General features: G+C 44.5%; 1 protein-coding gene across 1 annotated transcript; it reads right to left on the reverse strand.

The window, feature by feature from the left end:
* Positions 1 to 13,383: 13,383 nt before the first annotated feature.
* LOC121862396 lies at positions 13,384 to 47,254 on the reverse strand. Its single transcript, XM_042360660.1, has 5 exons — positions 47,229 to 47,254; positions 24,160 to 24,194; positions 15,892 to 20,746; positions 14,324 to 14,443; positions 13,384 to 14,049 (listed from the first exon to the last, which is right to left on the reverse strand). Exons 1-5 carry the CDS (start codon positions 47,242 to 47,244, stop codon positions 13,832 to 13,834), a joined length of 5,244 nt encoding a protein of 1,747 aa, XP_042216594.1. The 5' UTR covers positions 47,245 to 47,254; the 3' UTR covers positions 13,384 to 13,831.
* Positions 47,255 to 72,089: the final 24,835 nt, after the last annotated feature.

A 72,089-nucleotide genomic window follows, 5' to 3' on the forward strand; every position in this document is an offset into this window, starting at 1 on the left:
AGGTTGCTGATCTATCTTTCTGCCTCATTTACACACAATTCCAGGGTCTCAACTGTCTCTCTTACTATTGACAATACCGCAAATATAACAGTACTCATTCTTGATCTGTTTTATTCATTGTATTTTATTCTCCTATGTCAGTTGATATTAATATTGAAGCGGGGCCTTCTCGGATGGGTCCCACTGGTTGGGAAGGTTGTAGACCCCAGGGCCGACCTGATCATCATCAAGCATTTTACAGGGTATGGCTTAAGTCTTTGCTATCTAAACTTCCCTCTTTTGGTTTCTCTTCCCCATTTTGTTTTCTCATCTCTAGCTTCCTTGAGAACCGATCCATGGCAGTTGTTGTCGAGGGATCGATCTCTCGCTCTTTCTCTACCAGTAGTGGTGTCCCACAGGATTCTGTTCTTTCACCTACTCTCTTCCTTCTTTTTATCAATGATCTACTTCACACTAAAACTAATTCTATCCATTCTTACGCTGATGATTCTACTCTACACTCTTCTTCACATTTTCCCCTTCCTCCCAACTCTCAAACTAGATCTGTTTCTAGAACTGATATCATTACTTCTATCAATGCGGTTCTGTGCAGCATCTCCGAATGGGGAGGTAGAAACTTGGTTAAGTTCAATAGTAATATAATTCAATATTTACCAATTACACTTTGTAAATTAGACGATCTCCCACCAATTACATTTCAAGACGCTATCTTCCTACCAAATTCTGAAATAAATATGTTAATCCTCACCATTTCCTCCAGTATGTCCTGGAAATCACACATCGTTAATACAGCTAAAGCTGCCTCCCGAAAGTTGGGAATGCTGTACAGATGCCGTAGCTACTTCACTCCTGAGCAGTTGCTCCCAGTATATAAGGGATTCATTCGTCCTAACTTGGAGTACTACTCTCATATCTGGGGTGGCTCTTCTTCTGTCCAACTTGTGATAGGGTGGAATCAAAGGCATTTCGTCTAATTAACTCTCCTCCTTTAGTCAACAATCTCTCTTCCCTTTCTCTTCGCCGCAATGTTGCTTCACTATCTCTCTTTTACAGATACTTTAACGGGCAATGTTCGGTGGATTTGGCATCCTGTGTACCGCCGGCAAGGCCGTGGGCTCGCAACACACATCTTGCCCGCGGTGCCCACCGTTTCTCTGTGCAAGTCGATCACATGAGAATAACCCGTTATAGTACCTCCTGTGGAATGCTTTGCCTTCTTCTGTGTTTCCATACTTATGCAATCTGTCTCACTTTAAATGCTGGTTTTCCGGCATCTTCGTGGTGTAGATTAACACAATATAACCTTTTTCTTCTCTATTTTCAATTTCTTCCTATTCTTTTTTTGGGGGGGGCCCCCTAGGTCCCGTTGTGGGTCGTTTCACCTGTACCCGGGTGGGCTAATTCCCGTAAAAAAAAAATACCAGTAATATTGCTGGGGCTGTCTGGGATTTACTTTAATAATGCATTCATAAGAACATTGAGCAAAGTAGGACTAAGTACTCCATCTTGGGGGTCCCAAGTTGCATATCTTTACCTTCGCTTTTGTAACCCTGAAACATTGCATCAGCTCTTCTGTTAGTGAGGTAACCACTTATTCAGTGTAACAGCCGACCTCCTATATCCATTTTGGCTAGTTCATACAATATAAGTTGCCTATTGGCAATTTGAAATGTAGCTTTTAAGTCAAGAAATGTGGTGTATCTGTGCCTTTCATCACCATGCACAGCTAGGAATGTGGATATGCAATTATGTACACTTTTACCATGGATGAAGCCATTTATGTAAGGAGACATGTGTTCTCTGATTCTATATAAGAGTCTGCCAAGAACCATCCTCTCAAAGGTTTTGCAAAGGCAGCTGGTTAGTGATATGGGTCGTAAAGGCACCAGGCTGTCCCGGCTTTAGTATTGGAACAACAATACTGCTGGTCCATGGTGTGGGTAGTTGACCCTCTGCATGACTCATATTGTACAATGCCAATAATGGATTCCCTGATACACGCCTTAGTAGTCTAATGGAATTGTAGGTGACTCCGTCCTCTCCAGGGGCAGTGGACCTACTTTTGGCAAGGGCGGCGTCAAGCTCCCACTCAGCATATGGAGCATCACACTCATCGTGCTGTTTGCCCAGCATAAAGTTAACAAGATTACTTCTCTCTACAGACTTCGCATCGAGGAGTCCCCGAGTCCTAGTTGGTAACATGTCATAGCGAGAGACATGAGCCCACTTTGTTATTAGCTCATTCGACTTTTGCAGCGGGTTTGGGTGGGAGACGTGTCTACTGTTTTTACTTCTGATTGTGTTTGTGTCCCTCCAGGCATTGCTGAGGGAATGTGTTGGTTTAGGGGTTGACATATTTTACCCATGCGTTTTGTATAAGTTCATTCATGCGTTCCCTGACTACAACGAGGGAAGGTCGAAACAGCTTGAGCGTTTTAGGTATTCTGGGGTGTATGTAACCCTCACCAGTCTTCTTGGCTATAGACTTAAGTTCTTTCTGTCTGGGGTCATCATCACACTACTGTAGTCTGTTCCTGTTATGCTGCCCACGTTTCCTCCTCATTTTGGCGGAGGCGTTATTGGGGAATAATGCATAAGTCCTAGCAAAAAGATCGCCCTGGGAACCTTGGTAATTGTCAGATTTGTAGTCCTTGTACCAGTCATGGATGAAGTCTATGAACTGGTATTCATGTTCTTGCTTAACTGTGATTCTACGCCTGTTGAGTTTACCACCAGTGGGGTGTCATTGGATACATGTATACTAGCTTGGATTGGGTTGTGATCAAACATAGATCAGTGACTACATCAGAGTTATGAGTTGTGTATGATAGATTAAAGCCAATACACTTGTCTAGAGCCCCGCCATAGATGTGTGTTGGTTCACTATCAGCAATGATTCGATGCGCTTAGTAATTAGGTAAGTCTCCTACCATTGGTGTTAGTGGTGGGGTCACCTAATTTCTTGTGTCTAGTGTTTCGGACATCAATTAAGACAGTGGGCTCAGTACGTACGAAGTCTGGGAGATCTGTGTATTGAAGGTGATCTTAGGGAGCATAGGCGTTTAGCACGTTGAGTGTGGAGTTGCCCAGGTGGATAGTGATCCCATGGTACTGAAAGTTGGTGGTCTTTTTGGATACAAGAGGTACATGCGGTACCGACTTCTTAACTTACATCAAACATGTGTGAGTAGAACGAGGATCATAATACACATAATTGGGCAGACTGGGGGGGGGGCTTCCCATTAGCTGTGAGACACTCTTGCAGACACACAACATCGATGTCCTCAGTCACAACTCTGTGGTGTAGGTCAGGGTGTCGTTTTCTAAGGGATGAGATGTTCCAACTCATCACCTTCATCTCTCTGTATTTCTGTCTGGTATTAACACTGGTCATTATGTGCTATATTTGGGAAGAAGCAAAAGGCACTGTATGATATTGTTTTGTTTTTTCATGCCCATGCTGCCTGTCCCTTCTGCAGGCAGTAGACTTTTTAGCCCTTTTGAAACATTTCTGGGGTATGTACTGCTCCACCAGTTGTTGTATTTCAGTGGCAGACATTAACACACTTGGTCACAATCTACATCACCACCTTTTTCTGTTTGTGTATATTCATCTTCATTAACTATGTCCACAGAGACATCAGTAAAACTGTTACCAGTATCACTGTTTCCCTCAGCTTGGACACGAGTGATTCTTGAGTTTCCACATCAGGCACTGTCATTTCCTGATAATCCTTTCTCTTACAATTATTGCATCGCTGAAAAATCACGGTGCTCAATCTCTTTATTGTGTTGCAAAGGTCTGTTATCACTTCATTTTGTTTGGTCAGTTAATCTTTAAGCTGTTGTATGCCATTTTTCCATAGCAGTGTACACTACTTTGCTTGTGCCTTCAGTGGGAGCGTTGGTAACTTCCTATTGCGACTCTGCGTCTGTGTCACTCCGTACGGGTCTGCTATTAACAACTGGTACCGGTCGGTTAGGTGCGATGCCGGTATACCAGGGGTTGTTCCTAGGCGACTCCCCTTTAGCAGTACAGCTGCTTGTCACCTGCCTAGGTGGCGAGTTTGGTCGCTGGGGTGGGGGAGCTTGAGGGCAGTTGTAGTGACATGTAGGGACTCCATCAGTCTTACAGATTATGGAGCGTTTTTGTACAGTTTAGCCTGAAACAATCTTCGCACTGCAGATCTTTGTTGTGTGTGCTCGGGCACAGAAACCACACCACGGTGTTTGAAAAGAGCAGACACGAGCCACATGGCCCCATCGCGGACATTTGTAACATCTCCAGGAAGAAGGCTTATAGATGTCTACTTTTAGATAACGGTAAGCACCAGGGACAGTGAGAATCCTGGGTGGGTCCTCAGATCCTATCCAATCAGCAATGACTGCATTCTTGCCTCTGAGCCGCCTTGTCCTTGTAATGTTCTCATCTTGTTCGAGCGTTACAGGATCTTGGAACTGGTCGAGTCCTTTGATTATTATGGTAGTCCTGTTTGATGTCAATGGTGGGTGTCGCATAGTTATTCCCGCTAGTTCATTGTTGACAAGGTCACTTAGGATGGCTAGATCATTCTTCAGCATAACTTATCCCTGTGTGTGAACTCTGAGTGAGAACTGAGCTCCCGGGTGTCTCGCTGCTGCCTCATGTAACTACGCATATTTGCCAGTGGATGGCGTGGCGTCAAGGAAGTCTAAGCGTGCTCTTTTAGGGAAAAGTGAGGGCAATTGTTGGTCACGTCCCCTCTCTGCACGTTGTAACTTCTTCTGCTTCTTGGATTGGACTATTTGAAATCCCTCCATGGTGTCGGTGTCATCTCCAAGGTCAAGATTGTTGTTGACTGCATTACTCTCTTCCTGCTGTATTTACTTATGGTCGAGGTGGAGCTTTTGCCATGGTACCGCGTGCGTTTAGTATAAGCTAGGCAGTTGCAGGCGTTCTAATAACTCTGGGTAACTGACGTTCCGTATAGCAGGCACCAGTCTGGTGGCCCTCCTTTGGACATTTTCAATCAATTGACAGCCTCTAGCATACCTCGTGGACCAGACGGGGTGACAATACTCCAGACGGGGAAGAACCTCACTCTTGAAGATCATGACGAACGATGGACCATCCAGATATCAAGACGTCCTTTTTATAAGACCTACTAGTTTCGTTGCCTGATTCACCTTCTCACAATGGCCCGAGAACTTAAGTTCAATGTCGACATACACGCCCAGGTCCTTTTCACATTCGGTCTCAATTAACTACAGTCTCTTCGTCCTGTTGGGACATGTGATACTCCTCCTTACTGTTGGTGTGACCCATTTGCATCCTCTTGCACTTGGTGACATTGAGTCTTAGCAGCCATTTTTTCGACCATTCTTGAAGCTCATAGAGATCTTTCTGCAGCTCTTCACAGTCTGTTTGGTTCTTAATTTCCCAAAATAACTAGTCATCGTCCGCAAACATTTTTATGGCGGAGTGTATAGCTTCTGGGATATCGTTTATGAAGCAAACAAACAACAACGGACCCAATACACTGCCCTGTGGTACCACGCTTGTCACAGGTACACAGGACAATTTCATACCTTTTATCACCACACACTGTTTGCGGTCATTCAGAAAGTCCCCGATGCACGCTAGGACACTTCCCTGAATCCCGTACCCTTCTAATTTAATTCTCAGCCTTTCATGGGGTACGCTGTCTAAAGTCTTGGCAAAATCTAGGTATATATTGTAAGCATTTCCGCCTTGTTTTAGAATAATTTGAGTCCAAATATCCAGGACCTTAAGTAATTGTGCTAAGCAGGACCGTCCCGGCATAAAACCGTGATGACAATCCTTTACAAGGTTCTTTCGTTCCATCATGGCATCTCTTACGATGCTCTCTAGTACTTTACATACTATGCTGGTCAGACTCAATGGTCATTAATTATATTCGTGGAATGACGATTGCCCTTCTTGAATATAGGACTCACATAAGCCATTTCCCAGTCATCCAGAACCTTTTGCTCGTCCTAGCATTTGCAGAACAGGATCTTAGGGGCTCCACAAGCTCGTTACACAGTTCTCTTAATACTCTTGGGTGTACCATATCAGGGTTGGGACTCTTGTGAATCTTTAGCCTTGAAGTATGTTTCTTATAACCTCATCCGAGGACACAGTGTGAGTCTTTGCTGTGTCAAACCGTCTTTCCTCAAACGCAGGGAGATTGTTTGCATCATCTCTTGTGAACACCGAGGAAAAGAATTTGTTCAACGCCTCCGCCTCATCCTGGTCAAAGTCTGCGTAACTACCATCTTCAAGCCTCACGTCTGATATACATACTCGCGTTTTTAATTTCGAATTTGCATAGCGTTAAAAAGCCTTTGGGTTTGACTTGACCTCGCTTGCAATCCGCCTCTGGAACTCTTTTTCAGACCTTCTACACTCTGACTCTTCTTGGTTCCTCATCTGGCATACATCCTCCTGTCCTGCTCATCATTTGTCCTAACCCACGTCTCGAAATCCCTAGTTTTCTTCTTAACTTTGTCGACCGCCGCATGGTTCATGTGTAAACGGTATCCTTGTATTCCTGGAGGCACTGGGTTTGGTCTTAGGTATATATTTATCGATCGTTTGGTTAACTTTACTGGCTATAATATTCAGCGCAGTATCTGCGTTTTTATTTCTCAGTAAGTCAGGCCAGTGTATACTCCCCATCTCCTTTATCCCACGTAATTTCCTTTGTAATATTTGAACCTGGACCTGCTTCTGTTATGAACCAAGTAACAGTTAAATGTGAAGGACAACGTTACATGGTGACTGATGCCAACGGGGGCTAGGTGTTCCAGATTTGCCACCAAACCCTCCTCGTTAGTTATAATTATTTAGGTCGTTTGGCGTGGATTAACTTTTCCAGTCAATGTCGCCATAGTTAAAGTCCTCCATGACAAGGAAGTGGCCAGGGTTTAGCACCGTTGCATTGTTAATTAAGGCTCTTAAGTTTCTTTGGTTTAATACGCTACAGTTTGGGGATTTGTAGATACACCCCTTCAGTTTAATGTTACACCACTTTGATTCTTCGAAAACATCCTCTCCCTGTACCTTCACCTGACTGGATCTAAGGTCTTGCCAAGCATAGATAACCACACCCCTCTGCAAGTTTCTTGGGAAAGGTTCGTAAATGAGTCATATCCGTATATAGTGAACTCACATTCCTCCGGTTCGATTCTCCTGTTTTTGTTCAACAATTCTACAACACCTACTATATCGGGTTAGTGTACCTTCAGTAGTGTTTCAAACTCATCTCTCTTATCAAGGAACGTGTCAGTATTAGTGTTCATGACTTTCAAGCCGGGAATTGTCCTTGGTAATGTCTCTGGTCTTGGTATTGACTCCGGGCCCCCCTCCTTTCTCTGTAGATGCCTCGTTTACTGTATCCCTTGTGCTTTGTGGGGTGTGGTCAGAGATGACATTGTTTACATACTGCTCTGCTCCTCCTGGGTGGGAGGTAGAGCGGATGGGGAGTGTCCCACTGTCCCATGGCTCTGTACTGCTGCTCTTGTCTCCACTACCTTCCCCTGTATATAGCCCATGTACGCCCGTCCCCGTTCCTCATCGACTCCTCCCTCCTCTGATTCAAGGACTGCGGGAGTTTTTTGTGTTGTTCCCTCAGCATTACCGTGCGATTTGGGTTTATGAATATACCCCAAAATGCCTTACCCCTTGGTAAGTTTTTTGCTTGCTGAATAACTTTCCATATCTTACCCTCATTCACTAGTGTGATCCTGAAGGGGGCAGGGGTTGTCCTCCTGCCTTTGTCCTAGCTTCCTCACGTCCTGAGTGGGAGCTGATAATTTCAGAGCCCCATCACAAATATTCTGAAATTTCAACTTTTCGTGTTTTTTCCTGGTTTCAGCTTCCTCCGACTGGCTCTCAAGGACGTTGTTCCTGCGCTCGGAGCGTTCCCGTTTTTCCTCTTCTCCCATATCAGTCAGTAGGTCTACTAGTTGTCAACTCTTCAACACACTTCTGCAGAGTCCCTAGCCGCCAGAGGACCTGTTCAGATCCTGCATTACTCTCCGTCACCTTCTGTGACCCTGCTACAACCTGAACATAGCTCCTCTTAACTACTTCCTCTGTTTTGTCAGCTACTTCCCCAGTCTAGTGAGGATCTCTTTCCTAACCTGCTCTAGTTTGGCAACCAACACGGATTTAGCTTCCTCTATTTTTGTCTTTAAGTATCTCTTTCCCTGTGATCTGCAAACGTCTCGTTTACTTTGATTATGCAGTCAGGGCAATACCAACAACAGCCTTCATGCTTTGAGGCATTCAGCAACGTCCTAAACACTGTAGGGCCCAGTCCCACACAGTGTGCATCAGACATCGCGCTGCAGTAACTGCTTGTCACCAAACTTCCTGGTGATGCTGGGGTCTTAGCCCCTGCTTCCCTACGCCTACTCATGTCTTGTCACAAGCTTCTTCCTTTTACGTACTTACACCTGTGGGACACCGGAGCTTGACATTGATTTTGCCGCTTACAGCGGCTACTTTATTGTGCACCCCATACTCATCCTGTGAGCGGTAGGGCAAAAGGATTACAGAGTAGAGTTTACAACGGGTCATAATAATTAACCCCCGTTGTCAGGATATTATGGCACTGAATGTTACACAGTATTTCACATACATTATTTGTTTAGTTCTATACATAAAGGGTAACTTATTCACAACTGCGTGAGTACAGGCGTGTGAGGCAGTATGTCTGGCCGCACACTTTGTTATTCACATTTACGTGAGAAGTATTCAAGCACATTGTGTATTTGGTTCTTTACATGAGAACTGATATAATTACTAAGTGCAAAAAAGTGGATACAATCTTAATATGTCGGCTATCTTGCCATTAGAGATGAAGTGTTGTGCCATTTCACACACAGTGTGCTTTGACCTGTCCCTAAAAGGTTCTATCTTCACACAGTCGAGGACGTAGTGTTCAAGTGTGTGGCCATATGTCTGGCCACACACTTTACATTTAGTCTTGTTTACATCTGATTGAGGAACATACTGCCAGAGGTACTTATATCCTTACCTTAATCTCGCGGTTACATCATCTTGTAATCTAGTGATCTTGTTACTTGCTCCATATGCGTGTTTCACTTGATACATCTCATCATGGTAAACTATGGATCGACTAGTGCCTGCTTGCACTTGTCTACTTGCGTCAAATTCATCAATAACTTCTTTCCTAATTACAGTTTTAAGGGTTCTTTTTAACAGACTCAAATTGTATTCAACAGTGTCTTTGTTAGACCCGAGTTTGGGGATGGCATCAACTTTGTCATGTTTTATGAGGCCTATGTGAGAGGGGATCCACAAGAGTTTGACCTTGACACCCCGGTCAACAAGGTACGCATATTTGTGTCTGGCTTCAGAGACAAGCGCGTGACAACTTGAGTTGAGGGTGTCAAGGACAAGTAGTAAGGATAGAGAGTCAGTGATGATGAAACTGTCAGTGAAAGTGGTTTCAATGAATTTAATAGCTGTGAGTATGGCAACTAATTTAGTTTGTAGAGTGGATGCCCAGTTGTTAATTTTAACTCCTTTCTCAATTATACTACCGTCAGGTTGAGTCACAACAATAGCACTTCCAGCCCTCCCACAGGCGGTGTTAAGAGATCCGTCAGTGTAGATGGTCTGTGTGATATTATCATCAGTCTGTAGAGTGTGTATGTGTTCAAGAGCTCTCACTTTGGCAGTGTGTTGGAGATAAATACTTTGTATAATTAATTTTTAGGCGGATATGTCGGTATTGTGATATCGAAGGGAACTGTCCGCCAGGGTGGCAGGAAGCGCTCTTGTGTCTCAACTTTGTAGATATGGTCTAGTCCAAACATCTTCATATGTGTAGCTGTAGTTTGCATCCATTTAGACTCAGTAGTCCCATGGTTCATACATTCTAGCAATTTTAAGGAAACGTTGTTATAAGGATCACCACGCAGAAGCCTTAGGGCTATCATGAGGTTGACTTCAATTATTCTATCTTTGACACTAAGTATACCTAGTTCTTTCCTCATATTAAGTACTTTAGTGTTCATGGGACATCGTAGGATAATTCTGAGGGCTTTATTTTGCATTTTCTCGAGCTTGTCAACGCCTTTCCTGTCACGAAGGACCAGGGTTGGTGCGTGGTAATCTACCAGAGATCTTATATAGCCTAGGTACATTGTTTTAACACTTCTGATATTAGCACCATAATGTGGGCTGTACCCCGCTACACTTCTAAGAGGTCTCAGTCTGTCAATACATTGGCGGGTTAGCTGTTGTATGGCAGGTAAGGTCCAAGGGACGGAGACACCATGATATTTGAAAGAAGAAACATAGTCAATAGTGTTGTTACCTATCTTGAACTTGGCGGGGCAGCGTTTGCCGTTACCAGCTTCTTTGTTGAACAACTTAGTTTTCTCAGTGGAGATAATAAGACCGAGGTTCTCACAGGCTGCATATACATGGTTCAGGGTGGTTTGCATTTCACGATGAGTTTTAGTATGTATAAGAATATCATTCGCATAGCTGATTGTGATATTGCTGGGGTTGTCTGGTATTAAATTTAATAATGCATTCATAAGAACATTGAACAAAGTGGGGCAAAGTACTCCACCTTGAGGGGTACCAAGTTGCATATCTTTAACTTCACTTTTGTAACCCTGAAACAGTGCAGCAGCCCTTCTGTTGGTTAAGTAACCACTTATCCAGTGTAACAGCCTACCTCCTATATCTATTTTGGCTAGTTCGTACAATATCAGTTGCCTATTGGCAAAATCAAATGCAGCTTTTAGGTCAAGAAATGTGGTGTATCTGTGCCTTTCATCATCATGCACAGTTAGGAAGGTGGTGATGCAATTATGTACACCTTTACAATGGGTGAAGCCATTTATGTTAGGAGACATGTGTTCTCTGATTCTATATAAGAGTCTGCCAAGAACCATCCTCTCAAAGGTTTTACACAGGCAACTGGTTAGTGATATGGAACGAAAAGCATCAAGCTGTCCTGGTTTCGGTATTGGTACAACAATACTGCTGGTCCATGATGTGGGTAGTTGGCCCTCGGCATGACTCATATTGTACAATACCAATAATGGATTGCCCGGCACACGCCTTAGTAGTCTAAAGATGTTGTAGGTGACTCCGTCCTCTCCAGGGGAAGTAAACCTACCCCTGGCTAGGGCGGCGTCAAGCTCCCACTCAGTATACGGAACATCACTCATCGTGCTGTTTGCCCAGCATAAAGTTAACAAGATTACTTCTCTCTACAGACTTCGCATCGAGGAGTCCCCGAGTCCTAGTTGGTAACATGTCATAGCGAGAGACATGAGCCCACTTTGTTATTAGCTCATTCGACTTTTGCAGCGGGTTTGGGTGGGAGACGTGTCTACTGTTTCTTACCTCTGATTGTGTTTATGTCTTTCCAGGCTTTGCTGAGGGATGTGTGTTGGTTCAGGCTGTTGACATATGTCTCCCATGCATTTTGTCTGAGTTCATTTGCACGTTCCCTGGCAGCAGCAAGTGAAGCTTGATACAATTGTAACATTTGAGGTGTTCTAGTTTGTTTGTAACCCTTACCCACCCTCCTGACCCTAGCCCGGAGTTTTTTTTCAGCTCAGGGTCATTATAGCACTGCTGTTGCCTGTTCCCGTTATGCTAACCACGTTTTCTCCTTTTTTTGGTGGAGGCATTGTTGGTGAAGTATTTATAAGTCCTATCTATCAGATCGTCATTGAAACTTTGGTAGTTGTCAGGCTTGTAGTCCTTATACCAGTCATGGATGAAGTCTATGAACTGGCTTTCATGTTCTTGCTTGACTGTGATTCTACGTCTGTTGAGTTTACCACCAGTGGGGATGTCATTGGCTACATGTATACTTGCTTGGATTAGGCTGTGGTCAGACATAAGATCAGTGACAACATCAGAGCTATGAGTTGTGTATGATAGAAATTTTTTTTTACGGGGATTAGCCCACCCGGGCTATATATATATATATATATATATATATATATATATATATATATATATATATATATATATATAATATATATATATATATATATATATATATATATATATATATATATATATATATATATATAAATTTAGACAACACTCACTGGCCACAACATCAAAACCATGTACAACATGGACCTCGGCGAGGTGCAGTTCGAAGTTAAGTTCCTCACCAATTAACACTGCAGCCTGAACTCGTTATCGCTCGTAAGAAAATTTTAAATCGTTTTCGTGAAACGGCGAAAATAAAGGTTAAATCCAACTCTTATCTTTAATTCACTCTTAAGAAGTGTGTGATACAGCCTATAAACTCCCTAAGTATTAGGCTGTAGTACCCATCACCAAGCAGTAGGCGAGGGTCCCTGGCACTCCTCTTACCAAAGCGAGGAAGTGTCTTGGAGTGATGATTAAACCCGAAATTAAAGATGGCTGACAGAGTGGATGTGCACACACTCGAGTGAGACAACACCACTTAGAAGCCTATTGCCCCCAGTGATGAGGGTCAGGCCATCTCCCCCATTTGGGGGTGACGGTGGCACAGGATCTAGAAGAAATGATGTTAAGATAGTTCAGCTCAGCAGAGGCCGGCCAGCCACTAATGCTGAGAGTCTCCTAGGTGCCTGACTCACTGCACGTATAACAGGAATAGCCAAGCTGAAGGACGACAGTACTGAACCTTAATATGATGGGAGTTAACTTATTAGGTTAAATAACTTATTAAGGTGGTGTTTTGTTATGGTAGTTAACTTACGGTATTTTTCTTATTATGGTCGTTAATTTATGGTAGTTTTCTCTTATGGTAGTTTTCGTTTTCTTTACCTTGACTTTCAAAAAAGTTCAACGGCATTTATTTGATTCCTGAGAATAGTTTCATCATTATGGAGTGATATTATTTTGAAGTTATCTCAGAAGTCAAAATTCACTTACATGTCAAAGTATATAGGTAGAGAGATGACAGACAAAGAAACACAAGAATATTAGTTAGTAAAATTAAAACGTAGAGATAATATATAAATTATTTACTTCTGTGTTCCTCATTGTTCGGTTGATGAAGTGCAACACTTAAGTTATACGGTGTCGTCCAAGTGTTCTTTACTTATTTACTTACTCGTCTCGGAAAAACACACAAATAAGATCTACAAAACACACTCATGTCCTGTGTGTGTGTGTGCTCTGTCGGTTAAATTATACACGCACGCTTTTGTGTGTGTGTCTATTTTCGATTTTCTCCCTGGAGGTGTAAAAATAATAATGATAATAAACGGTTTATTAATCGAGTGCAGCCGGTGGCTGAAAATATACAAACTTACGTGTGATTTAGACATAATAATATACGTTCAATACATTTACAGGGCTGTACAGTACATAAATCAGGAGCTGTTTATTATTTTAACATTCGATGGAATGGTGCTATTCTTATATCTATATATGTGTGTATGTAAACGTACACTCGGACATAAAATATGGTAATTTCATCGGCTGAAAGTGTGTGCATTTTTTCATAACACAGTCGTCTTGCATATGCAAGATTGATTGCTATGTATTGATGGCCTGAGGTTGTGGTCTACACACTAATAGTAACTTGTGAACTCTTTTGACTTTATGTGGAATCTAATAGGAGACCCCAGGACCTACAACAACTACTACAACCTGTCGACAAACCACTTGTTACGCTGAGCGAAATTCTCGAGTTTTGAGAACCTTTGGCAGAGCTTGTATAAAAATTAGCGGTTCTAAGATCTTTCAATGCATGTCTGAAGTCCACAAAAACTATCAGCGCTAATGGAGATAATTTATGAGGTACTTGGATCTCTTCTACTGGAAACTTTGAGGCTCAGTAGGTTCACTAGGGAGGTAGGAAGAGTCCTGTACTCTCCTGCCAAATGTCCTGAAGGCTCTGGACCCGTTCATGACTTGCTGGTGGTGGTCAGCGTCGTAGAGCCGCTCGTTGAGGTGATAGAAGTTGGCCGACCTGCTGCACCTTACCCGGAACACATGGTCACACACGAGCAGTCTCTGGTTGAACACCGTCCCTGCTCACCAAGGAAACACAATTACAAATAATGCAAGCATTGGTCTTACACGGGTCAAACACTCCTATTGGTCGTTTAATTATTCACGAAATTATAGGCAATTGTAGAAAATTATTAAAGGAAGAACACACGAGTCGTACACAAGACCAGGAAATTTTGAATCCAGGTATACATACGTAGTAATAGTAATATGTAATGCGTGTTATAAACGATCATACACTGGTTTTTTAAGACATGGAAAAGAGGTAGCAGGTGAGGGCCACTAGTGACTCACCTGTAGGACAGAGGTAGCTGGTCTTGGAACCGTCGGCGGCGCAGAAGTGGAAGCTCTGACACTTGGAGTCCTCGTGTGTGTCCGCGTAGTAACCTGTAACATGACTCTCACACCTGAACCCTGGTAGTGAGAGGGAGAGCCGTGAGTGAGTGAGTGAGTCTTAATACGTTTATGCAGAAGTCTTTACGCTTTGTACAGATATCTACGTGGGTGTCTTTTTTGTATATTAACTTCCCTTTCCTTCTACTTCGCTTCATCCTCCTTCTCCTCCTCAACCCCCTTCTCTTTCTCATCAACCCCTTCTCTTTCTCATCATCCCCCTTCTACTTCTTCTCACCCGCTTCTCCTTCTCCTAATCTCCCTTCTCCTTCTCCCTCTCTTTCTCCCCATCCACCTTCTCCTTTTCCTTATCCCCCTTCTCCTCCTTCTCCTCCTCATCCCTCTTCTCTTTCTCTTCCCCTCGTCCTCTTTCTCCTCCTTGTTCCTCTTCTCCTTCTTCTTGTTTTTATTGGATACTTTAAGAGCTATCTAAACGACTTATTATACAATGTGGTCCTTTCATTGCTAATTTATTATTGTGGGTTTTATTGGTTTTCCTTTTCTTCTATCCAGGCCCTGGATTCCAGGGCGATATAAATTAATGGTTTATTATGAGGCGTTGTTGTTATGTGTCCATTACTGACACACACACACACACTTCGCCCCCTGCCTGCACATAAAAATAGAGTGCTTCAGCTGGGTGACAGTAGGAGAAGGTATCGATTGGCCGGAGGGAGTCCCGTCCACACTATATCGCCTATTGGCTCAATTGAGTTAAAAAGTTAGCAGTGTTTCCGTGAAGGGAAGTCGAGAGTGGAGGCGAGAGTTGGCAGCACCACACGCCACGCTGGGGAGTGTAGTGTGTGTGTGTGTGTGTGTGTGTGTGTGTGTGTGTGTGTGTTTGTGTGTGTGTGTGTGTTTGTGTGTGTGGGTGTGTGTATGTGTGTGTGTGTGTGAAGATAGGTCATGGAAGGTACACATGGCATAAGTTAAGAAATGTGTTCAGAAAATGTGTAAGACGTTCCTAGATAACCGTGGTAACATTATGAGATGTTCGTATTACCACCATGCTATTGTACTATTCCAGATGTTACTAAATGTTACATAATACTTCCTTGAGATAAATGTATAGTATACTGTATATCAGGTGCCTAAAGGAGAGCTCAGGTTCTCAATTGGCTCAGCCATGTTAATATTGTTATTATTATCCACTCTGTATCTGTGTTTTTCTGGCCAAATAAACTGTTTCAATTCAATTCAATTCAATCTACACTACCAAACCATCCAAACAATAATAAGATATTCTGATCTTTTATTGTTGGTATCAGTTATAGTTTGCTCATTCCTCCCTTCAAATTATCTGATGGTTCAGTGTTCTTTGATTTTCAGGAGAAGGTCAGTCTACCTTCTCAAAACTTTACCTGTAATGTTACCCTGTGGGAGGATGAGCGGGTGATGTCTTAAATTTCAGCCCTCAAAGATATCAGAGTGGTAAAAGTATCGTAATGACCATAAACTTAAGTACTCACCAGTAACTGGGATTTCCGTGAGAGTGTCCGAGGAGGAGACCGTCTGCAGCTCACTACTCGTCACCCTCGGAGTGGAGATGTCCTCGCCGCGTAACAGGGCTGCGATATTTTTTAACAACTTCTCCTCTTGGACGTTCGTGTCAACCCCACGTAAAGTGTCCAGGAACTTGCGGTTTCCTCTCTCCGATGTGGGTCTGTAGGGCCCCTGAGAATGCTGACCCTCGGCTGTAGATGACGGCTGGCGGAACTTTGACTTGGGCACGTCAACAACATCTTGATATCCAGGAACCGTATCGGAAGAATAAAGTGACATGTAAGCACTCTCAGATACATTAATAGGACCAGAGTCCGACTGTGTGTTTCCTCTTATGGGCGATCTAAATGTAGAATGAGTAGTACTATGGTTATCTCTCTGTCTCTGGAGGGTGGAGACAGCTGTTGGTCCTCTCTGGTAAGAATATCCTGGACGACCATGAGAGTTAGTGACTCTCCTGGAGTATCCTGGGAGATGGTTTCTAGGTGATGGCTGCGTCTCGCTCTGAACATTTCGCTGATCCTTCAAGATTTGTGCTGAAGTACCATGTTGTGTGCTAAGGTCAGGGCCAGCCTCGACGTATAATATTTGATTGCGGAATCTTTCTGAATTTTCATCCTGATAGTGAGAAGGCTCGACGTCCTCTGGCTGTTCATCAGGAAGGTTGTGTCCCCAATGATCAAATGTCTCTTCTACCTCAAACTCAGATAATTGGTCTCTCCTATTCCCAGCAACATGACTTATTCTTAATGGTGATAACTGGATTCTTGTAAAGTCGTTTCTGACACCTAATCTTCCGTCAGTATCTGGATCTGTTACTTGTTCTCCCAGATAACCTAAACCTTGATGAAGGCTGAGCTTTAAACCTTGTTGTCCTTCTTCCTGTGAGTTGTGATCTGATCTGAAACTCGACTGTTCTTTTCTGTAAACTTTGCGTCTTTCACCTGATCCTCTGCTTCTGGGGTCTGAGAATTGACTTCCTCTTAAAGCTGACTCTATACCTTTGAACCTTGAAACCTGGCTCCCTGTGAACCCTGTCTCCTGTTCAGAGTTTTGCCTTGATATAAAGCTTAAGTCCTGATCTGTGTTGAAGCTTAACTTCTCATTCTTCGTCTCCAGAAAAAGTTCATCTCTTGTGTCCGGCTTTTGACCTCCCCTGTGATATGGCCTTTGTCGTCCCGAGATTCTTGATTCTTGTTCAGCAGTCTGCTTCACTCCTGCTGTCGGTTCATAATTCTGGTGTAAGCTGTCGTCTTTTTTGTGTGATCCAGTATGTGTGGAATCACGGAAAACACTACTCTCCACGCCACTAGCACTGTACGCGTTGCTCTGACTACCTTGATGGTACTGGCTGTTAACAGTTGACCCCAAACTATGGTTTCCATTTATTGAAATCAGTTGGTGAACATTGTTTGGTGATACAGTGTCGGTATGAAGACCCGAGTTGCCCATATCATCAACTCGTGTCTGGCTATAAACCTCTCTGTCAATACTTGATTCAGAGCTATTAGAAATATTATTTGTTTTTCTGGGGTTTGAATCTTCAAGTTCACTTGCAGGAATATTGACTTCGCTACTATAACTTTTGACTGCATTATCTGAAGAATGTTCCACCGGTCCGAGTGTATTTTGGCTCTCAGTAAATCCGTTTGAGTTATATGGGCTGGTATTGCTTGCTAAGTTAACTTCTCTGCCGTCAGACAGTTGTGAGTGTTGATCCGTGTCAGCAGGACTGATCCGAGTATCTCTGAATGAAGAGGAATCAAAATCATCAGAGGTAGAACTTGAAGACTGCGAGGTGTGAGCGTGTTCTCCCGGGAGCTCATCTGTCTCAACTTGAGAAGTCAGTGATTGCTGAACATGTAGAGAAAACTGAGCTTGTGAATCGGCATGTTCTGTGTTTCTGGATGAGCTATGTGTCTGTCCTCCATTATTTGACCTGACTCCTATGTGATGTTGACTCCTTCGGTTAACTTGACCTTGGTTCTGGGACAACAGCACACTGGAGCTCCATGCTTTTTCTTCTTCGTTCACCTCTCCTGATCTCTGATTTTGAAAGTCGCCCTGTTGACTGTATGTGAATCCAGAAGCTGAATTATCACTAACTTGACTATTGTGTAAGTCCTCTGTGTGTCCACGTGGAAGATTTACCGGTAGTGATTGTTGATGTTGCTCGTTGAAACTACCTGTGATGTCTCCTGCCTGAGGAAAGTTGGAGAATTTGATATTATTTATCTTGTTTGGACCAAAGGCATCTCTCAGTTGTGGAGACTTGAAGTGTCGATCGAGCAACTGTTGCTGTAATGTCTCGTGTTGTGGGTGTATGGACCCTGGGAGGTAGTCAGTAGGTTGTTGTGTTAAGTGCACCGTCTGGCCCCCGCTGTTTACCTGTGGTCGCCAAGACGAGTGATGGCTCTCTGTCTCCTGCTGTGGCTTTAGTTGTTGTGAATTATATTTACTTGTTTCTTGATTCTGTAGTTGTAGTAAATCACGATTAGTTGTCTGTTGTTGTTGCTGTTGTTGTTGTTGTGATAGAAAACCCTGATCATCTGGTTGTTGTAGTCGTTGTTGTTGCTGTTGTGGTAAACTCGGACTACTAATTCGCTGTTGTAAGTACTGTGATGTGCTCTGATTGACGAATTCCGTTTGGTGTTGTGGAAATCTTTGAGTTTTGTTTTGTTGTCCTCGTTGTGATATTCGACGATTTATCATATGTTGCTGACGGACAGAGAGTCGTTGGAGGTTGTTAACTGACTGTTGATATTGGCTCTGCTGGAGGTCTTCTGGTTCGTCTCTCATCTGCGGATGCCAGGAGTTGTGGAGGTGCTCAGTCAACTCTTCTCTCCTGTTGCTGGAAACTCCTGAATTTTGAATTGCTTTCCTGGAGTTGCTCAGTAAACGTTGGCCACTGATTGGCTGACTGATTCCAGAAGAAAAATCATGACTTGTGTTCCTCTGCTGTGAGTTGACACGGGAAGTTTGTTGATTCACCGACGTCTGCTGAGAGCTAGAAAACTGAAGCGGGTCTTTTTGTCGACTGACGATTTCAGATTCATTTTGTCGTTCGAGCTGGCTCCCAATCGCTTCCTCAGTATTAGAAGGATTTTGTTGAGCACCTTCACTTGGTTCTCTCCGTCTTGGTGACAGTGGATAACCTTCAATAAGCCTATGAAAGGGAAATGCTAGTGATCTGGACGCGGCTGAACCACTACTTTGTGTCTTGTCGGGACGGCTCAAGTCGTCTGATATTTCTGAGTCTCCCAAATCGTCTAATAATCTTATTTTTCCAGAGAGATTGTTAGAACTGTTATCTTCTTTGACATCTTCAGGAGTAAAGACCGATCTTGTTGGTGACTCTGGCTCGGCTCCCTGCCTCACACCTCCTGCTAGTTGTAGACCCCTTGAGTATCCGCGTCTGGAAGGAGAGAGAGGAACCGATTTTTCTTGTTCATTTAAATTGTTTTGAGCCAGAGTCGTAGATTCCTGTGTAGCTGTGTCGTGGAAGTCAACTGGTCGGAATTCGGTGTTTCCAGATTCATTCAGGATGTTATTACGGACATGTTGACGGTGTATTCCCATCCTGGAATTTCTGCGGAGGAGTGCATTTCGAGGACCAGGTCGTCGGACCCTGTAGAGCCTCCTACGGTGTGGCAGTTGAAGTCGCTTCCTGCTACCAAGCTGAAAACGCACTCGAGGATGGGTATTCTGAATTCGATCAAATCTATTCGTAATGCGAGTGCCAGGTTCATCTTCAAAATGCTTCAGATTTTGAAGATGTAAACTTCTACTTTCATTTTCATTATCTGTAGCTGAAGGCCGTAGATGTGTGTCAGTCCCCAAGTCAGCAGAGTTCAGTGGCTCTGCCTCATGACGTCCCTTAGTCTGAGAGTTTCCATTATAGTCAAGTTCCGCATCCTTCTGTAACTCCTCATTGACTTTTGAATTAGTTGCCTGTGAGGAAGAAGCAAATCGATGCACTGGTTGTGTGTTCCTCGTGCCCCCACTATTGTTTTCCAAGTCAAATTGGAAGTTTTGAGTACCATAAGTTTGTGAATCCTTTGAGAAATTTATTGGAATCTGGAATTGTGTGACGTCTGACTCTGGGACGATTGTAGTACCACCACCAACAGACAACTGATCTTTGCCATTTTGAGCTCCATCCACGCCGTCCCAAGGATGAAAAATATCAGACCGGGATGCCGAGTATCCGGCTGCTGTACTTCCTCTCAGCTGATCGTGACGGTGAGGTGAAGATTCCCAAGTCTGACCTCCAGCTCTGCCCACATGAATATTGACATCGGAGAAAGGCTCCTTATTCTGAACCTTGGGCATAATATCTAAGCCTTTCCTGGTTGTGTGTCTAGGTTCATCTGATTCACGTATAATTCCCCCAGGATCACCCCGTCCCTCTTGGACTAGTCTCGCCAAAGCTAGTCTTCTTAGGGTGGCAAAGCGAAGCTGTGTATTACTTTTTCGTCTTTGGGGGGAAGACTGAGGCAGATAACCATTTTGCCGAACTTGGGATTCATTTTGATAATTCAGGGTTATAGAATCATCCTCGGGAGCTGGCATTGAAAGACCACTTGTAGTAGACAACTGCTGCTGCTGCTGCTGCTTCTGCTGCTCTCTCCCTTCCTCCTTCCCCTGCTTAACGTAAGGCTGGAGTCTGTCTGTTCTGGTCTGGTCATTTTTTCTAAATCTTATATTAGGTCTTGGTCTCAAGAAGTTCCCCCTGTTTACGCTGAAAGGAGGAGGGATGTTTGTGACTCCTGACGGCTGGTTGGTGCTGTGGGCTTCATCAGGCAGCTGCTGACCTGTACCCTGGGGAAGAGAGAAATGTTCCTGTACTAATTCGTCTAAATTTAGTCTTTTAGATGTGTTCTTATCTACTGTGATCTTCCTGTGACTTGCACGTTAATGGAGAACAAATTATTGAGTGTAAACTAGTTAATGTTAACTTAACTAGACTTATTTCAATCGATAACTGGCGATCGATGCGGTACCGATACCGTCTAACATATTTTCACATGTCATGAGACCCACGCAGCACTGTGAAGGAGCAGCACCATGAAGGTGCAGCACCGTCAAGGAGCAGCACCATCAAAGAACAGCACTGTCAAGAAGCAGCACCACTAATGAGCAGCACCGTCAAGAAACAACATCAGTCTTAAGTTCAAAGTTACAAGGCAGAAGCTCCAGCCACTACTCGGAACATCGCAATGTTGTCCAGAAACAATTAGTTGGTAAGACTGCCGCCAGTAAACAAGATCAGCCCAAACTTGGACCAACACCTCCTGTCTAGAGAACTCCGTGGTCGCCACTTAACCCTTTCCCGCCGATTACTGCAGTTTAGAATTTTATTTTGGTCACCGCCAGACGATTTTATTCGTCTTAAGGAAACCTCCAAGAGCCAAAGGTCTCATGTAAACTCAGAGAATAAAATTCCACAAAGCTTTTCTCATCCTAGAACAGTGACACATAACATGTCATGAAAAAATAATTGTATTAAATATGAAACACATCAATTGAATAATTCATATGACATTTTCGAAGAAAATAAATCCAAAAACGCCCTCTAGAGGGCAGAGCTATTACAAATAACGAGTTATGACACACAACGTAGGAGTAATTTATTGCGAAATTAATGGAAATCATTAACTATATTGTCAAACTGTCATTCAGAAACAGCCAGGATGGAGCAGTGTTATCCCAGAATAATGCAGCGCCGCAGTAACGAGGGACATGGCTCGCATATTTAAAGAGGAAATCGGCCGATGCGTCATTGAGATTTCGCCTGGGAATATTAGTTCTCAAGTCGGCCACATGGAGACATCACCACTTCAGAGTGTTACGGCTGACTGCATTATGGCGAGCTGCAGTACTTTCACTTCAAATATAAAAGAGATAAGTTAAGGAATTGTCGAAACATCGTCCAGAAAGGAATACCCCGTGAGAGCCGGCGAGGAAGGGAGAAGGGACTTAACGTTACCCAAAATCAATACCGAGCACCGGGACATGTACACTTTATCTCTAATGGAAATTGGTGGAGGGGGATGTGGAGTATCTTCAAGAGGCAGAAAACTTACTGTATAATGGGAAACATATTCATCCCTCATCCCTCAAAAACAGATGCCTTTTAGTAGACCCCAAGTGTTATTATTAGGAAATATAATATATGAATATTACATTCTATAAAGGTTCAGTAAATATGCATATAATATAATCCATTTTTTATTAAGCTATATAATCAGACTTTACATATATTACGTGTATGAGAGATTACTCTAGTTTTGTAGGTGAGGGTCACAAGTTTGAGGCGGTGCTGCTGGAGTTAGGGAGAGAAGGGGAGTAGAAGTTGGCAATATGGTCACGACCGATCAATTGTTGTGAGCTGCGACCACACACCAGCCAGCCTCACTCCCTCACCACACACCAACCAGCCTCACTCCCTCACCACCACACACCAGCCAGCCTTACTCCCTCACCACCACACCAGCTAGCCTCACTCCCTCACCACCACACCAGCCAGCCTCAATCCCTCACCACCACACACCAGCCAGCCTCACTCCCTCACCACACACCAGCCAGCCTCACTCTCTCACCACCAAACAACAGCCAGCCTCACTCCCTCACCACCACTCACCAGCCAGCCTCACCCTCACCACACACCAACCAGCGTCACTCCCTCACCACACACCAGCCAGCCTTACTCCCTCACCACCACACCAGCCAGCCTCAATCCCTCACCACCACACACACCAGCCAGCCTCACTCCCTCACCACACACCAGCCAGCCTCACTCTCTCACCACCACTCACCAGCCAGCCTCACTCCCTCACCACACACCAACCAGCGTCACTCCCTCACCACACACCAGCCAGCCTCACTCCCTCACCACACACCAGCCAGCATCACTCCCTCACACACACACTAGCCAGCCTCACTCCCTCACCACACACCAGCCAGCATCTCTCCCTCACCACACACCAGCCAGCCTCACTCCCTCACCACCACACCAGCCAGCCTCACTCCCTCGCCACCACACCAGGAGGGGAACTTGCAGTACCACCTCAACAATACCCAAAGTCTTCCCCTTGAACTGTCTCCTTTACTGAAATATTTTTTTTTTTTTGGTAGATCCTAAGTTTACAGTATAGCACAGACCAAATTTATACCTTATTGTGTTGGTGAAAATTATAGTTTTTAATTTCCTATGTCATAACAGGGTGTCTGAAAAAAATTATCGACACTGAATTATTTTATTTCTCAAAAAAAATATACACCCTTAAATAAATAAATGAAAGATATAGATTAATTAAAAGGGGGTCGATACTGAAATATATTACCTCCTTTGAATTAATTATTATATGTTTTTTTTTATTTATTTTCTGATGTAAATACAGTTATATATAGACTGTTTTAGGCACATCCTGTGTTTTATCATCGGTAAATATTTACATATGGTGTACGTTCGTGTATGATTCCTACCCAATATAACAAAATCAATTCCAAACAAACTCCACGTTACAACCACCCACACTGGTCTGGTCAGGCTGGGCGTAATACCTGCGACCACAAGTAAAAAAACTCCACTTACCTGGGATATTGAACCAGTCACGACCAGTGTCCAATTACCATGTGCTCTCTGCCACCTGTTATTGTGAATATTACCTGACATATTCTAGATTTAATTGAAAGTTATACTAATTGGCCCTAGTTTTGGGATATATATATATATATATATATATATATATATATATATATATATATATATATATATATATATATATATATATATATATATATATATATATATATATGCGTATGTATGTATGTATCCTAGATTGTAAACAGAAAATGAAAAAAAGAGGACAGGGTTACTGTGTTTGTGTTTTATAAGATACAAAATATTAATGTAATATAACTTTGATCAATATTTGTGTGTGTGTGTGTGTGTGTATACATCTCTGTATGTTTAGGTGATTCTATATATGAATTTATTACTCTATGTTTGTTATGAGTCTAATGTGAGTGAGTTGAGGTGAATGTTAGTGCGTTAGTGTATGAGTATAAAGTGCAACTAAATGTGAGTGTAGGTGTTATGCCAGCAGAAGTCACTGTTCTTGTCAGACGTCATACGCCTCTTCAAGGATAACTATTACGTAATTCAATATTTCAGTTTGTTTACTCTGGATGTGTACTTAGGTGTAGAGCAGCAGGCGAGGGGGACTCACCAGGGCTGTGAGCCCGAGGATCAGCACGGAGAGTCCTGCAGGAGGAGGAGAAACACAAGATCAGGAACGCTGTCACACACACATCAACGAGACTAAATCTATCACCACGTCCTTGAGACATTTGGTGATTATGTTAATGGGCGGCAACTGTGTCAGCGACGGGGAGTGATCTCACACACACACACACACACACACACACACACACACACACACACACTCTTTTTATTTATTAAAAATAAATATAAAATCTAGACTAAGAGAATGGAGTTTGGGGAAATCCTGTATGTATATTAAAAACATGGAAGTGTGTTTATGAAGATGCAGCCAACAATCAATCAACCAATAGCTAGTGACAGGGATGAAGGAGGTTCAGTGGAAGGATAAAGGTGGTGAGGGAAGGGAGATTGTAGTAAGGAGAGGATAGATTGCCGTGGCTTAACACAGCTTGCGGGGTAGTGGGGCAGAGCCCTGATTGGTGGAGGTAAATACACGACCGGACTCGGCAGCAGGAGATTGGTGGCGGCAGGTTGTCTGGTAGTGTTGACGGGTAACTTGATTCTTCTGTCTTTTCTTCTTGGTGTTTCTTGTTACTGATGGGCTGGCTGCTATGGGTCTTGTGTTGTGGGCTTGTTATGTTGAAGACAAAGTTCTTCTCTTCTTCTTTTTCTTTTCTTGGATTATCCACTCACTAGTGTCTTGGTCTTGTTCTTCCTCGAGTCCATGATGTTCGCAAATGTTGAGGAAGACTGAGGAGGTGATCCTGATGAGCTGAGATTCTGGGTCAACGGGCGCGTTAATTAGTTTCTTGATAACTTGTAGTTTGATGACTTCATGGTTCTTTAGGTCTTGCTTTTTCTCTCTTTTTTCTTCTTTCTTCTTCTTTTCTTAGTTTCTTTTTTTTTGTTTTTTTCTTTTCTTGTATTGGCGGATCCTCGCTATCTTGCACTGCTCCCGCCACGTGGGACACAGCTTGTCGGCGGAGTGTTGGCCGCCACAGACTACGCATTTCTTCTCTTGGTTGGGGTAGGAGGTGTAGCGATGCCCGGTGTTTCCACACTTTGAGCACACATCCTCCTGAGCCTTGCACTTGGTGGTGGTGTGTCAGTAGCGCTGGCATTTATAGCAGCGTTTAGGTCTGCAGAAGGACTTCACTGGCACGGTTTCCCAGGCCAGTTGAGCCTCTTTGGGTAACGTTTCATAGTGTCTTACAAGGGCAGTTGTTTCTGACAGTTTTTTTTTAGACAGCAGAGTTGTCCCTTGAGAAGTTGGTTGATTTCTTCTGAGTCCATGAATGCTATTTCAGGATGGGAGATCATTCGCAGTTTCAAGTTGTTCCCCTGGTGGACAATCCTTTCCACTTGTACGGCGTTGATGTCGGTGAATTGTGGCAGTTGAAGGAATTAGCCAAATTCGGCGAAGGTGATTTTTAGGTCACCGTTCACCTTGATGATTACCTCGATTCCTTCAGAGTTAAAAAAAATCTTTAAGGACGAGAAAGTTGAGTAGTTTTGGGTAGGTCTCCTCAACCGGGCGCAACCGGATCACCTTGATGTCTTCGTAGAACACCATATGCTCAGTTAATCCGTTTGTCTCCCCTGGCCTGGTGGTGGGCCCGGCCACGCTGGTAATGACATGTACTCAAAAGGTAGACCAAATTTGCCTTAATTAGGTAAACACAAAGAACCTGTGAGAGCCAAAGGTATGAGGTGGTCTTTAGTTTGCACACATCAGCACTGTCAATAGCCTCTGCCTCCATTAATTAACTCACCGGAAAAATAGAGTTAATTACGACTATTAAGAAGTGAAGTGTATGTAGCTGAATAAGTAATGATCTGTACACATGTTGGCACGATCCTTGCCGACCAGATATATGTGTGTGAGCATCAATTTATAATGAACCAGTTTTAGCGAGCTCTATTAATAGTCAGCAAATTAAAAAAAAAATATGAATTAAGTAAACGGAACGGGGCGGTAGATTATCAGATGTTAGGAAGCATTACACAGAGTGTGTGATTTACACACTGTTGACACGACCCAACCCTCTACTACCCAGCCCTGCACGCCCAGCCCTCCACGACCAGCCCTCCACGACCCATCCTTCCACGCCCAGCCTTCCACGACCCAGCCCTCCACTACCCAGCCCTCCGAGGCCCGTCCCTCCATGACCCAGTTCTCCATGACCTACCTAGCCCTCCACGACCCAGCCTCCGACCCAGCCCTCCACGACCCAGCCCTCCACGACCCAGTTCTCCACGGCCCAGCCCTCCACGACCCAGCCCTCCACGACCCAGTTCTCCTGACCCAGCCCTCCAGCCCTCCACGGCCCAGTTCTCCATGACCCAGCCCTCACGACCCAGACCCAGTTCTCCATGACCCAGCCCTCCATGACCCAGCCCTCCACGACCCAGTTCTCATGACCAGCCACAGCCATCCCGACCCAGCCTCATCCAGCCCTGACCTAGCCCTCCACGACCCAGCCCTCCACGACTCAGACCTCCACGACCAAGCCATCCACGACCCAGTTCTCCATGACCCAGCCCTCCACGACCCATCCTTCCAGGCCCAGCCCTCCACGACCCAGTTTTCCATGTCCCAGCCCTCCACGACCTTGCCCGCCAACAATCAAGAAAACATAAAACAAACAAAGAAACAAACAAAGAAATAAACGGAGCAGCCACTGAGTACCCCCTTTCTTCACTCATATCCTTGGGGCACGCGCTTCCCGCCGCACCTGTAAACGGAACGGAAGTAAAACTTGAGAGTCGTTATCTTACTAAAACCTTGCTACTAAAACATGTGGTTTATGCTTAATGGCAAAATAATGAATATTATAGTCCTCAAGTTTGATGATGGATACGAGACAATCTACTTATAATGGGAGAAGGATCATGTTGAGAGAACCAATTAAGGAAGGTAGTCAGGGTAAGCAACCTAGACACCCTGGCCCGTGGCTCACTAGCACCTTTATCACTCTAAACATTACTTTTGTGTCCCTTAAAATATACAGTACTGTATAAGGAAGAGCGAGAATATAGGTTGTAGTAGGTTATTCACAACTCAGAAGACAGCGTCAAGGATAACATAATGAGAGTGCTGAGGTCTGGAACGTTGTAGTGTTGATAAACTGCATACAGTATATAGTGTTGTAATGGCACACTGTTGACCAATAAGTTTTTTGCGTTAATGAAATAAAAAATTATAAATTGAATGAAAGCGACAGTAACTTCAGCGTTCAGTTGAGGTAATGTTTAATTTCCTCTGATTTTCTCTTTGTTGCGATTTTGTTGTATGGCACAAAATCCTGACACAACATGACATCAACTTTTCACAGTAGAATTATTCTTTGCAATTACCCGAACTTTTTTTCGTAATGAATCCACCGACATGTTATGTATTTGGCCGTTCAGAATAAAATAGTGACCCCCTTCCGTATGCATTATGTTTTAAATTAAAAAAAAAAGATTCATATGAAAATATCGCTTTAATTAAAATTGGGAATGCGAGTGCATGTGTAATTTAGGATAGTCCAAATATTTTATTGTTAATAACTACATTTTACTGCAAAAGTACTATAGGTTTTTATTATCATGACATGCATCCCCAATGCTGTAAACGTACTGCTGTGAAAAACTCTTCGTTCACTCACACGACGTAAATAAGGGTGTGTCCCGGGGTCCTCAAGCGACACGGTATACTAGAAACAATAAGTGAACTTCATCAAAGAGACAACAGTTGAACTGGTGATGTGTTTATGGGAAAAGGTTGTGGTGCCTATAAGTTGTGGGTGAGATGGTTGTTGTTAGTCTTACATCATGAATTAATAGCAACTTTACCATCACCTCCTAGTCAGACATAGATGTGCGTGTGTGTGTGTGTGTGTGTGTGTACCATGGTGATGCACATAATGATCCGTGTCCTCATAATGTTATTCAGTGATGTTACTGTAGTTTACCTTGACGTCTTCACCACCAATGTCTTGCTACCCTCGGTGTTCTCGGCGTCTGTGACCATTGGCACCTGTCTGGTGAAGACTCACTACCAGTCCTCCCTTACACACAGTTTAACGCCTGGACTCATAACCTCAGGTCGTGGTTGTGTCCATAGTTGCGGTAATTGCCAGTCTCCTAAAGGTCCTGGAACCTGAACAGTTTTCTGCACCTCAGATTTGGTCGCCAGGAAACAAAAAGCTTTAGTTTGGTCTTATTTCCGTGGAGAGACTGAAGCCTCAGATATATGCCGGGCTTTCTCTCCACAGGACAATAATTTGTTTTACTTATCCATCTCAACACGGAAATTCCATTACGGAGGAGACCACACATTTACCTTTGAAGATGGTTCATTCTCGTCACGCTGAGGCACAGATCATATATTTATTTTAACTTAAATTACCAAGATATATTCCTCTCACACACACACTTACACACACACACACACACACACACACACACACACACACACACACACACACACACACACACACACACACATATATATATATATATATATATATATATATATATATATATATATATATATATATATATATATATATATATATATATATATATATATATTGTTACGACCATGTCGTATTTTTCCATTTTTTTATATAACATGCTTCCATGTTGTTCCATATTATTCTTGTAATGATGTGTTATATTTACTATTATATAATCTAGTCACATTACCCTGTGCTGTTAAGGTTTTAACTGTTATTATTTGTTCAAGCCCATCTTATTTCTTCATTTAGTATTGTAACAAGCATTCTTTGTTTCTCTAACGACCATCTGCATCGTTAAACGACCCATGTTTCACCCCCTGGTCGCATTGGCGGGAAACGACCCTATATACTGTATAGTACTCCACCGGTAAACAGAGTTCAGTCCAGTCCTCTCGTCATTCAGTTCACCTTCTTTTGAGTGACACTTGTCACCTGTTACTTATACTTCATTTTATTTCTGTGTTGTTCCTGTCACCACCAATGTGGTATATCTATGTGAGTACCTATACATGTCTCTTGTGTGTCCATCAGTGTTTGCTTAGTTACATTTAAGTAATTCAGTGTTGTTTCACTATAGTTAATTTTAGTGTTAGTTATTTATATGTTTATGCAGTGTTAACTTAATCCTGTTTTGATGTTTTCGTATCATTTGTGTCTTAAGGGTTTCGATAGTGAATTTATTCGTTGTGACAACCTATGAGGCTCTTTATTGTGTTAATATTTAATTTAATTAAATTCTTAAAGGTTTACTTTATTTATTTTTATTCCCTTTTAATTTACTTCACTTTTTTTGTTTGGTTACGCCTAGAACCTGGATATTAAAGTAAATTAAGAGACAGCGTAACAATATATATATATATATATATATATATATATATATATATATATATATATATATATATATATATATATATATATATATATATATAGTAAATAAAACAATTAGTGCCACCTTAGGGGGGTAAATTATATTAAATCAGACAAGATAAAAATAGTGTGGAATACCTCAGGGAAAGACAAACCGTAAATTCTGAAGGGTAACATGACCCGTGTGTACTACCACTGTTGGTGTGCACTGTACATGATATAACCCGTGTGTACTACCACTGTTGGTGTGGACTGTACATGATATAACCCGCGTGTACTTTTTTTTTTTTTTTCAAACGTGGCCTCCAGCCTCTCCCAATAGCCACACCTTCGCCGCCATTTTATTACCTCAATATTGAATATCTTAATACATAAGTAGCTATCCTATCTGTGTTGAATTAGTTGAGCCGCAGATCTATGCAGCATTCAGTGACTGTAGCCTCATAGTCAATATCTGCAGCAGTTGTCAGCATTGGGGCAGAAGCTCTCGTTCCCCTGAGGCAAAGCAAAGTCGACCGAAGGAGAGAGAAAGACAGTCGACATCTCTTCCAGGCTGTAACATAACTTCTGGGCTTCTGCTTCTGTTCGGAGATCACCTCCGCGAGTCTGGCGAAGAAACATCTTGCACTTGGTCCCCTCCCACCAGAGGTTGTGAACACTAGAGGAGTGAAGCTGCCTTGATTAACGTTTTGAATTCTCTCCCCATATGCCCTTCTCTTGTCGCTCTCGTTCCTAGTATGTGCAGCATCGGGAGCTAGGTTACAGTGACATGCGGCCATGGGATAAAATATCCTAATGTCGAAGAAAGCTCGCTGTCCCCGCGTCCAGAATCCTCGAGCACGGACGTCAACACGGCCTTCGTTAAGTATGTTTGAAGTCCTATGTTGGAAGATCTCACCATCCAATGGAAGGAGGGTCGGTTCTACCATGACATCCCGGCAGATTTCCTTCAACATATTAGCTGTGAGGTCCCTTACTTCTTCATGCCTCATGCATATGAAGCCCCCCTTTCATGCACACCATGGAGTGATCGACGTCATAGGAAGAGCCACACACGCATTGGGAGGGCAAACCTTCTACTGGTCACCCGTACCTTAGAGCAATGGCATCTGTAAATTCTTGTTTATTGAGACTGAAACCATTTGCCCTCATCGGTAATGTAGTTAACCAGTTCGAGGCGCCCACCTCCTGCGCTATAGCTACTTTTTTTTCAAATTCTCTGGTATTTGCAGCAATAGTTGCTGCAACTTGTCACTTTGGCCGTGCTGTCGTTCTGTCGTAATGGACCTTCTGATCTTGTTTACTTCTGGTATCCATCTCCCCTGTTGCGTTCTGAGCTATTATGTGGTCCGTGAGGGCTGCCGTGAGCTTAACTGAATTTTGATGTTCGGTGGCAGCACTCTCCTCTGGATTGGTTAGTCCCATACCTCCCAGTCTTGATGGAAGTGCAAGAAGTGATCTTTCTGCTGGGGTTAAAAGGGGGTGTTCCACTAATTTGGGAATGAAATTGACACTGATAGCTTCTTCCAGAGGGTGGAGGAGGGGTCCGATATCAGGGACAGTACGCATCAGGTAGTTCTAACGATGCTTGACTCCATGGGTGAATGCAGCAAAAGCCGCATGTGGCTCTATGTTAGCAATCTCAGACAGAGCCTGGATTTCACTAACCCACTCATTCACCTTTCCGTCTACATACTTGATCTTGAAGTCCGTAGTGCCATTTACTGCACCTAGATGTCTTTCGCAGTCCTTTGTTATTTTGACCTCACTTCCGCCAAACGCCTCCATTGCCCGTTCATAATGTTCTGGCTTCACAATGAGGAAGCACTTGCTGGCGTTTGGGTGGTACCCTATTTGTAGACCTCGCGATGTTACCAAGTCCCACCATTTTTTGATGCCCTCCACTTTTCTTGCTCCTGTAAGGTCATCAGCATACGCCACTTGTTTGACCCCAGTTGTTTCAAATTTCATTTCTTGTTGGAGCACTGATAGGCCTATTGCATGCATTGCCATTGCATCAGGGTCCCCCTGTGTTGTTCCCTCGGTTGACTGTAAGATGGTATCACCTCTTACAGCCTTGTTGTTTACTATATAGAGGTCTGATGGATTCCTATACGAGTTTTCATCATACACTGCAAAGCTTGGACACTTGATCTTGATGTTGTGCAGTGCAGCCTTGCGGTTAAGTATGTTGAATGCGTTTGAAGCATCCACCAGGAGAACGGCCTCACAATCACGCTGCTCAAATATCAATCTCATGGCGTGAATGGCAGCTTCCCCGCCAGCCTGGTGGCCAGCACACACTTGCAGGTTCCCTGCTGCTGCCCTGATATCATCCTTTACCACCTCCTTTATGCATTTTCCGATGATCCGCCTCACCACTTCCCCCACCACTATAGGCCTACATCCTGGATTCTTTTCCAGAGGAATAAGGCGGCAGGCCGTCAGGGCCTGGAGGTGATGGCAGCAAGAGGATGCCAGCTTTCTTGCAAGGACGGCAATGGCAGTGCAGAGATCGTTTGCTACAGGGCCAAACTTGTTTGTGCTGAGGATGACTCTCCAACCGTTTGCATCCAGACCTGAAGGGCCGGCTCCTCCTCGAGTCTTCAGTGCCTTTTTCCACACCATCTGTCCTGTTATTTTCTCGAACAGGACAGCATTTGGTGGGATATAGTCACCCTGGAAACTGATGCCTTCTTCATCACTTGCAGGGGGATGTTTATCTTTCAGTAGTTTTAATGTCTCTCTGTTTATTGGCATCACCCCACCGGAGGATTCCTCTGTGAGAGATCTTACCGCCAGAGACACTTTTCCCACACGCATTTTGTTACAAAATTTTCTTGCCACGTCATCGGAGTTTTGCTTTCCGTCACCCGTAATTTTTAGTCTCTCCTGCAGTGTTCTTGCTTCACATTGGAGATCATCAAGGGCCCCAGTCTACCACATTGCCAATCTTCTCTTCATTGCTGCCGCATTTTCTTTGTGCTTAGTCTTTGTGTGTGTCCGCTGACAAAATAGATGTGGTATTATTGCCAGTATTTGAAGAGCGAAAGGGGAAAGAAAGCGGTCCTGGGTGTAATCAGTCATGAGGCGAATCATCTCCCGAATCATTTCTTTGGTGGCCGCACACTTGGGTGGTTCAAATAGGTTAGCTGGCGACCACCTGACAATTTCTGAGTAGGTTTCTTTGACCCATATGTCTGCATTTTCCATCGACATGCCATTCCACTGTGGTGGCTGTCTCTCATTCTCCTCGTGGACATCTGCTACTAAGGGAGCAGAATTTATTGGTACTACATTTTCGGGTTGAGTAGACTCACTGCGACGTGGAATCCGACAATACTCTCCCTTTCTGCAATCCACACATGGTCGGTTGTTTCTCGCACATTCACAATATGTGCAGTTTTGGTTCTGGCTAGCACAGACACAGCAATGTCTGTTACTTGGCATAGTGAACAGCACCTTAGGCGACAGTTACTTCCGCCTTCGACTTCTGCTTTGGTCCCATACAGAAGAAGAAACTAGGTCTTATGAGTAAAGGGCAAAGAGGTGACGGGCTGGCCTGCTGTGTCCAGGTAGTAGGGGCATACGATCGCACGCGGATGTGTAGGGCAACCCCCTCCCCCCCCTGTGGGCGACAAACCACACATCAGAATGATCCACTGGGAGCAAGATTTGTCACAACAAACACTTGTTTATGTATCCTTGGCAGAAAGAACCACTATTTCTATGTTCTCACTGATGTAGTATTAGTTATATATACTCACTTGGTCGGCCGAAACTACATGAAGTGGCCGTTACTTGAGGTGGGGGGGGCGGGGGGGCGGGGGGGCGACCGCAAGCTTAGAGCACTTGGCCCCATAGGGGCGAGAGTCTCGATGCCACCCCTGCCCAAGTAGGCCTATCGACACATTGGCACTGGCACTTGGCAATTGCAGTCGCCGTCCATCCAAATACTCACAGGCTCACTTGAAGATCGCCGGTAAACACACGCAATATTTGCGTTTAATGCCGTAAGGGATGAGAAGAGCCATCGGCGACGATACTCAAGGTGACATCCGATATTCACCGACACACTGTGAAATTCTCGCTCCCACAAACTGAGTATATCCCCACCAATAACACTTTAGATCAGGAGGCACTCCAACACACCCACGCCGCCCGGGCCTACTACTTATTTTTTATTATGTCCTTCAACCTCCACCATTTTATTGCCTAATTATTCTAACACACAATGATATATCCTAGCATTCAATGACTGTTGCCTCATAGTCTACGTCTACGACTATTGATGGTTTAGGGCCGAAGATCTTGTTCCGCTGGGTTAATGTTTTTGTTCTGATAACACCTCAGCTAGTCTGGGGTAGAAGCCTCTTGCACTAGGTCCCATCCCACCCACCCACCCACTCACCTACTACTACTAGTACTACTAGCCACACCTTCGCCGCCATTTTTACCTTAAAATTAAATATCCTAATACATTAATAGCTATCCTAGCTGTGTTGAGTTAGTTGAGCCGCAGATCTATGCGGCATTCAGTGACTGTTGCCTCATATTCAATATCTGCAACTGTTGTCGGCTTTGAGGCCGATGCTCTTGTTCCCCTGAGGTAGAGCAAGGCAGACCTAAGGAGAGAGAAGGACAGTCGACATCTCATCCAGGCTGTAACATAAATTCTGGGCTGCTGCTTCTGTTTGCATAGCACCTCCGCGAGTCTGGCGTAGAAGATCTTGCACTTGGTCCCATCCCACCAGAGGTTGTGAACACCAGAGGAGAGAAGCTGCCTTGATCAACGTTCTGAATTCTCTCCCAGTATGCCCTTATCTTGTCGTTCTTTTTTCTTCCTATGTGCAGCATCAAGAGCTAAGTTATGGTGACATGCGGCCATGGGATGAAAAATCCTGATGTCGAAGAAGGCTCGTTGTCCCCGCGTCCAGAAGGCTCGTTGTCCCCGCGTCCAGAAGGCTCGTTGTCCCCGCGTCCAGAAGGCTCGTTGTCCCCGCGTCCAGAATCCTCGAGCATTGACGTCAACACGGGCTTCGTTGGATGTGTTTAAAGTCCTATATTGGAAATTCTTACCGGCCAATGGAAAGAGGGTCGGTTCTACCCTGATTCCACGACAGATTTCCTTCAACATATTTGCTGTGAGATCCCTTACTTCGTCATGTCTCATGCATATGAAGCCCCCTTTCTTGCACACCATGGCGTGATCGACGTCATAGGAAGGACCACACACGCATTGGGAGGGCAAACCTTCTACTGGTCTACCGTACTACTACTACTGGTTAAACTTTTATTGCTGATAGTAGTACTACTTCTACTGGTATTGCTGATTCTATTACCTGGAGGCAATATACTGTGAGCTTTATTGTTGAAGCTTCTTTAAAATGCCAACCCCACAAAATCTATTGTGACGTTACTTGAATATTTGTGAATGAAATGAATAGATGGTTGGACACCTATACAATTCACTCAGACAATCGTAAATCCTTTTGTACAGACAGATAATATTTTGTTTACACACCTGTGCTGTTGTTAATGTACGTACACTCACTAGCGTAAACTTATTACCCGAAATGTATGTGACTGAATCCAATTTTGTTGAAGGAAAAACATATAAGATCTAGCACAGTGGTTCTCAACCTGGGGGGCCATGGCCCCCAAGGGAGCCACGGCAAGAATTTAGGGGAGCCACGGCGAGCTGTTATAAATTGTACGTTTCCAAATAATGTTGGGAATCTGAATTAAACAAAACTTGTATTACTTATTTTGACTTGGCAGAAGAGAATTTTCATTCTTTTTTTTTGTCATTTTGTTTAATCATAACGACAATACAATTTTAATATTTACATACTCTGGTGCTATTTTTTTTTTTTTTACGGACTATTTAAGATTTCACAGGTCCAGTCCATGTCTGTGTGACAGGCGCTGGACCAAGCTGCTGAACTGACTTGTTCAGTACGTGTCCGTGTGTCCTCCCTTTGCAAGTGGTGATAGGACCGAGTGATCTCAGTCTGGCCTGGGATACCATCAGGAAAACATATATTGTGTTTGAGCTTGACTCAAGCATAATATACTCCGTAATTGGTGTTACTTATTTTGTTTCGTAATTCATGTGGTCGCTGCTTTACGTGGGTGAAATATTTGTACACTTCCTTTATTAATTATTTCCTTATTTATTGGTGCCATTGTTGTTCATACTCATTCTTTACTTATATAATCCTACCATTTTTAGTGCTAAATTGGTATGACTCACTATTCTTCTCATTCTTCCAAGTGGGCAGTGCTTGTCAAAGGAGGCGTGTTCTTGCTTACAGGAAGTACACTTCAGCTTGCGAGCTTGAGTGTGAATGTTTACCTGTGTGCATGTTTGTGTATGACTGTATGTGTGCTTTATGTGTGAGTCCATGGGCGTGTTATGTATGTGAATATGTGTGTGTGTTTGCCATTCTAACTCTTGTCCTATTTATGTGTCCTTCTTTATCATTCTTTTGTCTTTATCACTTTTCTGTTTGTCTGAACTGGGAGAAAAATGAAGGAGGCCACGAGGATGTTGAAATTTCCTCAAGGGGGGAATGGAGTGAAAAAGGTTGAGAACCAATTCTAGCAGCACAGCGAGGGAAGGCTGAGGCAATAGTGTCGTCATATATTCTGTACAAATATGTTACAATGTCTTTCTGAAGGGAACTACGTCATGAACAAACAGGTGTCAGCGGTGTCAACATAACAGGTGTCAGGGGTGTCAACATAACAGGTGTCAAGGGTGTCAAATAACAGGTGTCAGGGGTGCCAAAAATACCGGTATCAGGGTGTCAACATAACAGGTGTCAGGGGTGTCAACATAACAGGTTTCAGGGGTGCCAACAAAACAGGTGTCAGGTGTGTCAACAAAACAGGTGTCAGGGGCGTCAACATAACAGGTGTTAGGGGTGTCAACATAACAGGTGCCAGGGGTGCCAACAAAACAGGTGTCAGGGGTGCCAACATAACAGGTGCCAGGAGTGCCATCATAAGATGTGTTAGGGGTGTCAACATAACAGGTGTCAGGGGTGCCAACATAACAGGTGTCAGATGTGTCCTACACATAACAGGGGGTCAGGGGTGTCAACATAACAGGTGTCAGGGGGTGTCAACTTAACAGGTGTCAGGGTATCAACATAACAGGTGTCAGGGGGTACCAACTTGTTTACAGGTGTCAGGGTGCCCAACATAACAAGGGTAGGGGTGTGTCAACATAACAGGTGCCAGGGGTGTCAACATAACAGGTGCCAGGGGTGCCAACATAACAGGTGTCAGGGGTGTCAACATAACAGCTTTCCAGGGGTGCCTTAACATAACAGGTGTCAGGTGTGTAAAACATAATAGGTGTCAGGGGTGTCAACATAACAGGTGTCATGGGTGCCCAACATTACAGGTGTCAGGGGGTGCCAACAAACAGGTGTCAGGGGTGTCAACATAACAGGTGCCAGGGGTGCCAACTTAACAGGTGTCAGGGGTGCCAGCAAAACAGGTGTCAGGTGTGTCAACATAACAGGTGTCAGGGGTGTCAACATAGCAGGTGCCAGGGGTGTCCAACTTGCTGGGGTGCCAGCCAACCAGCAGCATGTGTTAGGGGTGTCAACATAACAGGTGTCATGGGTGCCAACATTACAGGTGTGTCAGGCAGGCCAACAAGCAGGTGCAGGGAGTGCCAACATAACATGTGTTAGGGGAATTAATCCGCCCACAACAGGTGTCAGGGGTGCCAACACTAGCAGGTATCAGGTGTGTCAACATAACAGGTGTCAGAGATTGCCAACATTACAGGTGTCAGGGGTACCAACATAACAGGTGCCAGGCGTGCCAACATAACAGGTGTCAGGGGTGTCAGCCAAACGGGTGTCAGGGGTGTCAACAGAACAGGTGCGGGGTGCCAACATAACATGTGTCAGGGTGTCATCATAACAGGTGTCAGGATGTCAAAATAACATATGTTAGGGGGTGTCAACTTATAACAGGTGTCAGGTGCCAACATAACAGGTGTCAGGTGTGTAAACACTTAACAGGTGTCAGGGGTGTCAACACATAACCAGGTGTCAGGGGTGCCAACATAACAGGTATCAGGTGTCAACATAACAGGTGTCAGGGTGCCAACATTAAGGTGTCAGGGGTGCCAACACTAGCAGGTGCCAGGGGTGTAACATAACAGGTGTCAGGGTGTCAACAAAACAGGTTTTCAGGGGTGCCAACATAACAGGAGTGTCCCAAGTGTCAACATAACAGGTGTCAGGAGTGCCAACATAACAGGTGTCATCGCGTGCCAACGTCACAGGTGTCAGGCGGAGCCCAACAAGCAGGTGCCAGGAGTGCCAACGCCCAACATGTGTGTTAGGGGTGTCAACACAACAGGTCCCAGGGTGCTAACATAACAGGTATCAGGTGTGTCAACATAACAGGTGTCAGGGGTTACTTAACATTACAGGAGTGTCAGGGCGCCAACATAACAGGTGCCAGGCATTGCCAGCACCAACAGGTGTCAGGGGGTGTCAGCAAAAGCAGGTGTCAGGGGTGTCAGCTAGAACGGGTGCCAGGGGTGCCAACATAACATGTGTCCAGGGTGTGTCATCACCAACAGGTGTCAGGATGTCAAAATAACATGTGTTAGGGGGTGTCAACATAACAAGGTGTCAGGTGCCAACATAACAGGTGTCAGGTGTGTATACGCTTATAACAGGTGTCAGGGGTGTCAACATAACAGGTGTCAGGGGGTGCCAGCATAACAGGTATCCAGGTGTGTCAACACATAACGGAAGGTGTCAGGGGGTGCCAGCATTAAAAGGTGTCAGGGGTGCCAACATAACAGGTGCCAGGGGTGCCAACATAACAGGTGTCAGGGGTGTGTCAACAAAACAGGTTAGAGGTGCCCAACATAACAGGTGTCAGGTGTGTCAACATAACAGGTGTCAGGAGTGCCAACATAACAGGTGTCATGCGTGCCAACATTACAGGTGTCAGGGGTGTCAACGCAACTTGGGTGTCAGGGGTGTCCCAACATGACAGGTGCCGGTGTCAACTTAACGGGTGTCAGGGATGTCAGCACCAACAGGTGACAGGGGTGTTAACATAACCAGGTGCCAGGGGTGTGTGTCAACATAACAGGTGTCTTAAGGTGCCAACATTAGAGGTGTCAGGGGTGCTTAACAAACAAGCAGGTGTCAGGGGTGTCCAACATAACAGGTGTCAGGGGTGCAACATTACAGGTTATCAGGGGGTGCCAACACAGGTGCCAGGTGTGCCAACACTTAACAGGTGTCAGGGTGTCAACAAAACAGGTTTCAGGGGTGCCAACATAACAGGTGTCAAGTGTGTCAGCTTATAACAGGTGTCAGGAGTGCCAACATAACAGGTGTCATGCGTGCCAACATTACAGGTGTCAGGGGTGTCAACACTTAACAGGTGTCAGGGGGTGTCAACATGACGGGTGCCAGAGTGTCAACATAACAGGTGTCCAGGGATGTCAACATAACAGGTGACAGGGGTGTTAACATAACGGAGATGCAGGGGGTGTCAACATAACAGGTGTCATAGATTGCCAACATTAGGGGTGTCAGGGGTGCCAACAAGAAGCAGGTGTCAGGGTGTCAATATAACAGGTGTCAGGGGGTGCCAACATTACAAGGTTAGCCAGGGGTGCCAACATAACAGGTGCCAGGTGCCAACATAACAGGTGTCAGGGGTGTCACACTTGATGGTGTCAGGGGGTGCCACCAAACAGGTGCCAGGAGTGCCAACATACCATGTGTTAGGGGTGTCAACATTACAGGTGTCGGGTGCCAACATAACAGGTGTCAGGTGTGTCAACATAACAGGTGTCAGGGATATCAACATAACATGTGTTAGGGGTGTCAACATAACAGGTGTCAGGGGTATCAACATTACAGGTTTCAGGGGTGCCAACATTACAGGTGTCAGGGGTGCCAACATAACAAGGTGTCAGGCGTGTCAACTTAACAGGTGAAGGGGGTGATAACATAACAGGTGCCAGGGGTGTCAACATAACAGGTGTCATGGGAGCCAACATTAGAGGTGTCAGGGGTGCCAACAAACAGTTGTCAGGGGTGTCAGCATAACAGGTGCCAGGGGTGTCAACAAACAGGTGTCAGGAATGTCAACATAACAGGTGACAGGAGTGTCAACATAACAGGTGTCAGGGGTGCCAACATTACAGGTGTCAGGGATGCCAACATAACAGGTGTCAGGGGTGTCAACAGAACAGGTGCCCGGAGTGCCAACATAACATGTGTCAGGGGTGTCATCATAACAGGTGTCAGGGATGTCAAAACAACATGTGTTAGGGGTGTCAACTTAACAGGTGTCGGGTGCCAACATAACAGGTGTCAGGTGTGTAAACATAACAGTTGTCAGGGATGTCAACATAACATGTGTTAGGGGTGTCAACATAAGAGGTGTCAGGGGTATCAATAAAACAGGTTTCAGGGGTGCCAACATTACAGGTGTCAGGGGTGCCAACACAACAGGTGTCAGGGGTGCCAACATAACAGGTGCCAGGAGTGCCATCATAAGATGTGTTAGGGGTGTCAACATAACAGGTGTCAGGGGTGCCAACATAACAGGTGTCAGATGTGTCATCATAACAGGTGACAGGGATGTCAACATAACAGGTGTCAGGGGTGTCAACTTAACAGGTGTCAGGGGTATCAACATAACAGGTGTCAGGGGTACCAACATTACAGGTGTCAGGGGTGCCAACATAACAAGGAGTAGGGGGTGTCAACATAACAGATTTCAGGGGTATCCAACATAACAGGTGCCAGGGGGTGCCAACATAACAATTGTCAGGGAGTGTCAGCATAACAGGTTCAGGGTGCCAACATAACAGGTGTCAGGTGTGTCAGCATGATGGGTGTCAGGGGTGTCAACATAACAGGTGTCATGGAGTTGCCCAACATTACCTGAGTGTGTCAGGGGTGCCAACAGAGAAATAGGTGTCCAGGGTGTGTCCAACATAACAGGTGCCAGGGGTGCCAACATAACAGGTGTCAGGGGTGTGTCAACAACAGGTTTCAGGGGTGCCTTAGCTCTAAAACGGAAGCGTCAAATTGTGTCCAACATAACAGGTGTCAGGGGGGTGTCAACATAACCGTTTCAGGAGTGCCAACATAACATGTTAGGGTGTCAACATAACAGGTCAGGGGTGCCAACATAACACCAGGTATCAGGTGTGTCAACACCAACAGGTGTCAGGGGTGCCAACATTACGGAGTGTCAGAGTTGCCAACACCAACAGCAGGTGCCAGGGGGTGCCAACATAACAGGTGTCAGGGGTGTCCAGCAAAACAGGTGTCAGGGGTGTCCAACAGAACAGGTGTCGGAGTGCCAACATAGCATGTGTCAGGGGTGTCATCACCAACAGGTGGTAGGGATGTCAAAATTAACATGTGTTAGGGGTGTCAACATAACAGGTGTCGGGTGCCAACATAACGGGTGTCAGGTGTGTAAACATAACAAGTGTCAGGGTGTCAACATAACAGGTGTCAGGGGTGCCAACATAACAGGTATCAGGTGTGTCAACAAAACAGGTTAATCAGGTGTCCCAGCAACACCCAGCAGGTGTCAGGTGTCAACATAACAGGTGCCAGTGCCAACAGCATGTGTTGGGGTGTCAACATAACAGGTGTCATGGGTGCCACATTACAGGTGTCAGGGGGCCAACAAACAGGTGCCAGTGCCAACATAACATGTGTTAGGGGAATTGTCAACACAACAGGTGTCAGGGGTGCCCAGCTTATAGCAATTATCAGGTGTGTCAACATAACTGGTGTCAGGGTGCCAACAAAACAGGTGTCAGGTGTGTCCAACATAACAAGTGTCAGGGGGTGTCAACATAACAGGTGTCAGGGGTGCCAACATAACAGGTATCAGGTGTGTCAACATAACAGGTGTCAGGGGTGTCAACAAAACAGGTTTCAGGGGTGCCAACATAACAGGTGTCATGCGTGCCAACATTACAGGTGTCAGGGTGTCAACATAACAGGTGTCAGGGAATTGTCAACATAACGGGTGCCAGGGTGTCAACATAACAGGTGTCAGGGATGTCAACTTAACAGGTCAGCCAGAGTGTAACACATAACAGGTGCCAGGGGTGTCAACTTGTAACAGGTGTCATGGGGCCAACATTGTTAGGGTGTCAGGGTGCAACAAACAGGTGTGTCAGAGGTGTCAACATAACAGTTGTCAGGGGTGTCAGCACCAACAGGTGCCAGGGGTGCCAACAAACAGAGTGTCAGGGGATGTCAACATAACAGGTGACAGGGGTGTCAACATGACAGGTGTCAGGGGTGCCAACATTACAGGTGTCAGGGATGCCAACATAACAGGTGTCAGGGGTGTCAACAGAACAGGTGCCCGGAGTGCCAACATAACATGTGTCAGGGGTGTCATCATAACAGGTGTCAGGGATGTCAAAATAAGATGTGTTTTGGGTGTCAACATAACAGGTGTCAGGTGCCAACATAACAGGTGTCAGGTGTGTAAACATAACAGTTGTCAGGGATGTCAACATAACACGTGTTAGGGGTGTCAACATAACAGGTTTCAGGGGTATCAACATAACAGGTTTCAGGGGTGCCAACATTACAGGTGTCAGGGGTGCCAACATAACAGGTGTCAGGGGTGCCAACATAACAGGTGCCAGGAGTGCCATCATAAGATGTGTTAGGGGTGTCAACATAACAGGTGTCAGGGGTGCCAACATAACAGGTGTCAGATGTGTCATCATAACAGGTGACAGGGATGTCAACATAACAGGTGTCAGGGGTGTCAACTTAACAGGTGTCAGGGGTATCAACATAACAGGTGTCAGGGGTACCAACATTACAGGTGTCAGGGGTGCCAACATAACAAGGAGTAGGGGGTGTCAACATAACAGGTGCAAGGGTGTCAACATAACAGGTGCCGGGGGTGCCAACATAACGGAATGTCAAGAGTGTGTCAACATAAGGTTTCAGTTCCAACCTAACAGGTGTCAGGTGTGTCAACATAATAGGTGTCAGGGTGTCAACATAACTGGAGTGTGGGTGCCTTAACATTACACAGGTGTCAGGGTGCCAACAAACAGGCTGTCAGGGGTGTCAACATAACAGGTTTCAGGGGTGCCAACAAAACAGGTGTCAGCGGTGTCAACATAACAGGTGTCAGGGGTGTCAACATAACAGGTGTCAAGGGTGTCAAATAACAGGTGTCAGGGGTGCCAAAAATACCGGTATCAGGGTGTCAACATAACAGGTGTCAGGGGTGTCAACATAACAGGTTTCAGGGGTGCCAACAAAACAGGTGTCAGGTGTGTCAACAAAACAGGTGTCAGGGGCGTCAACATAACAGGTGTTAGGGGTGTCAACATAACAGGTGCCAGGGGTGCCAACAAAACAGGTGTCATGCGTGCCAACATTACAGGTGTCAGGGGTGTCAACATAACAGGTGTCAGGGGTGTCAACATGACAGGTGCCAGGGGTGTCAACATAACAGGTGTCAGGGATGTCAACATAACAGGTGACAGGGGTGTTAACATAACAGGTGCCAGGGGTGTCAACATAACAGGTGTCATGGGTGCCAACATTAGAGGTGTCAAAGCAACAAACAGGTGTCAGGGGTGTCAACATAACAGGTGTCAGGTGCTAACATTACAGGTTGTCAGGGTGCCAACATAACAGGTGCCAGGGGTGCCAACATAACAGGTGTCAGTGTAACAGGTGTCAGGGGTGCCACCAAACAGGTGCCAGGAGTGCCAACATACCATGTGTTAGGGGTGTCAACATTACAGGTGTCGGGTGCCAACATAACAGGTGTCAGGTGTGTCAACATAACAGGTGTCAGGGATATCAACATAACATGTGTTAGGGGTGTCAACATAACAGGTGTCAGGGGTATCAACATTACAGGTTTCAGGGGTGCCAACATTACAGGTGTCAGGGGTGCCAACATAACAAGGTGTCAGGCGTGTCAACTTAACAGGTGAAGGGGGTGATAACATAACAGGTGCCAGGGGTGTCAACATAACAGGTGTCATGGGAGCCAACATTAGAGGTGTCAGGGGTGCCAACAAACAGTTGTCAGGGGTATTAACATGTTACAAGTTTAGGGGTGCCAACATAACCTTGAGTGTCAGGGGGTGTCAGCTCTAACAGGTGTCAGGGGTATCAACATTTCAGGTTTTGGGGTGTCCACATAACAGGTGTCAGGGGTGTCAACATAACAGGTGCCAGGAGTGCCAACATAACTTGTGTTAGGTGTGTCAACATAAACAAGTATCAGAGTGAAAACATAATGGGTTGGGGAGTGTCAACAAGAAAGGTGTCAGGTGTGTCAACACAAACAGGTGTCAGGGGTGTCAGCATAACAGGTGTCAGGGGTGTCAACGCAGCAGGTGTCAGGGGTGCCCAACATTACAGGTGTCAGGGTGTGTCAGCACTTGTGAGGTGCAGGGGTGTCAGTTTAACAGGTGTCAGGGGTATCAACACCAACAGGTGTCAGGGGTGTGTCTATGGGTGTAGGGGTGTCAACATAACAGGTGTCAGGGGGTGTCAACATAACGGTGTCGGGTTGTCAGCATAAGAGGTGTCAGGGGGTGCCATTACGGTTTCGGGGGTTTGTAAGTACAGGTGTCAGGGGGTGCCAACATTACAATAATGTCAGGGGTGCCAACAACATTTATCAGGGTTATAGCTATAAAAGGTGTCAGGGGGGTGCCAACAACAGGTGTGAATTGTGCAACATAAAGGCGTCATGGGGGTGACAAGGTGTAGTAGTGTAGCATAACAGGTGGGGTGCAAGCATTTCAGGTGTCAGGGGATTGCCAACACAGCTTAGTGTCAGGGTGCCAACATTGCGAGTGAGAATTATTAACTTTATAACAGGTGTCAGGGGTGCCAACAGTACAGGTGTCAGGGGGTGCCAACATAACCAGGTGTCAGGGTGTCAACATAACAGGTGTCAGGGGTGCCAACATAACATAGTGTCAGGTGTGTTAACATAACAGGTGTCAGGGTTGTCCAGCTGGTGTCAGGGGGTGTCAGCATAACAGGTGTCAGGGGGTATCAACATAACAGGTGTCAGGGGTGCCAACATTACAGGTGTCAGGGGTGTTGGTGTCAGTGTGACAACAAACAGGTTTTTCAGGGGTGCCAACATAACGGTGTGGTGTGTCATAATACAGGTGTCAGGGGTGTCAACATAACAGGTGTCATGGGTGACAGTTAGGTGTCCAGGGGGTGCTTGGCAACAAGCAGGTGTTGGGGGTGTCAACATCTTCAGAGTGTCAGGGTGTCCAACATAACAGGTGTCAGGGGTGTCAACATAACAGGTGTCAGGGGTGTCAACATAACGGGTGACAGGGGTGTCAACAAAACAGGTTTCAGATGTGTCAGCATAACAGGTGTCAGGGGTGTCAACATAACAAGTGTCAGGGGTGTCAACATAACAGGTGTCAGGGGTGCCAACATAACCACAAGCAGGTGGCATGGGTGCCAACATAACCACAAACAGGTGACAGGGTGCCAACATACCACAAACAGGTGACAAGGGGTGCCAACATACCACAAACAGGTGACAAGGGGTGCGTAACATAACACAAACAGGTGACAGGGGTGTAACATGAATACAAATGGTGACAGGGTGTGCATTATACAAATAGGTGACAGGGGGTGCAATATACCACAAATAGGTGACAGGAGGTGAGTATAATATAAATAGGTGTTAGGGGTGAGCAGTGTAAGCACAAATAGGTGTTAGGGGTGAAGCAACTACAGAATAGGTGTTAGGGGTGAGCAATTAACATGAAGCAGGTGACAGGGGGTGCAATATAGCTTACAAGTAGGTGGGGGGTGTTAACATAGCCACAAACAGTTGTAGGTGTTTAACATATGGGGTGTGGGGTGGCACAAGTAGGTGTTGGGGTGCTAACATAACTAACAGGTGTGGGTGTGTGTTAAGCAGGTGTCAGGGTGCCTGAGCATAACCACAAACAGGTGTCTAAGGGGTGCAACATGCCATGAAGCAGGTGTTGGGGTGCCAACATAACCACAAACAGGTGACAGGGTTGCAACGTAACACAAACAGGTGACAGGGGTGCTAACATAACACAAATATAGGTGACATGGAGGTTACTGACATACCACAAATAGGTGACAGGGGGACCAACATACCACAAGGTGACAGGGGGCCAACACTAACACAAATAGGTGGTAGGGGTGCCAACTGTAACCACAAACAGGTGACAGGGGGTGCCAACATAACCATAAACAGGTGACAGGGGTGCAAATAACCACAAACAGGTGACAGGGTGCAGTATAACCACAAACAGGTGACAGGGGTGCTAGTATATAACACAAACAGGTGTCAGGGTGCCAACATATACAAACAGGTGTCAGGGGTGCTAAGCATAACCTGACAGGTGACAGGGGTGCTAACATAGCACAAATAGGTGTTAGGGGGTGCCAGCATATCCCACAAACAGGTGACAGGGGTGCTATATACAAACAGGTGTTAGGGGTGCAATATACCACAAATAGGTGACAGGGTGCCAATATAACAACAAATAGGTGACAGGGGTGCCAACATATCCACAAACAGGTGACAGGGGTGCCAACATAACCACAAACAGGTGTCAGGGGTGCCAACATAACCAATCAGGTGATAGGGGTGCCAACACAACCTAAACAGGTGTCAGGGGTGCCAACATACCACAAACAGGTGACAGGGTGCCAACATAACCACAAACAGGTGACAGGGTGCCAACATAACCACAAACAGGTGACAGGGGTGCTAACATACCACAAACAGGTGACAGGATTTAACATAACCTAAACAGCAGGTGACAGGGGTGCCAACATACCACAAACAGGTGACAGGTGCCAACATAACCATAAACAGGTGACAGGGTGCCAACGTAACCACAAACATAGGTGACAGGGGTGCCAACATAACCACAAATCGAATTTTATGTTCCCGATTACTTCGATCTGTGTTGTTAATACTGCCAAACCCATACTTTTTGGGGGGGAAGCAAAACTGATAAAACATAAAAGCGACAACCCTGGCAGGAAAAGTGAACAAAACAAAATTATTTTGTGTTATATCCCAATGGATTTATCCTCAGGCACGCCAATAACTTTGATATTGCCAAAGGTAAATAATGAATTTGTTATCATACAACAGAAACTGATTTATATGAAAAGCAAATGGGTTTTATCCCTAGACCAGAGCGTTTGTCAGGTGTGCTGTGGTGATGGTTTGTTTTAACCCAACAAGTCACACCTATTTAGGTAAACAGATTTTTAAATTGGTAGCCACCATCATGACCACTCTTCGTGCTTCTCTGGGGTCCCGAGGTCAAAGTTCAGACTCGTTGTTACTATCGAACTTGCCAGAGGTCGTCCGAGCTGAACGGAATTTTTCCTATATATTATTCTTCCTCGTAGCGTTCCTAAAAGAATCTAGATTACACATCAGATGATAAGTTAAGACGCTTCCATCAACAAATATAACACAACCATAAGTACACAAATTAAACAGCCATAAATCCAAAAAATTAATGATCCAAATTTCCAGTTCAGTTAAACTTGGTAATACTCGATGGACACTGAGCACCGACACGTCACAGTAACATAAAGAACATCCACAAATACCCTGATGATGGATGACGCACCTAGTAAGTCCTTCATGGCTGCCTCATCCTCGGTTAAGAAGCCTAACACCTTATGGCGGCTCTTATATAGCCTACACCAGGGGGGGGGGGCTAAACTGGCTGACTGAAGGTCCCTATCTCATAACTTGATTAACCTTCCACCACCACCACCATCACCACTACCTCTACCACCCACACTACTACAACCACCACCACTACCTCTACCACCCACACTACTACGACCACCCCCACTACCTCTACCACCCACACTATTACGACCACCACTATCTACCATCACACTACTGCGACCACACACCATCCACACTACCCACTATACAACTACTATCACTACCTCTACCACCACCTCTACCCACACTACGACCACCCCACTTCACCACCCACACTATTACGACCACCCCACTACACTCTACCCACTACTACAACCACCCTATACTAACACCCACACTACTACAGTCCCCCACTACATCTACCACTATACTAACCACCCCCACCACCACCACTACCTACCCTAAACCACCACCCACACTACTACAACCACTATCACTACCTCTTCCACCACCACACTACCTCTACCACCACACTACTACAACCACCACCATCTCCCACTACTACCACCCACACTACTACAACCACCACCCACCACCATCACCCCACCACCACTATCTCTACCAGCCACACTACTACAACCACTACCACTATCTCTACCACCCACACTAATACAACACACCACAATCTCTATCACCCACACTACTACAACCACCACCACCACCACTATCTCTAGCACCCACACTAATACAACCACCACCACAATCTCTATCACCCACACTACTACAACCACCACCATCACCACTATCTCTATCACACACTACTACAACCACCACCACCTCACCACTACCACTACCACCCACACTACTACAACCACCACCACCACCACTATCTCTACCACCCACACTACTACTTACATTACTATAACTACCACTATAATTATCACTACCTCTACTTCCACCATCATCACCAGCACAATTCCTATCACTACTACTGCTACTACTTTCTTTTTTTTATCCTCCCTAATAGCCACACCTTCGCCACCATTTTATTACCTTAAAATTAAATATCCTAATACATAAGTAGCTATTCTAGCTGTGTTGAGTTAAGTTGACATGAATCTATGGGCATTCAGTGACTGTGCCTCGCCATTAATATCTCCCCAACTATTGTCAGCTTTGGGGCGAAGCTCCTCGTTCCCCTAAGGCGGCCGAAACTTGGTCGAAGAAAAGACAGTCGACATCTCATCCAGGCTGTATATAACTTCTGGGCTGCTGCTTCTGTTTGGATAGCACCTTAGCAAGTCTGGCGTGAAGCATCTTGCACTTGGTCCCATCCCACCCAGGGTTGTAAACACCAGAGGTGAAGCTGCCTTGATAAGCGTTGAATTCTCCCCATATGCCCACTTATCTTGTCGTTCTTCTTCTTCCTGTGTGCAGCATCGAGAGCTAGGTTAGAGATTTTGTGGCCATGGATAAAAAATCCTGATGTCAAAAAGCTGGCTGTCCCCTTGTTCAGAATCTCGAGCTTTGACATCAACACAGGCTTCGTTAGATGTGTTTGAAGTCCTATGTTTAGGAAGTCTCTTGTCCAAAGGAAGGAGGGTCGGTTCTACTGTGACATCGCGGCAGATTTCCTTCAACATATTTGCTAGTCATGCCTCTCATGCATATAAGCCCCTACTTGCACACACCATGGCGTGATCGACGTCATAGGAAGAGCCACACACGCATTGGGAGGGCAAACCTTCTGCTGGCCGACCGTACCTTAGAAACATTGGCATGTAAATTCTTGTTTATTGAAACTGGAAACATTTGCCTTATCAGTAACTTGTGATTAACCAGTTAGAGCGCCCACCTCCTGCGCTATAGCTACTTTTTTTCAAATTTTTCTGGTACCTGCAGCAATAGTTGCTGCAACTTATCATTTTGGCAGTGCTGTCGATCTGTCGTAATGGACCTACGAATCTTATTTACTTTACTGGTATCCACTTCCCTGTTGCATTCTGGGCTATTATGTGGTCCGTGAAGGCTGCCAAGTAACAGAGTGAATTTGATGTTCAGTGGCAGCAATCTCCTCTGGATTTGGTAGTCCCATCCCTCCCAGTCTTGGTGGAAGTGCAAAGTGCTCTTTCTGCTGGGGGTTAGGTCAGGGTGTTTTCACTAATTTGGGAATGAACTTGACACTGATAGCTTCTCCCAGAGGGTGGAGGAGGGTCGATATCAGGGATAGTACATCAGAGTAGTTCAACGATGCTTGACTCCATGGGTGAATGCAGCAAAGGCGGCATGTGGCTCTGTGTTAGCAATGGGCAGTTTGGTTTTACTAACCTCTTCCGCACTTTTCCTTCGTATAGTGCGAAGTCCGTAGTGCCAATTACTGCGCCTAGATGTCTTTGGCCGTCGCGCTAGTTATTTTGACCTCACTTCTGCCAAAAACCTCCAATGCCGTTCATAATGTACGGCTTCACGATGAGGAAGGACTTTGCTGGCGTTTGGGTGTGGTACCCTGTTGTGAACTCCGTGTTGCACTGAGTCCCACTTTTGATGCCCTCCACTTTTCCTGCTCTGCCGGAGTCATGTATATACCGCTGAACGACCCCAATTTGCTTAAATTATATTTCTTGTTGGGGCACTTTATTGGTAATTGCATTGCCAGGCTGCAACAGGGTCCCTCTGTGTTGTTCCTCAGTTGACTGTAGATATTTATCACCTCTTACAGCCTTGACCCCATTTACTGCTCTTGGGGGTCGATGGATTCTATACGGTACTGCATACATATAGCTTGGACGCAGTCTTGATTTTGTGCAGTACGTACCGTTAGTATCATGAATGCGTACAACATCACCGGGAAACTGACCTCACAATCACGCTGCTCAAATATCAATCTCATGGTGTGAATGGCAGCCTCCCCACCAGCCTGGTGGCCAGCACACACTTGTAAGGTTCCCTGCTGCTGCCCTGACATCATTCTTTACCACCTCCATTATGCATTTTCCGATGATCCAGCCTCAGCACTTCCCCACGCCTATAGGTCTACATCCTGGTTTCTTTTCAGAATAAGGTTGCAGGCCGTCAAGACCCCTGGAAGGTGATGGCAGCAAGAGGATGCAAGCTTTTCTTGCAAAGCGGCAATGGTAGTGCAGAGATAAGCACAGGGCCAAACTTGTTTGTGCTGAGGATGACTCTCCAACCGTTTGCATCCAGACCTGAAGGGCCGGATCTCCTGCCAGGTCTTCCCAGTGCCTTTTTTCCACCATCTCTCCTGTTTATTTTCTAGAACCGGGACAGCATTTGAGTGGGATATAGTCACCCTGGAACCTGATGCCTTCGTCTTAAGCTTGCGGGGGATGTTTCTCTTTCAATAGTTTAATGTCTCTCTGTTTGGTGGCATCACCCCACCGGAGATTCCTCTGTGAGAGATCTTTACTTAAGAACACTTTTCCCTGCGCATTTTGTTTCCAAATTTTCTTGCTGCACGTCATCGCTGTTTTGCTTTTCGTGCCCGTAATTTTTAGTCTCTCTCTGTAGGTTATGTATCTAAGCTACTTTGCCGAATAGCATTTATATATGTAATCACGTGGCAACACTGCGTTATGTGGCAACATTGCCCCAGGCTGCCATGGCAAGGCAGTCTCAGTCTGACCGTGGGCCGTGCATGGCTGCGCTGTCGATCACTTGTGTTTCTCTATCCAAATAAATGGACTTCAGTGTTACCCGGTGTTTCCCTACCCATAACTGCATTCTTCAGGGAACACTTAGAACCTTCATGGCGCAGTGAGTAGGATCTGTGGACTTACAAGTGTGTGAAAAATGCCGACAGTTACATCTGCCGGCAATGTCTAGCGTCGACTAGTGTGTTGCATTGTGTTGCGTTGTGTTCGGCGACATGCAGTATTGCTCCGTCACAATGCGTTTTAGTGATGGTGGCAGTGTTAGAGTCAGTGTATCAGTGTGTCTAGAGCTGAGAGTTCAGCATTGACCTGTTTTTTGTGGTACCCACAGAGCACGCAGGCGTACACCCTTCTCGTGTGACATCCCTGGAGACACTGATGTTCTTGCCTCCGTGGCGGCTCCAGCCTAAGGCCACCGCATCTGCTGTCTCAGACACACACGCCTTGCGCACTCACTCACGGACAGAACAGTGGACTCTATGCGTTATTTCTGCGCTGTTTATGTCATATATATGTGGTTTGAGCTGATGAAGCGCCACTTTATATACTAAACAGCGCAGTTCAAGCATACTAAGATGGGCGGTAGAAAGGAACAAAGTCAAGATGGAGAAACGACTCCCCACCACCTTCTCCTCTACCAGGCACAGATGGAGCTTCTGAGCCCACCGCCCCTCATTCTTCACCTACAGTGACGGACATTGCCACAATTCTGAGGTGGATGGATCACAGGGACCAGAGGCATGAGAGATGGAACTTCAGGGGAGGAGACACGAAGAGGAAAAGCGCTTTGATGCACTATGGCGACCCGCTAACCACCCTCCTCACTCGGCGCACCAAGACGCCAGTACCCTCCCTCCTCCACCACCAGCATCCTCCAGGTACTCTTTACTCCAACAGCTCCCAAGGCAGCACCTCAGTTGTGTTCTGACCTCACTGGGGAAAGATCACGGCAGGGAGTTAACTCAGAGGATAATTATCAGATATGGCCAGTGACCATGTGCGGTCTTGGGTATGAGGTTTGTTGACCAAACTGAGTGGTCCACTGAAGAATTGGCGAGGGCCAAGTTAGAAATTGAGAAGACACGTTGGAGAACCTGAAATTAAGAAAGAGCTGGCCCGAAGTTAAAAGAGAGGCTAGACTGGTAAAAACCAGTGTCTGACGAGAAAAATCAAGCAGGAGGTGGAGAGTAAAGTGAGTAGTGGGAGGACCAAGCTGGTGGTCAAGAAGAAGCACTCGAGATCGACAACCGCGACAACAACAGCCCCAAAGTGTACCAACCCCGGTTCAGTCCCTTGATAGGCGGGGTGGGCGTTAGGCCTGCAGTCAGGGCAGGGATGACAAGGAAGGTATAAAACTTTAATTGTTGGTGACTCACAGGTAAGGTACATGGACAGGGGCCTTTTTGTGGTAAAAACAAAAATGGGATGAGGGTGTGTTTGCCAGGGCTGGGGTGGGGGATATAGTTGACAGGATGGACAATATCTTGTCTGGTAATGGGAACAAACCCATTATCTGCCTCAGTCACAGAGGAGGCAATGATATTGGCAGTGTAGGAAGCGAGAACTGATAAGTTCCGGCGGCCATAGATCGATATTAGGACTAGGGGAGGGATCCCTATCATATCACGGTGTCCTGCCTATAGAAGGAGAGTTGGCAGTGAATGGTTGTCCAGGGGCGGTTGGTAACGACCGTCTTGACAGATATTGCAAGAAGTCAATATCAGTCCCATTCATTGACAACTGGGACCTTCTATGGCAGAAGGACCTTTATGCTAGGGATGGGGTGCCTCTGTCTGGGGATGGAGTAGCAACCCTGGCTGGGGCTCCTAGAGGGGGAGTTCAAAAGATATGAAGTCTTTAAACTGCTAAGAGAACCTTAAAGACGCGGGGGGGGTGGAGGAGACTGCAGTGGGGCCGGAGTAAACAAGGCGAAAGATTACAGGGGAAATAGTGTTAGGAATGATGAAAACAAAACTAAATTAGACGGGGAGTTTTTAAAACTAAGCCTTGACAAAGAGGACTCAGAACAAACTGGCAAATGTATACTCTGTGAACGGTAGAAATTATGAGAAACAAAATGGATGATATTAAGGCCTTGGTATGTGAAGAAATCGATATAATTGCATTCACTGAAACATGTGGATCAACCTAGACACATGTGAATTACCAGTCAAATGTCACAAATTGCGGGTTACAAACTGTTTCCCATACCGATGAGCAGACCAGGAAAGAGGCCAGTGTAATCTATGTTAGGGATAATCTGAAGTGTAAAATAAATAAGGAAATAAAAACTGAGAGGAATACAGAAACAATTTGGATAGAAGATTAAAAGCAGCAGTCGGGGAGAAAAAATTAATCACAGGGTAATATATAGGCCCCCCAATCTTGATGGCGTCAATGAGCGACTTATCTACTGGGATGAAATCTTGGGGCTTCCATACACAACAAAGTCTGTATAGTAAGGCGACTTTAACCTTGGCCAAATAGATTGGACTGTCCTTCACGGGTAACTCAGAATCAGGATTTTCGAGACGATCCAGGACTGTTTCCTAAGTCAACTATATAACCCGAACCCACACGGAGGAGGTAATAATATACTGGATTTAGTTCTGACGAACAGAAAACCTCATTAGCAATGTCTAGGTAGGGAGCAGACTTGCAAACCAGCGATCACAAAAGAAATTCGATTCCAGTTAGATTTTCAGGGCAGGCCGTGGAAAAATTCACTAAAGTACCAGATTTCAGAAGGGCAAACTTTGACAGTTTAAAGGGAGCCTTCAGCTGTGAGAGGGTGTCGCGCTTGGCGCGTGAACCTGACAGATGACACCGACCTGATAACGAGATCTGAGATTGCCGAGTTCCACGATAATTTAAATAGTGAGTTACTTAATGCACAAAGGCAGAACATACCATAGAAAAAACTCAGATCAGACAACAATGACCCTAAATGGATAAATAATTATTTAAAGAGCATCATTGGCCAAAGGAAGGCTATAGGTAGAAGGATAAATCGTGGCGAAATTCACCTCCGGGACTATTATAGGGTATTGGCGAGTAGAGTTAAAACCGAGATAAGGAAAGCAAAGAGGAATAATGAGGTAAGGATAGCAAGGGAGGCGAAGACAAACCCCAAAGGATTCTACCAAATGTATCAAACTAAAACACGAGAAAAGATTGGACCAATACGGTCAGACTCCGGCGAGCTCACTGATAACGACGGAGAAATGAGCAATAATTTGAATAAATATTTTCAACAGTTTTCACCACCGAAAATCTAAACATGATACCCGAGGCACCGACTCTATTCAGAGATAGTGAAGAAAACAAATTAAGTGAGATAGTAGTGACTAGTAACGATGTTAGTAAGCAAATAGACAAACTAAAGCCTAATAAGTCACCTGGTCCCGATGAGATATTTGCCAGAGTATTAAAGGAATGTAAGGAAGAGCTTAGTATGCCCTTAGCAAGTTGTTTAACATGTCCTTAAAAACAGGTGTAGTACCAGAATCCTGGAGGATAGCGAATGTAATACCGATTTTCAAGAAGGGGGATAGATCACTATCCTCTAACTACCATAATCCGATTAACATCAATAGTAGGTAGGTACCTGGAGCAATAATTTTAGAGCTCTATTCAAGAATCACCTGGAGAAGCACCGATTGATCAATAGGATTCCCAGCATGGCTTCACAAGACGTTCTTGCCTAACTAATCCATCAACATTCTTTTCATCGGTTTTCGAATCGGTGGACGGGGGGCACAGACGCAGTGTGGTATGTCTCGACTTTATGAAGCCTTGACAGAGTCCCCACAAAGACGAACAGAAGGTACAGAAGCTCATGGCATCAAAAGGTGACATCTTAAATGGATTAGGGGCGTGTTGAAGATTTACACAGGACTGAGGAAACAGCGAAGTGAGCGATAACGGCACTAAGTCCCATTGGAGCAACGTCACAAGTGGAGTTCCCCAAGGCTCAGTGCTTGGACCATTATTATTTATTATATACATAAACGACATAGATATCGGCATAGACAGCAACATAAGTAAATTTGCTGATGACACTAAAATAGGACGTGTTATTAAATCTGACGAGGACTCAGCAAAACTACAGGAAGATCTAAAAAAATTTTCGAATGGTCTGAAAAATGGCAGATGAAATTCAACGTGGACAAATGTAAAGTACTCAGTATAGGAGATGTAAACAGGGAAACCAGATACCAGATGAACAACGATGCCATAGAGAAATCCGACTGCGAGAGAGATTTAGGAGTAATGATAAGTAGGAACCTTAAGCCAAGTAAACAATGTGTTTTTGCTCGTAACAAGGCTAATAAAGTACTTGGGTTCATACAAAGGAGTGTTAGTTACAAGACTAGCGAGGTCATCCTAAAACTGTATCTTGCTCTTGTGAGACCACACCTGGATTACGCAGTTCAGTTCTGGTCACCGTATTACAGAATGGATATAGAATCCTTGGAAAGAATTCAGAGGAGAATGACAAGACTAATCCCGGGCATTAGGAACCTTGAGTATAGAGACAGGTTAAAGCATCTTAATTTGCACTCCCTCGAGAGACGTAGAGCGAGGGGCGACCTGATAGAGGTGTATAAGTGGAAGACAGGGCTAAACAAAGGGGACATTACAAAGGTACTCAAATTATCCAACCAGGAGCGAACTCGTAACAATGGTTTTAAATTAGACAAATTTAGATTTAGGCGTGAAATAGGTAAACATTGGTTTGGAAACAGAGTATTGGATGAATGGAACAAGTTACCAAATATCATCATTAACTCGAATACGCTGAATTGCTTCAAACATAGGTTGGATGCTCATATGAGCAATAGGGGTTGGTTGTAAACGGGACTGCCCAGTATGGGCCAATAGGCCCGCTGCAGTTTCCTCCATTCTTATGTTCTTATGTTCTTATCTGTTGAACCCCCACCCGCCCTCTCACCAGACGTTACGTTTCACCTTTTTTGTGAGTAGAGGCGGCGTTGGACAGATTACTCCACGATGGTGGACCTTGACAGCATGCCTCCAAACAAACAGCTCATCCAACTGCGGATGTGTTTGTCGCTGGAGACCCAGAGAGTTTTGGAGCACACGTTGCAAGTGCCTCCCGATTCTACCCCTTCAGTGACGGATGTGCTCGACCTTTTGCAGGAGCACTGTAAGGGTCGGAATAACGAGGCTTTGCGTCGCCGCGCCTTCACCAGCTGCAAGCAGGCGGAGAATGAATCCTTTGACGACTTTTTTGTACGCTTGAAGAGTTTGTCGGAGGAGATCGACGTCTGCAAGGCGCGCAGCCGGGAATGTGAGGAAGTCTGGATCAAGCACGTGATCTTGGCAGGTGTCAGGCAAGAAGAGTTGGTGCAGCGACTCATCCCCCTGGATGCTTCCTCCACACTCCAGGTGGTAGTGACTGAATGTCTGTCATACGAGGCCACCAAGTCCGCCACCTCTGCCTTACGGGCCCCACCTGCTGTGAGAGCAATCTCTCAGTACAAGAAGGGAAGAAGGGTAAGAAGGCGGCCAACAACGTGAAGGCTGCCGCACGTTCTTCCACGCCCCGCCTAGTGCTTCCTGTGGCAGCTGTGGAAAGCAGCATGGCCCCAAAACATGCCCGGCCGCCGATGCACTGTGTCGTGGATGTGACCGTAAGGGCCACTGGTCTAACATAGACAGGTGCCCTGCACGAGGTCACAAGTGTCAGGCCTGCGGTCGGTATGGACACTACGACAAGTGCTGCCGCCAACCCAAGCCTAAAAGCCCAAGACGAGGAGGAAAGCATCGCACTTCCCTCGGGGTGGTTCGCACACAGCCCCCTTCAGATGGCCCACGCAGCCCCAAGCAGCAGCTGAGTCACATGAGAAGGATGGACTCGACCACACGCCCCAGGGCTACCCCTTCCCCTACTATCCGCGTCGCCATCACACACGGTGATGTGTCGGGTCACATCGAGGTGATACCGGACATCGGCGCTGATACTACGGTGATAGACCTGAAGCACCTCCAGAAACTGGGCCTCACCAAACGCGACCTGCGACCACTGCCACAGCTGCAGTACTACAATGCGGACGGTTCCCAGATGCCGGACGCTGTGGGATCCTTTCAAGAGGAGATCACTTACGACGACAGGTCGTGTCACGGATTGATCAACGTGCAGCCTACTCTCGCTACACCCTTATTGTCGTGGGAGCACTGCAAGGAGTTAGGCGTGGTGCCCAGAGACTTTCCCGAGCAGATCCCAGCTGCTCGGTACACCGCCAGCAGGGTGCGTGAATCAACGAGCGACGCGCCTGGCACTGCCGCACAGAGCTGCCCAGAACCCGCATCCACTACCACCCACACAGGACGCTCCCCTGCCCAGATCCTGTATGGTCACCCTCTCCGCTCTTGCGTTCCTGCACACGCCAAGGCATTTGGGAAGGACTGGCAGACCAGAGCCGAGAGCTGCGACCGCTGCGCCGCTACACATGCCCAGGGCGCCAAGGCTCGGTATGACGACCATGCCCTCACTCTTCAGCCACTGGAGATTGGTGCCCTTGTCAGTGTCGAGGACCCGACGACGACACATTGGGACAAGGTGGGCATAGTGATGGGCGTCGGCTGGTCGCGGGACTACAAGGTCAGGATGTCGAGCGGCCGTGTCTGGTGGAGGAACCGCCGCTTCCTCCGGCCAGTCCCACCCCCTGCTAATGGCCCCCTGACCGAGGACGAGTCCCCTACACCCCACGAGGATCCGCCCCACAGTGCACCTCGACGCTCGGAGCGACTTAGGACTAAGTAGTCCGCTCAAGACAAAGACTATGAGCGTGAGGTGGGGAGGGAGATGTAGGTTATGTATCTAAGCTACTGTGCCGAGTAGCATTTATATATGTAATCACGTGGCAACACTACACGTGTTATGTGGCAACATTGCCCCGAGGCTGCCATATGGCAAGGCAGTCTCAGTCTGACTTCGTGGGCCGTGCATGGCACACGCTAGTCACCACTTGTATTTCTCCTATCCGAATAAATGGACTTCAGTGTTGCCCGGTGTTTCCCTACCTATCACTGCATTCTTCAGGGAACACTTGGAACCTTCACCTGACAGTGTCTTGCTTCTGTCACGTGCCTGAGCGCTCGAGAACTCGCATAGCGTGAGGCATATTTCATGCCTACATTTCATACAAGCTATTAACTTATTAATTGTACTTATTTTATTATTATTGTTCTTAGTTACTTAGGTTAATTATATATTTATGTATGTTATTAATATGCATCATTGTGTTACTCTGTTAAGTTCAAATCAAGAGTAGTATTAATTAATTATATAAACTATCCAGCAAATGTCCTGGATCACGTGATATGAGACGCACTCCTCGGCGTGCCCACTGCCCACGCCTCCCCAGTATCGAAAAACCGTGGCATAGGGTAGACGTGTCCATTCTTTCTCTAGCCTTGACCCTTGTCTAGTGCTTTGTCCAGTCTTCTGCAATGTCCTAGTGGTATAAGGTATTAGTGACACGTTTAGTTAGGCCTAGGAAGGGATCCTGGTGGTAAGGAATCTCCTGTTCGGTAGGAAATAACTATTTTGTAGGGATTGTTGTATATATATATTTTGTATGTCTGTGTAATATAGTTATGTTAAGTAATATTCGTTTGGTCTAACTCCTTACGGTATATTTTCACCCTTCCGGCACCACTCTTATTTTAATATACAATTACTTATTCCCTTAAATTCATGTTTGCTAGTCATTACTCCCTTTAGAACATAAATTGAATTAATTAATTATCTTCCCTTTTGTGACTTACTTATTTCAACTTGTTCATACTTATTCAAGTACATTTAGTTGAGTAGGTTTTTGTGGGGATAATTATTGCCGTGTTCCCTATTTGTTCCTTTATTTGTTAATAACTTGGGGTAGGTTTCACTCCCCAGGTATAAAGGGTAGTGGGATCGCGACACTTCACATAGGAGATCATCTATGGCCCCAGTCTGCCACATTGCTAATCTTCTCTTCATTGTTGCCACATTTTCTTTGTGCTTAGCCTTTGTGTGTGTCCTCTGACAAAATAGATGTGGTATTATTGCCAGTATTTGAAGAGCTAGAGGGGCGAGGAAGCGGTCCTGAGTGTAATCAGTCATGAAGCGAATCATCTCCCGAATCATTTCGTTGGTGGCCGCACACTTGGGTGGTTTAAATAAGTTAGTGGGCGACCACTTGACAATTTCTGAGTAGGTTTCTTTGACCCATATGTCTGCATTTTCCATCGACATGCCATTCCACTGAGGTGGATGTCTCTCATTCTCCTCGTGGACACCTGCTACTAAGGGAGCAGCATTTATTAGTACTACATTTTCGGGTTGAGTAGACTCACTGCTATTATTTCGGATATCATCGGGAAGTTGGGTCCCGGCGATATCCACTGTGGCCACCTGTGTCGGCTCCCTGCCACGTGGGAACCCACTGGTCTCGCTTCTTGCAATCCACACATGGTCTGTTGTTTCTCGCACAAACACAATTTGTGCAGTTTTGGTTTGGGTTAGCACAAATGCAGCAATGATTGTTACCAGGCATAATGAACAGCACCTTGCGCGACAGTTACGTCCGCCTCCGAACATCTGATTTAGTCCCAGGCACAAGATAATACTGGTTCTTATGAGGGAAGGGCGGAGAGGTGACAGGCTGGACTGCTATGTCCAGGTAGTAGGGGCATACGTGCGCGCGTGGGTGTGTAGGCTACCCCCCCCCTCCAAGGGCGACCATCCATACGTCAGAATGATACACTATGGACAAGAATTTGTCACACCAAGCACTTGATTATATATCCTTGGCACAAATAACCACTATTTATATGGTCTCGCTGGTGTAATATCAGTTATATATACTCACTTGGTTCGTTGAGACCCTACATGAAGTGTCCTACTATGGTGGGGAGGCGACCGCATGGGAGCACTCTCGGCCCCATAGGGGCGAGAGTCTCGAGACCACCCCTGTCAAAGTAGGCCTATCGACACTGACCTTGGCTCCGAGCTTCGCGTTATTCCACTGACCCAGCGCCGCCAGGTCACCACTCGCTTGGTGATCGCCGGTGAACACACGGAATATTTACAATTTTTGCTGTAAGGGATTAGAAGAAACCTTGGGTGGCAATGCTACCGCTACATCTCTACTACTACTTTTTTTTTTTTTTTAACGTGGCCTCCAGCCTCCCCCAATAGCCACACCTTCGCCACTATTTTATTACCTTAATATTAAATATCCTAATACATAAGTAGCTATCCTATCTGTGTTGAATTAGTTGAGCCGCAGATCTATGCGGCATTCAGTGACTGTAGCCTCATAGTCAATATCTGCAGCAGTTGTCGGGATTGGGGCAGAAGCTCTCGGTGACATGCGGCCGTGGGATCAAAAATCCTGATGTTGAAGAAAGCTTGCTGTCCCCGCGTCCAGAATCCTCGAGCACTGACGTCCACACGGGCTTCGTTAGATATGTTTGAAGTCCTGTGTTGGAAGATCTCACCATCCAATGGAAGGAGGGTCGGTTCTACCATGACATCCCGGCAGATTTCCTTCAACATATTTGCAGTGAGGTCCCTTACCTCGTCATGCCTCATGCATATGAAGCCCTCTTTCTTGCACACCATGACGTGATCGCCATCATAGGAAGAGCCACACACGCATTGGGAGGGCAAACCTTCTACTGGCCGACCGTACCTTAGAGCAATTGCATCTGTAAATTCTTGTTTATTAAGACTGAAACCATTTGCCCTTATCGGTAACGTAGTTAACCAGTTCGAGTCGCCCACCTCCTGCGCTATAGCTACTTTTTTTTCAAATTTTCTGGTACCTGCAGCAACAGTTGCTGCAACTTATCATTTTGGCAGTGCTGTCGATCTGTCGTAATGGACCTACGAATCTTATTTACTTCACTGGTATCCACCTCCCCTGTTGCATTCTGGGCTATTTTGTGGTCCGTGAGGGCTGCTACCATTTTCAACACCACTACCACCGTCACCAACCAATCATCTTCAACACAACCACCACCAATAACACCACCATCATTACCAACACCACCTACACCAGTATCATAAGCAGTACCATTATCATCAACACTATCATTAACACCATTAACACCACCATAACCACCACTAATACCACTGCCACCACACCACAACTCCCATCTCTATCACCAACCCCATAATCCACTACCACCATCCCTATAACCACAACCACCACTCCCATAACTGCCACAACCACCACCACCATCATCATCAATACCCCAATAAACATCACTATCACCACCACAATCACTATGACTACAAACAAAAAATCCACACCACTACCACCACCAACTCCTCCACCACTATCACCATTTTATTTATTGGATCTTGCAGCCATCGGAGAATTAAGTGAAATACCGAGGAGATGATGTATCTAATATTGACATCTTCTCATCCCTTCCTCACTCAGGACCAATGATCTAGAGGAAACTGGTGCCACCAAGTGATTTTAATCCTTTGAGGACGATGGTTTAATCCTTTGAGGACGATGGTTTAAGCCTTTGATGATGGTGACGTAACTCTTCGAGGATGGTTTAACTCTTTGAGGGCGATGATTTAATCCTTTGAGAACGATGGCTTAACCTTTTAAGGACGATGATTTAATCCTTTGAGGACGATAATTTAATCCCTTGAGAATGATGGTTTAACCTTCTGAGGACGATGGTTTAACCTTATGAGGACGTTGGCTTATGACACGAAATATACGTACGATGTGTGATTCGAATATTATTATTATTATTGTGTGTTTGTATTTGTATGGTAATGGCTGTATGCTTGTGTTAGAGAGAGAGAGAGAGAGAGTGTGTGTGTGTGTGTGTGTTTGTGTGTGTGTGTGTGTGTGTGTGTGTGTGTGTGTGTGTGTGTGTGTGTGTGTGTGTGTGAGTGCTATTATATGTCGGTGTGTTCGTGTGAATAAATGCGTGAGAAGAGAAAAAAATTGATAGATAGAAAACGGGAGAGAGGGAGAGAGAGACAGAGAGAGAGAGAGAGAGAGAGATAGAGAGAGGTTATTGTAGCTAAACAGAACCTGCAAAACCTGATGATGGTCCTTGACTTAATAAGTGTTGCCACAGAACCAGTAGATCCACCAAGGGATGAGGAAGGATGGTAACACTCATCTGATATTTGAGCTGTGGCGGCCTTAGCGTGTCAGGTAACATTGTACCATAATTGGGCAAGAGGTAGAACACGCCTTATACGTTGCCTTTACCATCTACAGTTACTGGCTGTCGCTGTGCTCTTATAAATAACAAAATGTTGTGCCATATTAGTGTTTTAATTCACGAATAAATATTTCAGTATCAATGATCTTTATGTAAATAAATATTATTATTAATTTATCTTTATATATGGATAAAAATAGTGTTCCATGTTCCATGTGAGTGCATTTACAAGTAAACATATATAGTTCGACACTAAGTGATTATTTACAAAAGAAAAGAGAACAGGAAAAGTGAAGTATATATATATATATATATATATATATATATATATATATATATATATATATATATATATATATATATATATATATATATATATATATATATATATATATAATGTGGCCTTCAACACGGTGTGTCATGAAAGGCCCGGTAGCTATCACCTACCTTCTCTTCCCCCTCCCTCAACACCTACCTTCCCTATCAACTCAATTCTTTTACTTTACTTGTTACAACTATTGTCATTATTATTAGTAGTAGTACATTAGTTATAGTAGGAGTAGTAGTAACATTATTTATTATTAATTATTATTATTATTATTATTATTATTAATATTAATATTATTATTGGAGATGTTCGGGGTACTTGGTTCTAACTACAGGAGCGAACATAAACACCTGTAGAGTTCTGCAGGTTCTTATTAACGGAAATATACAGGGGTGCGCTTACAAGCGCAGGTAGTCTTTACACTCCTATAGGGTCAACTGACCTCACTCTGACCTCTCGGGCGACATGTGGTAAGTGGTATACTAGCAGCTTCCAGATGTCACCAGGCACATTTATCTAAGCGTGTGGTGACATGAAACAGGGGCATTGACACACGCTACTGACTAGAGAAATAATGTGTATATATAGAGTACATACATGGTTTACATACAACATACATAATATACATACAATTATCATTATTATTATTATTATTATTATTATTATTATTATTATTATTATTATTATTATTATTATTATTATCATTATCATTATTATCATTATTATCATTATTATCATTATCATCATCATTATTATTATTATTATTATTATTATTATTATTACCTGTATTATTATTATTATTATTATTATTATTATTATTATTATTATTATTATCATTATCATTATTATCATTATTATCATTATTATCATTATCATCATCATTATTATTATTATTATTATTATTATTATTATTATTACCTGTATTATTATTATCATTATTATCATTATCATCATTATTATTATTATTATTATTATCATTATCATCATTATTATTATTATTATTATTATTATTATTATTACCTGTATTATTATTACCTGTATTATTATTATTATTATTATTATTATTATTATTATTATTATTATTATTATTATTATTATTACATTGTTCATATCATCAGTGTCATTAAACTAACATTAAGGTAATTGACCAAAATATACAAGAAGAAACACAGTATATACAGTACAGATAGTGACGACAAATACAGTGTATACTGTAGGTCGTGAAAGGTACAGTAACTGGTGTGTGCCGGGGTCATGGCGCTACAAGACAAGGGGCGGAGGGAGGAGAGTTCTCAGGTTCAGAGGAAGTATTAAATATTCACGACGAGAGCATATCAATAATTTGGCGAGTTCTGGACCTCGTGCATATATGCGAAAATTTGCAAAGGCACGATCATGTAAAATGTTAAGAATTTCATTACAGGAGAGAGCGGCAGGAACAGCCATCTGTGAAGTATATATGAAATTTTGAAAATTCCTGGCTATAATATCAGTCCGGGTTGGTAGTGGTGGTAACTTTGGTGCAGTTCACGACCCGTCACATCCCTCCCTCCCTCCTTCCTCTCCTCTTCCTCCCTCCTTCCTCTCCTCTTCCTCCCTCCCAGTCCTTTCATCGTCCTTCCTTCCCTCCCTCTTTCCCTCTCCTTCCTTCACCCCTCCCTCCTTCCCTTCCTACATCCTTCCCTCCCTCCCTTCCTCCGTTACCCTGATCCCGGCTTACTTTCTCGTTCTCTCTCTTCCTCTCTCCCCTTTCCGCTTCTAACACATTTTCTTCTTTCCTCTTATTTGCTCCTTTTCCCCTCTTCCTTCCCATACATTCTACGTCGTCTTTTCTCTCCATCCAGCTGTCTTCCCCTCCCTCTTCCACTTCTAACTGTTATTATCCTTTCATTTTGCTCCTCCTCCTCTTCCACCCTTTATCCCATGTCTTACGGGTCTCCTTTTCCATCCTATTTACTTTTTATATCTTATTGATTTTATATATTATTTGTCTCTTCCATTCCCTATCTTTCTTTACACTCCTATTCCTCCTCCGCCTCCTATTACTACTGCCTTTCCCTTTTTTAACCTTGTTTCTCCATTCCCTCCTCCACTTTACCTTCATCTCTCTCCATCCAACCCTTCTCTCTTATAATACCCTTCCATTATTACACACTTCCCTCTCTCTACTTTCTATTCCCTTGCCCTTCATGTCTCTCTTTCCCCTACTGTATGTTATCTTCCTTCCCAGTGGTTATCAGCATATACCTGGATCACGCGCACCTACAGTGATTTACTTGCATATATATATATATATATATATATATATATATATATATATATATATATATATATATATATATATATATATATATATATATATATATATATATATATATATATATATATATATATATAATATTGGCTCAAACCTTAAATACCCTAGATCTTTCATAGACAAATGCCTAAACATTACTAAGAAAACTTTTTATAGAACTGATCCCAAGCCCACCCATGACCATAAGAATATCTTAATATTACCATTTCACAAAAATTTCTCACACATTCCTTCACAACTAAAAACCTGGAACGTCAATGTGGCATTTAAAAACTCATGCACTGTTAAACAAATGTTAATCAAGAACTCCCCCAACAACACAATTGGTTGCATATATAAAGTTCCTTGCAAGGAATGTAATATGTTTTACTTAGGCCAGACAGGTAAAGATCTTGCAACTAGAATTAAACAATACAAATACAGTGTTAGGACAGGCCAGGAATCCAATGCTCTGTTTGTTCATTTGAGGGATAACAAGCATAAGAACATAAGAACATAAGAATGGAGGAAACTGCAGCGGGCCTATTGGCCCATACTGGGCAGTCCCGTTTACACCCAACCCCTATTGCTCATATAAGCATCCAACCTATGTTTGAAGCTATTCAGCGTATTCGAGTTAATGATGATATTTGGTAACTTGTTCCATTCATCCAATACTCTGTTTCCAAACCAGTGTTTACCCATTTCACGCCTAAATCTAAATTTATTTAATTTAAAACCATTGTTACGAGTTCGCTCCTGGTTGGATAGTTTGAGTACCTTTGTAATGTCCCCTTTGTTTAGCCCTGCCTTCCACTTATACACCTCTATCAGGTCGCCCCTCGCTCTACGTCTCTCGAGGGAGTGCAAATTAAGATGCTTTAGCCTGTCTCTATATTCAAGGTTCCTAATGCCCGGGATTAGTCTTGTCATTCTCCTCTGAATTCTTTCTAAGGATTCTATATCCATTCATAAATACGGTGACCAGAACTGAACTGCGTAGTCCAGGTGTGGTCTCACAAGAGCAAGATACAGTTTTAGGATGACCTCGCTAGTCTTGTAACTAACACTCCTTTGTATGAACCCAAGTACTTTATTAGCCTTGTTACGAGCAAAAACACATTGTTTACTTGGTTTAAGGTTCCTACTTATCATTATTCCTAAATCTCTCTCGCAGTCGGATTTCTCTATGGCATCGTTGTTCATCTGGTATCTGGTTTCCCTGTTTACATCTCCTATACTGAGTACTTTACATTTGTCTACGTTGAATTTCATCTGCCATTTTTCAGACCATTCGAAAAATTTGTTTAGATCTTCCTGTAGTTTTGTCGAGTCCTCGTCAGATTTAATAACACGTCCTATTTTAGTGTCATCAGCAAATTTACTTATGTTGCTGTCTATGCCGATATCTATGTCGTTTATGTATATAATAAATAATAATGGTCCAAGTACTAAGCCTTGGGGAACACCACTTGTGACGTTGCTCCAATGGGACTTAGTGCCGTTAATGCTCACTCGCTGTTTCCTGTCCTGTAACCACGCCCTAATCCATTTAAGGATGTCATCTTTGATGCCATGTGTTTCTACCTTTCTAATTAGTCTTTCGTGGGGTACTCTGTCGAAGGCTTTGCTAAAGTCGAGATATACCACATCATAATTGTGCCCCTCGTCCACCAATTCGAAAACTGATGAAAAGAATGTTAATAGATTAGTTAGGCAAGAGCGTCCGCTTGTGAAGCCATGCTGGGAATCATTGATCAATCTGTGCTTCTCCAGGTGATTTCGAATAGAGTTTGAGATGATTGCTTCCAGTAATTTGCCTACTATTGATGTTAGACTGATTGGGCGGTAGTTAGAGGATAGTGATCTATCCCCCTTCTTGAAAATCGGTATTACATTCGCTATCCTCCAGGATTCTGGTACTACACCTGTTTTTAAGGACATGTTAAACAACTTTGCTAAGGGCATACTAAGCTCTTCCTTACATTCCTTTAATACTCTGGCAAATATCTCATCGGGACCAGGTGACTTATTAGGCTTTAGTTTGTCTATTTGCTTACTAACATCGTTACTAGTCACTACTATCTCACTTAATTTGTTTTCTTCACTATCTCTGAATAGAGTCGGCCTCGGTATCATGTTTAAATTTTCGGTGGTGAAAACTGTTGAAAAATATTTATTCAAATTATTGCTCATTTCTCTGTCGTTATCAGTGAGCTCGCCGGTGTCTGACCGTATTGGTCCAATCTTTTCTCGTGTTTTAGTTTGATACATTTGGTAGAATCCTTTGGGGTTTGTCTTCGCCTCCCTTGCTATCCTTACCTCATTATTCCTCTTTGCTTTCCTTATCTCGGTTTTAACCCTACTCGCCAATACCCTATAATAGTCCCGGAGGTGAATTTCGCCACGATTTATCCTTCTACCTATAGCCTTCCTTTGGCCAATGATGTTCCTTAAATAGTTATTAATCCATTTAGGGTCATTGTTGTCTGATCTGAGTTTTTTGTATGGTATGTTCTGCCTTTGTGCATTAAGTAACTCACTATTTAAATTGTCGTGGAACTCGGCAATCTCAGATCTCGTTATCAGGTCGGTGTCATCTGACAGGTTCACGGCCAAGCGCGACACCCCCTCTCTCAGCTGCCTCTTTAAACTGTCAAAGTTCGCCCTTCTGAAATCTGGTACTTTAGTGGAATTTTCCTTACGTCTGCCCTGAAAGTCTAACTGGAATCTAATTTCTTTGTGATCGCTGTTTGCAAATTCGTTCCCTACCTCGACCCTGCTAATGAGGTTTTCTCTGTTTGACAGAACTAAATCGAGTATATTATTACCCCGTGTGGGTTCAGTTATATGTTGACTTAGAAAACAGTCCTGGATAGTCTCGAGAAAATCCTCTGATTCTGAGTTACCTGTAAGGTCAGTCCAATCTATTTGGCCAAGGTTAAAGTCGCCTACTATACAGACTTTGTTGTGTATGGAAGCCCTGCGCATTTCATCCCAGATAAGTCGCACTTTGACTCTATCAAGATTGGGAGGTCTATATATTACTCCTGTGATTAATTTTTCTCTACCGTCTATTAATTCTATCCAAATTGTTTCTGTATTCCGCTCAGTTTTTATTTCCTTATATATTTCACACTTCAGATTATCCCTAACATAGATTGCTACTCCGCCTCCTTTCCTGGTGTGCCTATCGGTATGGAACAGTTTGTAACCCGCAATTTGGTATTCGACTGGTAACTCACATGTGTCTAGGTTGATCCATGTTTCAGTGAATGCAATTATATCGATTTTTTCGGTACATACCAAGGCCCTAATATCATCCATTTTTTTTCTCATACTTCTACTGTTTGCGTAGTATACATTTAAGTTAGTCGTGTTCTGAGTCCTCCCCTTACCGCGTTTAGTTTTAAACTCCCTGTCTAATTCAGTTTTGTCATCATTCCTAACACTATTTCCCTGTAATCTTTCACTTTGTTTACCCGCTCCCACTGCAGTCTCCTCCACCCCCGTGCTCATATGTTCTCCTAGCAGTTTAAAGACTTCGATATCTTTTGAACTGCCCCCTCTAGAGCCCCAGCCAGGGTTGCTACTCCATCCCTAGACAGGTGCACCCCATCCCTAGCATAAAGGTCCCTTCTGCCATAGAAGTTGTCCCAGTTGTCAATGAATGGGACTGATATTGACTTGCATTGACTGGGATAATGCCTCCTCAATATTACCATGTAATTCAATTGATAGTAGGAACATCATAGAATCTAGTCTTGTTAAGCATACCGAAGCTTTCAACATGAATTTGAGTAACGGCATGTACAAGCTTGACAATTTTGTAATTAAGAAGATTTGTAACCAGGTGAGAAGGTCGGGTCACTTGACCATCTGACCTGACCACCAACCGTTGTGTGCTATTTAAAGATTAGTAGGGTCATTACCTAATACCTGACCATTGTGGACCTGGTCTCACCCTCCTCTGAATATATACACCTTGGTTTGTATTTCTCTTTAGTCTGTACTCACCCATGTGAATAACACGAAAGCGCTTGGGAACTTCGTGTTTTCTTCTTTCCTTGTGGTTATCAGCATATACCTAGATCACGCGCACCTACAGTGATTTACTTGCATATATATATATATATATATATATATATATATATATATATATATATATATATATATATATATATATATATATATATATATATATATATGATAAAATCACACGGGGAAAAGGGAAACAATGGAGCACCTTAGCTTTCGTCTTTATTCAAGCCTCGAAAGCTATGCTGTTTCCATTTTATCAAGATATATATATCTATGATATATATATATATATATATATATATATATATATATATATATATATATATATATATATATATATATATATATATATATATATATTGTTACGAGTTGGGGATTTAGAATATAGTTAAAAGTCTACCCACATCCCAACAGGCAACAACAATAAAAAAACAAAGACAATCGGACTATAAAAGGGTAGACAAAGGATGCGAGCTTTTGTTGTGTATAATAAAGTACCATAAATCCCTTAACAAAATATTCAGCTTTCAATAATTTACCCTTAACCATACTTAAACTAAACATACGCAACATTGGCTTAACAGTATATACATATTTATACAACATAAAATAATTTGAAGCAAGGTGGAGAGGGGGAGGCAATATAAGATTACAAACACTTAAGTGCGGAGCTGAGATGGCTGATGAGTAAGGCTGAGTATTGTAGAAGACTGTAGGTAGTCACTGTGCCGTAGGTTTCCAGGATTGGTGATCCTGTGGTCACTTCCCAGAGTGAACTGAACTCTCATCGAATTGGAGCTGATGAGGTATATATATATATATATTGTTACGAGTTGGGGATTTAGAATATAGTTAAAAGTCTACCCACATCCCAACAGGCAACAACAATAAAAAAACAAAGACAATCGGACTATAAAAGGGTAGACAAAGGATGCGAGCTTTTGTTGTGTATAATAAAGTACCATAAATCCCTTAACAAAATATTCAGCTTTCAATAATTTACCCTTAACCATACTTAAACTAAACATACGCAACATTGGCTTAACAGTATATACATATTTATACAACATAAAATAATTTGAAGCAAGGTGGAGAGGGGGAGGCAATATAAGATTACAAACACTTAAGTGCGGAGCTGAGATGGCTGATGAGTAAGGCTGAGTATTGTAGAAGACTGTAGGTAGTCACTGTGCCGTAGGTTTCCAGGATTGGTGATCCTGTGGTCACTTCCCAGAGTGAACTGAACTCTCATCGAATTGGAGCTGATGAGGAAGACTTTGAGGAGGTGACGCAACAACCAGGATATGGAGAAGGGAAACCCCGGAGTGGTAACTAAGACTAGTCATACTCGGGTTTCGTCCCTAGATGGCGTTGCTCGTGGTGCTGGGTAGGTAGATCAGGACAATAGATGGCGTAGTTCGTAGTGCTGGGTAGGTAGATCATGACAATTGATGGCGTGGTTCGTAACACACCCCTCCTCCAAAGACCTCCATAGCGCGGGCGCGAAGGAGGTGATCACCTAGTGCGTCTGGAGAGTAGCTGCTGCATTTCCACTGGAGCTCGGGATAAGGAGTCCGCAATCAGATTTTCCACCCCCTTTATGTACCGGACTTGTAGGTTATAGGGCTGGGTGAGGAGAGCCCAGCGGAGGATTCGCTGGTTGGAGGTCTTATTGGTTTGGATGAACGTGAGTGGGTTATGGTCGGTGAAGACTAAGGTTGTTTATGGGCATGACTGGAGGTAACATTCAAACTTCTTTATTGCCAACACCAGAGCCAGGGCCTTCTTCTCTATGGTCGAGTAGTTGGTCTGATGTTTTTTCAACTTGGCGGAGTAGTATGCCACAGGGTAAAGGACATCAGTGGTTGGGTCGGTTTGTAGGAGCACAGCCCCCACTCCGACACCGCTAGCGTCGATTTGCAGATGGAAGGGCAAGGTGTAGTCAGGGGGGTGGACTACAGGCTTGGAGGCAAGGAAGGCTTTGAGGCGGTGGAAAGACTGGTCGCACCTCTGGTTCCAGATGTAAGGGACCGCAGAACTGGTAAGGTCTGTGAGGGGTCCGGGCACGCTGGAGAAGTTACTGCAGAACCGACGGTAGTAGCCGCACATCCCCAGGAAGCGCATGAGTTCCTTCCTCGTCCTTGGAGTGGGGAAGGATAAGATGGCTTTAACGTTTGCGTTCTTGGGTCTCACCATACCATGCCCAACGATATGTCCCAGGTAAGTCACTGAGGCCCGGCCAAAAGAAGATTTAGCAAGGTTTATGGTGAATCCAGCCTCTTGCAGTCGTGCGAACAGTATCTCCAAACGCACCAGATGTTCGTCCCAGCCGTCCGACACCACCACCAGGTCATCCAGGTAGGCGAACGTCCCACCTAGAACCTGAATCAGGTGATTGATTGCCCTCTGGAATGTGGCCGGAGCATTAGAAAAGCCAAACGCCATAACCAAATATTGAAAAAGGCCAAATGGAGTTATAAATGCTGAGTTTATTTTTGCCCTATCCGGGAGTCCCACTTGATATATCCTTTCAACATGTCCACCGTACTGATAAATTTTGCACAGCCTATGCTGTCTATTATATCTTCAATCAAAGGTAAAGGGTAGGAGTCTGAGACAGTGACCTGGTTCACTTTACGATAATCGGTACAGAAACGAAAAGTGCTATCGGGTTTTGGAATGAGAAGGCAAGGTGAAGCCCAGGGGGAGGTACTAGGCTCGGCTAAGTTATGTTTTAACAAAAAAATCTGCCTCCGTTTTCATAATCTCTCTTTTTTGTGGATTTAGTCTATATGCTGATTGCCTAATGGGTTGTACATCATCTGAGATTAGCTTAATATCATGTTTAAGTATATTGCAAAAACCTGGGAGGTCTGACGTGACTTTAGGAAATGTTGATAATAACTTAGTGAGATCTTTTCCTTGATATCGATTCAGAACAGAAAAATACTCATCCAAGTTGTTGAGTATGTGACTGCTAGCAGGGTTTTCTTTAGGTAGAGGGAAGTCTAAATTCTCCAATAGGTCTATGTCATCTGTCTCCGGCTCCGGCCCTGACAAAACCGTATGCAATACAGGTAGGCTTATAGCCTCTGGGATGTCTTCCTCTGACTGCCTGGAATGGTAAAGTTTCATGAGATTAATGTATACAAGTTATGAATCTTTTCTGCGATCAGGAGTATGGACTATATAGTTGAGGGGAGATAGTTTATTAGCATTGATTTGAAAGTTTTGATGGAACCGTTCCAAGCAACCTTGGGAGTG

Source organism: Homarus americanus, unplaced genomic scaffold (assembly GCF_018991925.1).
Source record: "Homarus americanus isolate GMGI-L3 unplaced genomic scaffold, GMGI_Hamer_2.0 scaffold31037, whole genome shotgun sequence".
In the NCBI taxonomy this organism is placed as follows: Eukaryota; Metazoa; Arthropoda; class Malacostraca; order Decapoda; family Nephropidae; genus Homarus; species Homarus americanus.

Excerpts from the sequence above, each read along its gene's own strand:
- LOC121862396 (XM_042360660.1), bottom strand. Across the intron at positions 14,444-15,891 it reads CACGGAAATCCCAGTTACTG|GGTTCAGGTGTGAGAGTCAT; the intron begins GTGAGTACTTAA and ends TCTCACTACCAG. Across the intron at positions 14,050-14,323 it reads CAGCTACCTCTGTCCTACAG|GGACGGTGTTCAACCAGAGA; the intron begins GTGAGTCACTAG and ends CTTGGTGAGCAG.